Below are 72,089 nucleotides of genomic sequence, written 5' to 3'. Positions count from 1 at the left end.
CTAGCATCAGATTCTGGGCTACATTCAGAGCTCTTCTACTTTTGATGACAAAACTAGTCTCAGCTAGTTATTATTAGTTTGTTGATATTAAACTAATAATGCCTCTATTAATAACATAAGCTAAGGCAAAGTTAAACTCAAAAATATGAATATACACTTAACCTCTTAAAAGAGACAATCCCCCAAAGAAAAACAAACGATTCATACTTGAGATATCCTTTGTCAACATTCAACCCTTTAACTTGATTCATCCTCCCACCCACTCGTCATCACCTCTGTGAGAAGTTATCAAGATTATCAGAAATAACATAAAATTTTTGTCATATAAACTAAAACAAATCCCAATAACCATAGGAAAGTTGTATTGATACAAAATATTTCCTTTGAAAACAATGGATAAAACTAGAAGTTAATAACAACACAAAATCTGAGAAATTAAAAAATATGTGGAAATTAAAGAGCATAGTTTTAACTAATGGGCAATAGAATGAATAGCAACTTAGATAATGAAAACATAATCGAACCAAAAATTGTGAAACTCAAGTATAAGCATGCTGAGGTAAATTCATAACTGCAAAAATTCACATCAAAATGGAACTTAAAATAATAGATTTGTTTTCTACTTTATTTTCTACTTTGAAGACTTATGAACAAACTAAACCCAAACAAAAGTTAGTCAAGAAAAAATTGGATGAGAAATAAATGTAGAGTAGAAATAAATGACATAGAAATAGGTAAACAACACAGAAAATTATTGTATGTTATGTTAATTATGTAAAGATCAGCACAACTGACAGAACATCTTGATGGACTGAAAAATTACAAAGAATAATTAAATTGCTAACTTCTAGACTTGATTAAAGAAAAGAAGAGGGGTATTACCATGTATGTGGAGGTCCTTGGACTCCAGTTTCTGATTACCCTTCAAGACTCCTTCACCATCTGTGAAGAGTCATGTTCCCTGATATACTCCGAAAACCCAGTGATCATCAAGTGTAGAGGTCTGAGGGGTGCACTACTCCATTTATATAAAAAAGATACTTAAGGACCCTTAAAGTTATCTTTTAAGTATGGAGACCCCAGGAACAAGGAGCTAGTTCATCAGTCTAGGGCAATGGATGCTCAAAGAAAAAGCCAACTAAAAAGGCCATAGACTTGTAGTCATATGACAATGTTTATTTGGGGTATTGTGGGTATATAGAGGCAGAAAGCTATGCATTACATGTGGACCACAAGATTGGCAGTGGAAGGTAAAATCTATCATTTACATGGGTTAGATGGGCTGGACTGTCAGGAGGTGTCTTGGGATTTCTATGAGCTAATACAGAGGTGGAAAAATAAGCTTTACAGACGCTACAGGTGTTGGATCTCTAATCTCAAACTGCCTGAGCCCATGTGCTGCTTGTGCCCACGTGGCTGAGTACATGTGGTGCCCAAACACATGTGTCACCCCCTTCTCCCTTCTTGAGATGTGTACTTTCATGCTTCCTGTCTAATGCTGGGATGTATGTAAGGGCTCTCTCCACTCTCAGAGAAGCCCCATTCTCTCTTGAGCGCATCTCTCTCTCTCTCTCTCTCTCTCTCTCTCTCTCTCTCACTGTCTCATTGTCTCCCTGTCTCTGTCTCTGTCTCTCTCTGTCTCTCTCTCCCCCCCCAACCACACCTTCAAAAACCCTCCAAATAAAATCTGTTTACTTAAAAAAAAACAGCCACAGACAATTGCAAGTTCATATAGCCATGCTAATTTCTGGAGAATACCAGTTCCCCCTGTATCAGCTCACCCCCTTCAAGGTCTGGACAGGGGTTTCCCCACACAAGCCAAGCAGTCAAGATGGATTTTTCTGGAGCTACTCCAGGAAAAATCCAATAGGCCTTGGACTAACAGAGTCTTCTAGAGGCTTGAGTCAAGGCCATGTTCTCTGACCTGCATATGACAGTGAAACATTCAGGGGGATCACTGGCAGGTCTGAGAATAGGGACCCTTTGAAAGTGGTAAGAGCTCACTCATGGATAACACTCTTCTCTCCTGGAAGAAGGCCTGCTCTTGGGGCACCTTCTCCATCCCATAGACATGAAGAATATAAGGAACTGTAGCACCATTTAATACACTGTTCCCTCACTTTCCAGAATTTTACCTGAGACCGGTTCTACAGAACCCTGACATGACCTTGAGGAGGTCAGTCAGCCAACCTGCAGTGTAGCTCATAGCAGGGACCTGACAGTTTGGTGTGTTTTTTAACTTAGGAATGAGACCTATAATCCTACTATATGACAACAGCCATACCCCAGTGGACATTTCTAGATCCTGTTATTCTTGGGCTCCATAATTCCCAGCGTCAATATGGCTAAACCAGACTCTAGGTGTGATAACAATCTAGTGACCTCTCCAATGTCTAGGTCAGGGGAACCTGCCTTGTCTATCGATAATTTGTAGGTTGAATCAGTCATCATAAGGTATCCATGATTTTTGTGAGAAGAGGTATCACAGATATTTTTTAAGAAGTTCACAGATGCATGAATATTGTGACACTAGAAATTCCAAAGAACAACATGGTAGTTTTGTGGGAGTCACTAACCATATATACACACTGATCTCTCTACAGGTGTGTCTAAGAATCTCTTCCTCTTGACCTCACATGGCCTCTAGACAAAACTTGATCCTCCAGTGTCTCACTGATGTTATCTCTAATAGATTTATTCTGCCTGGAGAAGGGGGCTGGACATCTCTCAGTTCCCTTACCAACCCAGGCTCCAGTTTCTCATGATGACTTTTCCCTGACTATACGAGCAGTTCCCAGAAGGTTCAGTAAAACTGCTCTGGTTGTTTCTGAAACAACCCTTCCTCTAAATATCAGGTGGACAGTGATTTTAGATGTCAAGCCCGGACCCATCTTTTTTGCCTGATCAGAGTGTTAGACCCATGGTAACCTCTGGTGATGATGGTGGCCAGGATTAAAGTTTGTAAAGAGGCTAAGATGAGGTAGTCATCTAGGAATATCATGTGAGAATAAAGGGGGGTATGGAGATAATGGATACCCATTGCTGAGGGTCTTATGGAAGCTGAGATTATCAAGGACTATCAGATAAGGTTCAAATGTTTGTGGGAGAAGAAGCTAGTCTCAAAAGCAAAATTTATTCTCATCTCACCAAAGAATGGACAATAACACCTGCACCTTAGCACCATTAGGATCCTCAGTGTCCCAGAGAGAGAACATGACTTATCAATTTTGTTATGGCCTATGGTCGAAGATCTATCTCACCAAGCAAGGTCACCTGCTTCTCCAAAGTCTCTTTATCTACATGACCAAACTGCAACATTTCAGGCAAACTTTGCTTTTATGGCTGTGACTCAATCCATGGGAAAATCTATACATGCGATACTGCAACTTTCCCCACATAATATCACACCTCAGTGACTCTATGAAATGCTTAGTCTTAGGTAAAACATATCAATTAAATTTCCAGTGAGGAGCCAGACACTCAAATCTATGCCTTGTCCTAGAACTGCTTCGGCCTTGATTGGAAGGAAGAAGCAACTTAGAGATCAACTATTAGGGATACTACCTAATGGTGATATGGATAAGATAAGGCGTAACATCTTCTCCATATTACTTTATCTATTTAAGTGCTGGACATGCGTATAGGAAATAGTTAAAATGCAAAGGTACAATGAGGAAGAGATTGATCTAAAAAATAACAAGAAGGGGAAAAGAAGAGCTCATATCTATCTCCTGTCTCTGTTCCAGCAACATTTTGGGTCTTTGAACCTGTAACTCTTAGACAACTGTCGTATGTCCTGAGAAATAGAGCCTTCTTATTCTGACTAGGTTGTTTGCCCAGGTTTAGTGAATAGCTCAGCTTATTTGACTTCCCTCAAATCATTACAGTGAGGTTGCTTCCACAGATGTTGTGGAGGTTGGTGGAAGTTTAAGGAGTGTGTCTAGTGTCTTAAGCAGCATTAGGGACTTGGTGTCTTTTGGATGTGAGTGTAAGAGAAAAATCATAGTGAGGAAGTGTCCTCCTTGAGGGAGACAGAATAAAGTCAAGTTTGCTGCTATCCTTGGTGCTGATTTCTCAAGGAGTCACTATCAATGGAGCATGTCCACTCTGAGGAGCAAAGGACCATTCACTGTCAGTCTAAAAATGAGAGCAATTCATTGGGATTCATAGCGGAATATTTCACTTAGTCACTATTGGGATTAATACCATTGATAAAGTTATATCTTTATCTGGGAATTCATTTGCCACCTTATTCATAGTCGAATTCCTATCCTGCATTTCTAATGATAAAATTAATTCTAAACCCATGCTCTAATGATTTCCTGTAGAAGAGGAACAGAAGTTTCTCCCTCCATAACCAAGGTGTTCTAGATACTTCCTGTGTCTATCAGTGACTACTGTGATTTTTTTTGAAGAGGAGGAAGAGAGGAAGGCAGGATTTCTGAGCTCATTTAAGCACCAAGTCACCACCTGAGTCAAGTGTCTATTATTCCTACTCCCATGCATGGCAGTGTTATCCAGAATTTCTTAGTGCTTATTTTCTGTCAACAGAACCTGTCTCTAGAAGGACTGCACTCATTTGTGGAGTATAAAATAACTTCACATGAGGTTGACACCCAAGGACAATAGATACAAGGACCAGGGGGATTGCCCATAGCTGGAAGACTGCTTCATGAGTGGAGGGGAGAATGCAGATGGAATAGAGAAGGGATAACTAAGAAAATAATGGCTGGAGGAATCAACTGGGATGGGAGATGTGTGCCGAAAGTAGATAATGGACCAAGTATGATGACCTCTCAGTGTCTGTATTGCAAGCCATAATGCCCAAAAGTAGAGAGCATGGGAAATATTGTCTGCCATAGAGGCAGGGAGAGGGTGGGAAAAGGGGGGTATACCTGGGATATTGTTGGTGGGGAATGTGCACTGGTGGAGGGATGGGTGTTTGATCATTGTGAGATTGTAACCCAAACATGAAACTTGTAACTATCTCACAGTGACTCAATAAAATTTAAAAAAAAAACAGAACCTGTCTCTATACAAGACAATATATTTTTAAATTATGAGGAATAGTACAAAAGGAAAGATGCCTTACAAGTAGCTGATTTAGGTTTGATATTGAGCACCTCATATAGTTCTCCAAGTCTCACCAGGAATGATCTCTGAGCACCACTGATGTGACAACCCCCACAAAACAAGTCCAAACAGTGAAAAGACATTAATTTTACATAAATTAATTTTAACATTTTGTTAAAATTTTTCTTGTTATTTTCAGCCACCCTCTCTAACTTTAAGGTAAACAAATAATTGAAATTTTAAAATAATTGTGTTACACAATTATTTTAATATTTTAAAATAATTGTGTTACACAATTATTTTAATATTTTAAAATTATTTTAATATTTTAAAATAATTGTGTTACACAATTATTTTAATCTCAGTTCCAGAAAAATGCTGTTTTGCATACATTACACCATTTTAAAAAATAACAGATCAATATGTAGAAGAAATGAAAATGACATGGAAGTATGTAATCCTGAGCCAATACAAATACATGCTGATTGAATCCAAAGGGGACTCTGTTATGCAAATAACATCTATTTATTTTGGTTTTTAGGCCACATTCTATGGTGCTCAAAGTTACTTTTGGCTCTGTGCTCAGGTGTCTTCCTGGAAGATGTCAGGGTACCATGTGTGGTGCCAGGGATCAAACCTAAGTTTACCATGTGAAAAGAAAGTGCCTTACCCACTGTAGTGTATTTATGCCCCATAGAGAGGAGAATTCTATCTATGAGTGATTGTTGGCTTGATCCTGGTGGTCCTTGCAGCAATATTATAACAATATTGGCAGAGTCAGAGAATTCAAGATAAACTCAGAAGAAAACCAAACAGCAAGCAAACAACCATTTAAAGGTGTAGATTATTGGGTCAATATTATGTCCAGAAGTATCTGAATAATGCACATGGAGGACACAAGATGTAGAGGGGAGAATCTTCCCTGATGTGAATTTCTTCTAGGACTCTAGAACCAAGGATCTAGGCACAGATGAGTAATCCCCACCATTTCCCTCAAGACTATGTTGATCAGCAGTTTAGATTTTAAGAGAAAGAAAGAGAGAGAGAGCAGAGGAGTTGAATGGTAATTGAAGCACAAACTTAGAGATGGACACATGAGGAGGGGATGTCAGAACCTGGTTTCACCATTTCCAGCTAGTGACTTCAGACACATTTCCCTGATACACATTTCTATTAGGTGAAGCCCCATATGATCTACTGGACATATTGCACACCTTGATTTGCCTCATCCCACAACTCCTATCTATAACTGTAGGTCAGTATAATATTGTCCATTAGTATACTCTGATAAAGAGAATTATTATTGTGTGTTTGTGATTATATGTATGTAGACAATTTCCAAATTTAAGGGGAATCATAAATGATGACTAGATATCTGTTCTGACCATCAATAGAACAAATATTCTCTGGATTCAAAAGCAAATACAAGATGCCATAGCCTTGCCTGGCCATATGCTCACACTCCTGAAAAGTGGGAGCTCTTTTCTAAGACAACAATAACCTTAGAAATAAGATTTATGGCAGAGCTTACTGATAATTTATAAGATTGATAAATTATGTATTATATCTAAGTTGTGATATGTGGCAATGGAGCCATGCCTAAGGAGAAAATAAATTTATTTAATTTATTTATTAGTGAGTCACAGTGAGGGCACAGTTACAGATTTATACATTTTCGTGCTCATGTTTCCCTAATACAAAGTTCGAGAACCCATCCCTTCACCAGTGCCCATTCTCCACCACCAATAAACCCAGCATCCCTCCCACCCACCATTCCATCTCCCCCCCACCAATGTGGCAGGGTCTTCCCTTTTGTTCACTCTCTCTAATTAGCTGTTGTGATTTGCAATAAAGGTGTTGAGTGGCCATTGTGTTCAGTCTCTAGTCTACATTCAGCCCATATCACCCTTCTCCTGCGTGGCCTCCAACCACATTTTACTTGGTGTTCCCTTCTCTATCTGAGCTGCCTTTTTCCCAGAATGTGAGGCCAGCTTCCAAGCCATGGAGTCGACCTCCTGGTACATATTTCTACTATTCTTGGGTGTTAGTCTCCTACACTGTTATTCTATATTCCACAGATAAGTGCAATCTTTCTATGTCTGTCTCTATCTTTCTGACTCATTTCACTTAGCATGATACTTTACATGCTGATCCACTTATATGCAAACTTCATGACCTCATCTTTTCTAACAGCTGCATAGTATTCCATTGTATAGATGTACCAAAGTTTCTTCAACCAGTCATCTGTTCTAGGGCACTCGGGTTTTTTCCAGATTCTGGCTATTGTAAATAACGCTGCGATGAACATAAGAGTGCAGATGTCATTTTGACTATACTTTTTTGCTTCTCTGGGATATATTCCCAGCAGTGGTATTGCTGGGTCAAATGGGAGCTCAATTTCTAATTTTTTGAGAATCGTCCATATTGTTTTCCAAAAGGTCTGAACCAGTTGGCATTCCCACCAGCAGTGTAGAAGGGTCCCTTTCTCCCCACATCCTCTCCAACAGTGGTTGCTTTTGTTCTTTTGGATGTGTGCTAGCCTCTGTGGTGTGAGGTGGTATCTCATGGTTGTTTTGATCTGCATCTCCCTGAGGATTAGTGATGTAGAGCACTTTTTCATGTGCCTTTTGGCCATTCGTATCTCTTCCTTGGTAAAGTTTCTGTTCATTTCTTCGGCCCATTTTTTGATGGGGTTGGATGTTTTCTTTTTGTAGAGTTCAACCAGTGCTTTATATACCATTGATATCAACCCCTTATCTGATGGGTATTGTGTAAATATCCTTTCCCATTCTGAGGATAGTCTTTGTATTCTGGTCACTGTATCTTTTGAAGTGCAGAAGCTTTTTAGTTCAATGTAGAACCATTTGTTGATCTCTGTTTCCACTTGGTTGGCCAGTTGCATGTCATCTTTGAAGATACCTTTATCTTCAATATCGTGGAGGGTTTTGCCGACCTTGTATTCAATGTATCTTATGGTTTGTGGTCTGATGTTGAGGTCTTTAATCCATTTTGATCTGACTTTTGTGCATGGTGTCAGGTCAAGGCCTAAGCCCATTCTTTTGCATGTGGTTGTCCAGTTGTGCCAGCACCGTTTGTTAAAGAGGCTTTCCTTGCTCCACTTCACATCTCTTGCTCCCTTATCAAAGATTAGATGATCATACATTTGGGGTTGTGTGTAGGGATATTCCACCCTGTTCCATTGGTCTGCAGTTCTGCCTTTGTTTCAGTACCATGCTGTTTTAATTGTTACCATTTTGTAGTAAAGTTTGAGGTTGGGGAGGGTGATGCCTCCCATCGTCTTTTTCCCAAGAATTGTTTTAGCTATCCGTGGGCGTTTGTTGTTCCATATGAATTTTATGATTGTTTGATCCGTTTCTTTGAAGAATGTCATGGGTATCCTTATAGGGACCACATTGAATCTGTATGATGCTTTGGGAGTATTGCCATTTTGACAATATTGATTCTCCCTATCCATGAACAGGGTATATGTTTCCATTTCCTCATGTCCTCCTTTATTTCATGGAGTAGCGTTTTATAGTTTTCTTTGTAGAGGTCTTTTACTTCCTTGGTTAAGCTGATTCCGAGATACTTGATTTTCTGGGACACGATTGTGAATGGGATTGCTTTTTTCATGTCCCTTTCCTCTGCCTCATTGTTTGTGTATAGGAAGGCCTTGGATTTTTGGGTATTGATTTTGTAGCCTGCAACTTTACTATATAAGTCAATTGTTTCTAAGAGTTTCTTTGTAGAGGCTTTAGGCTTCTCTAGGTATAGTATCATATCATCTGCAAATAGTGAGAGTTTGATTTCTTCCTTTCCTATCTGGATGCCCTTAATCTCTTTTTCTTGTCTAATGGCTATCGAAAGTACTTCCAGTACTATATTGAAGAGAAGTGGTGAAAGTGGGCATCCTTGTCTTGTGCCTGATCTTAGTGGAAAGGCACTTAGTTTTTCCCCATTGAGGATAATGCTTGCCATAGGCTTGTGGTAGATGGTTTCGACTATCTTGAGTAAAGTTCCTCCAAAACCCATATTGCTGAGGGTTTTCATCATGAACGGATGCTGGATCTTGTCAAATGCTTTCTCTGCATCTATTGATATGATCATATGGTTTTTATCTTTACTTTTGTTGATATGATGGATTATGTTGATTGATTTCCAAATGTTAAACCATCCTCGCATCCCTGGGATGAATCCCAATTGGTCATGGTGTGTGATCTTCTTGATGAGTTGTTGGATCCTATTTGTTAATATTTTGTTAAGGATCTTCGCATCAGTGTTCATCAGGGATATTGGTCTATAATTTTCTTTCTTAGTGGTGTCTTTGTTTGCTTTTGGTATTAGGGTGATGTGTGCTTCATAGAAACTGTTTGGGAGAATTTCTGTTTTTTCAATTTCCTGGAAAAGCTTGAGGAGAACTGGCAACTGGTCTTCTTTAAATGTTTGGAAGAATTCACCAGTGAATCCATCTGGACCTGGGCTTTTGTTTTTGGGGAGATTTTTGATTATCGTTTCAATTTCCTTAATATTAATTGGTCTATTCAGGTATTCTAAGTCTTCTTTATTCAGTCTTGGGAGATTGTAGGAATCAAGGAATTCATCCATTTCTTTTAGGTTCTCTTGTTTCGTGGCATACAGGCTTTCAAAGTAGTCTCTGACAATCTTTTGAATTTTGTTGGTTTCTGTTGTGATGTCCCCCTTTTCATTCCTGATTCGATTTATTAAGGTTCTCTCTCTCTCTTTCTTTGTGAGTCTTTCTAGTGGTTTGTCAATCTTGTTTATTTTCTCAAAAAAACAGCTCTTGGTTTCATTGACCTTTTGGATTGTTTTCTGGGTTTCCGTGTCGTTAATTTCTGCTCTAATTCTTATTATTTCTTTCCTTCGGTCTGGTTTGGGTTCCTTTTTCTGGTTCTTTTCTAAGGCCTTGAGCTGTGAAGTCAAGCTATCTATGTAGGCCCTTTCTTCCTTCCTAAGGAATGCTTGCAGAGCTATAAATTTTCCCCTTAACACAGCTTTAGCTGAGTCCCATAGGTTTTGGTAGTTTGTGTCTTCATTTTCATTTGTTTCAAGGTATCTCTTGATTTCTTCCTTGATTTCCTTCCTGACCGACTCACTGTTCAACACTGAACTGTTTAATTTCCAGGTGTTTGCTTTGATTCTCTGCGTCTGTGTGTGATTAACTTCTATCTTCAGTGCATCGTGGTCTGAGAAGATAGTTGATACAATTTCTATTTTTCTGATTTTATTGAGGTATGTTTTGTGTCCCAGTACATGGTCTATTTTGGAGAATGTTCCATGTGTACTGGAAAAGAATGTGTATTTTTTCTTTTTGGGGTGTAAAGCCCTGTATAGGTCTATTAGGCCTCTCTCTTCTATTTCTTCCTTCAGAGTCCATGTTTCCTTGCTGAGTTTTGTTCTTGTAGATCTATCTAGAGGTGATAGGGCAGTGTTGAAGTCTCTGACTACTATTGTGCTGTTAGTGATGTCCTCCTTAAAGTCTGTTAGGAGCTGTTTTAAGTATTTAGCTGGTCTCTCATTAGGTGCATATACGTTTAAGAGTGTGATTTCTTCCTGTTGCACATATCCCTTGATAAATAGGAAGTGACCTTCCTTGTCCCTCCTAATCTTTTTCAACCTGAAATCTATGTTGACGGATACTAGTATTGCCACCCCAGCTTTTTTGAGGGAGTTGTTTGCTTTCAGGATTGTTTTCCATCCTCTGACTTTGAGTCTGTGTTTGCCCTGACTGTTCAGGTGTGTTTCTTGCAGGCAGAAGAATGTTGGGTTTAGTTTCCAAATCCATTTTGCCACTCTGTGTCTCTTAATTGGTGCATTTAGGCCATTGACATTGAAAGAGATTATTGTCCTGGGGTTTTGTGTCATCTTTCTGTGGGGTTTGTTGTTCTTGTGGGGTTCTTCCTTGTCTTACAATAGCCCCGTTAGTCCTTCTTTTAAGTTTGGTTTTGAGTCTATGAAGTTCCTGAGCTGTTGTTTATCCAAGATATAGTGTATGATTCCTTCGAGATGAGTGAGAGTTTAGCCGGATAAAGCATTTTTGGTGAGGCGTTCATTTCCTTGAGTTTTTTCACTATGTCTCACCATTGTCTTTGGGTCGGAGGGTTTCTTCTGATAGGTCTGCTGTAAATCTGAGGGGTGCTCCTTTGTATGTGGTTTCCTTCTTTGACCTTGCTGCTTGCAGAATTGTGTCTCTATCCACTGCATCCATCATTTTGACTATAATATGTCTTGGAGTCTTTTTATTCGGGTCTCTTTTTGCTGGTACTCTTTGGACTCCTTGGATCTGCATGCCTGCCTTCTCCAGCTCTGGGAAGTTCATGGCAATGATGTCTTTAACTGTGTTTTTTTCATTGGGATTACTTCCCTGTGCTTCTGGTACTCCAATGATTCTTATGTTGTTCCTCTTGAAGTCATCCCCCAGGGCTCTGATTCTCTCTATAGCCATTTTCAGGTCTCTTGCCATTATTTGTTGTTGTCTGTAAGCTTTTTGTAGCTCATCTTCAAGGTCACTGATTCTGTCTTTTGCTGTAGTCATTCTACTGTTGAGGGCACCTACTGAGATTTTTAATTCATCTACCAACTCCTTTATTTGTGTGACTTCTGTTCGTAGCTTTGTGACATCTGTTCATAGCTTTGAAATTTCTGATCTCATTTCTTCTTGCATTTTCTTGGTTGACGGTTCCAAAGCATCGTTCCTCTCCTCCCTTAATTAATTGGATGTCTGTTCCATGGTTGCTTTGAGTACATCTACTCTCTTCAAGATTTTTTCTCTGAATTCTTTTTCTGAGAGGTCCAGTATGTGGGTGGACCCTTTGGAGATTTCTGGAATCTTTTCTTTATCTTCTCTTCGTGGAGGGGATTTTCGCTGTTTCTTCATATTGTTGTGGAAGTCTAGAGTTGTAGCCTTCTAGTTGTCTATCCCTATTCGCTCTTTCTCCGGGTGGGGGGGGAATTTGTTGGTGCTAAGTTGATGTTGGAGGCTTTGTTCCAATTCCAGAGTACTTCCTTATTCTCCTCTTGGTTTATGTAGGGCCTTTAGTGATGATTTAAGGCTATGCTGTCTTTACGAGGAGTTTGTGGAGATTCTATTGTCCACTGATAGCTTTTGTGAAGTTCAACTCAGGTAAAGGACTATTTTTGGAAAAATGATTTAGATGGCCAGGGTGATTTTCAAAGAAACAGGTTATAGAGTATGTAATGTAAGAAAAATTAAAACTGCGGCCACATAAGCGGCCGCTGCTCTGGCAAGTGGCCACGCCCCCTTGAGGCCACGCCCCCTGTGCTACAGACCACGCCCCCAGTAATCTCTTGGGGGACAGGGCAGGGTAGGCTGGTGGGAGAGGGTCGGTAGGCGGAGTCTCATACTGTTTGTCAGTACCTGATTGGGAATTGGGCCTTACAGAGGAGCAGAGGCGCGTCCACGCAGCGCAGGCATTTCAGGGGTTCCAGGGGAGGCCCCCACAGCCCGGGAACCGATGGGAGAGTGCCCCTCGGGTCAGTAGGCCAGAAAATAAAATTTAAAAGAGAAGAGAACTAACTATTGATCATTTGGTTATTTGTAACAAAATAAGCATATGTTTCACAGGGCACCTGTGTGAAGAAGAACTGGGTTATGATTACTATGAGATTTCATCTCCTGTGCTTTCTGTTGTAGAATGTCCAGGACTGGATAAAAGAGCAGGCCAGTGAAAAGGTCCCCACAACTCAGGAATGATGAGCAGTGATCAGTAGCACTGCAATGTCCTGAGGGGATCTGATTGATCTTCTACCAGGACTTCTCTTCCATCTTTAGTGCCTCTCTACAGATAGAAAACTACATGAGAGGCTGGAGTGATAGCAGAGCATGTAGGGCATTTGCTTTACATGCAGCCGACCTGGGTTCGATTCCCAGCATCCCATATGGTCCCCTGAGCACAGCCAGGAGTAACCCCTGGTCATTGCCAGCTGTGACCCAAAAACAAAAAGAAAAGAATAGAAAAGAAAAGAAAAGAAAAGAAAAGAAAAGAAAAGAAAAGAAAAGAAAAGAAAAGAAAAGAAAAGAAAAGAAAAGAAAGGAAAAAACTATATGAGAATATGAAGGTCACAATCCCTGTACTTTGAGAAAGGTTGTGCATCATGTTCACATTTCAGAGTATAGGAGAAAGGAATCAAGAGCATTAACAAGGAAATGGATTGAGGTTGAATGCGATGATCCAATGCATCCCCATAGCAACCTACAAAGGTATGGTGTGACTCAGTATCCGAGGAAAATTTAAAAAGTCAACTGTAGTGATGAATAACAAACCATCACATCTCAGGAGCTAGTTATAAAGTGAGTAGATTATGTGTTTCCAAATTTCTTCTCTCACCTGCTTCTAAAATAATAATACATTCCCTTGTTAATAAAAATCCTCCATCTAAAATGTGATTGCCCTCTCTCCAGGATATAGTAACCGAGCTCGCCTCTGGTTGCGTGGATTAGAATAAAATATTATAGAAACTTTGTCATACTGCAGACATATGTAAAGATATGCAATAGGAAATGTTAATTTTATAGATTTTTAATTTTATAGATAAAAGAGGTGGGGGTGGTGAATGGCAATTCCTACATTTTTGAGAGCTATGTAATTTCATGACAATGCTGAATAGCAGGGGAAATATAGGCAGAAAAGACTTTGCCATTTGGGAAGGAACATTCGCTCCATTTCAGAGTTCCTGAGGAGGGATGTACCTATCTCCCACTTAAATGTCTCTGGTTAACCCTCAGGCCCCGTTCTTGACTATACTGTGGAGAATTTCATCAGGATGACTACAGCAGGGATCCTCTTCCTGATACTGTTGGTAATTCTGATCGAGGCCTGGCTGAGTCATGAGGATCCACAGCTGGAAACAGAGGAAAGGTAGCTGTACCCCTGAAGCCAGGGGTATAAAGTGGAAGGATCCCATTGCATGGACCATGGAAACCACGAAAACTGCTCAGGGAACCAAGACCAGAAGATGACAAATTTGATTCCATTGTGGATGAACTGTGATTTTATGTTAATCTCTCTGTTAGAATTTAACTCATGCAACTTCTATCTTTCATTTGTACAGATTTTTCCTCTTTATGTGTTTATTTCTTCTCCTCCTCCACCATCTCTTATTCTCCTTTTATTTCTTCATTTTCCCTGCTCAACCTACTCTTCCATTCCACTCTTCTCCTACCTCTTCTCTAGTTTTCAATTTACTTCAGTATGCTTTATAGAATGCTCTTTTAGCTAGTTTCATGTATGGATCTAAAAGCTTAAGTATTGTGGAGTTCATGCCCAATTCAATCAGCTTAATTAATGGCTGAATAAATAACATTATTCCGACATTAAAAAATAAAATTTAAAAATAAAGGCCGGCGTATTGCGAATATCAGCCATAGACATTAGCATGTAAAAGGGCCATAAAATTTTGTTTTTCTAATGTGATTAAATCTTTTGAAACTCTTATGCACTTAATGTCAATTCTCCAAATTTGAATTACGTACATAGAAAAATAAAAATTCCATTACTAGAGTATGCAATTATTGCAATTTTTTTCTCATTTACTTTTGTTGCCATATCAGTGACCAAAAATATATTTTTATCTTCATACTCCCACACTCTTGGCTTCAGGAAACTGAAGCCAAGAAACAGATTGCACAAATTGCACAAAGAACAGAGCTGCTTGACCTATGCTTGGTGCATATGGGCAGCACCAGGATCCAAACACATGGAGTTTTGCTTCCAGATTAGGTATTTTTGCCACTGAGATATCCCTGGAATCTCTAAATGATATTCTGCATTAAACATATAAGTTGTGCTTCTAGTTAATTGAACCATAAAAATATATTCACAGTAAAATGACTGCTCAAAGTCATACTCACATTGTATCACACTCATTTACTCATTCATAGGTGTTCTAACTTTTGTGTTTTCACCTATCTGCTTTATCAGAGTCATTTCTTTTTTTTTTGGGGGGGGGGTTTTGGGTCACACCCGGTGATGCACAGGGGTTACTCCTGGCTCTTCACTCAGGAATTACCCCTGGCGGTGCTCAGGGGACCATATGGGATTGTGGGATTAGAACCTGGGTCGGCTGCGTGCAAGGCAAACGCCCTACCCACTGTGCTATCGCTCCAACCCCTATCAGAGTCATTTCAACAAGGCAAACTTCTATACAACTCCCAAGTCACAAAGTAGAATAAGAATCAAAATTGGAACTTTATCTTTCCATTTTCCTTCTCTAAATATTTTTGCGAGGGCTGAGAAGTATATGAGCATTAAAAACAAGTCTTCAGAAGCACTGTCCATTATTTTGTTGGATTAACCATACAGGAGTTCAATAACTATTTATAATTTACTTTATTAACACTTGGTGCATCTCTATTCATTTTCTCACAGTGGCTCATGTAATCTTCAAAAAACCTTTGAGCATAACGGTCCATTCCTTATAGTTGTTTTTTGTCCTCAAACAGGGCCCAGTATCACTGCATAAGGATAATCAATATTACAGAAATAGACTCACCTCTACCTCTTTCCAGTCACACAGTGCCTCAAGGAAACTAGACAAACCAAAACCTCTATAATCGTCTCATCCCCTGCTTCTGAATATCCGCCTCTCAAGCATCATCTGTCCAATATAGATCATCCTGGTTCTTATTATTCTTACATCTCCCCATATTTCTCCTTCATAAATAAATTAATAATAACCAGTCTCTGGAAGCCCATATTATGCTAATCTGAGTTCACTAAAGGCATACAGTAAGAGCTGGGTCATAGCTGCAAGTTTGGGGTTTGCCTGAAGGGCTTTGTGCATGGTAATGCAAATATTTATTTGTGACTGGATGAAGACAGAAAAAAAGCCCACTTGTGGAGGGAGGTACCAAGAAAATAAGTGAGCCATTCAGTAAGAGTTCTCCTGATTACATCCCACTTATTATGAGAAACTGGGTCCCAGACTCACTAAGCAGGGGTTGAATCCAGGCAGAAACAATTCTAAGAGTTGATGAGTCTCAGAGGACTGAGTCTCTTCTAAAGAAATTCAGATCAAAACTAAGGTATTTTCTCCTTCCTGTAGGCCCAATCGCCTATTGACCATCAGAAGGTTTCATCCCTGACTTACCACATCCTGTGTATCTGTCTGTGCTTAAGGTCACTGAGTTTCCTCTATCTGCATGCTGGAACCCACATAAGACCATAATTACCAATGTATCCACTCTTTTCAGCATATATGCTGAGGACAAGTGGAGGAGACAGAAGGAGATATGTTAGGCTCAGCCCAACATGAACCCACCATGTTCATGGGGAGCCTCCTGATCAGGTAGCTTGAGTGGTTAGAATGATTGAAGAGAATTAGATCATATAAATTTTAAGTTTTTCACAAGTACTCTCTTCCAGGGCTGAGTATGGTGAATCCTCCTAGGTTCCCAGATTTTCTTATAACTCATTCTGAGCTATTTGGAGAGAACAGTGGTTCTGGTTATAAGTTACCAGGTAACTACAGAAAAAAATATTCAAATGGAGTATGGCAAAAGTACTGCATTCAATAAAGTATAGCCTTTGAAAGTAATGAATAAAAGTAGAAGTCAATAATAGTACAAAATTTGAGAAACTCAAATTATGTGGGAATTAAAGAACATACTTAGAACCAAAGGGTCCAAGAATAAATAACATCTTAGAATAAACAAAAACTGTGAAACTTAAGAGGGAAGTACTTAAAGGAGAATTCATAAATGCAAAAATTGACATCAAAAGAAAATTCACGACAAACTAATTTTCCAATTTAGGAACTGAAAAATGAAGGCCAAACAAAACCCAAGTCAAAGGTATTCAGTAAAGGAAATTGGGATTAGAAATAGGTTTAGAGTAGAGATAAATGATAGAGCATAGAAAAATAATACAGAAAATTACTGCATTCAATGTCAGTTATTTAAAAGTCAGCACAACTGAGATAATTTTATATAGACTGACAAAAAACAATAAAAGAAGAATCAAATTGTTAAAATCAGGAATTTAAAGGAAACAAGAGGGATTTTACCAAGTGTGTGATGGCCTTAAGACCCCATTCATTTGTTACAATCCAAGACCTTCCTTCAACCCACCACTTAGGAAGAGTCATATTCCATGATACACTCAGATGATCCAGAGATTATCCATTGCCACAAGGACCTGGAGGCATGTGATTTATTTCTATTTAGGGAGGGATATTTGAGCTTAAGGACCAACAGAATCTACTGGAGTCTGGGGACAAGGCCAATATCTCCACCCTACATGTGACTGTGCAACATGCAGGGAGATATCACTGTCACTGTCTCAGGATCACTGAAATGTCAGTGCATAGGGACCCCTTGAATCTGGTAAGTGAGAGCTCACTTAAGGATCCCACTCTTCCCTCAGGAAGGAGGTCTGTTCTTAAGGTGCCCTCCCCACCTCAAAGACCCTGAAATATACGAGGAGCTGCAAAACCGTTTAACACTCTATCATCTTACCTTATAGAATTTTACTAAAATCCAGCCCTACAGAGCCCTGCTGTGACCTCAGAAGGAAATATGAACCTCCAGTGTAGCTTGTGGCAGGGACTTGACAGGTTTGTTCTGACTCAGAAATGATATCTCAAAGTACTACTGAGATCAAAACTCACAACCACACCCTAGTGGGCAATTTTAGATCCTGTCTATGATCCCCACCCACAACAGACATTTAGATTCTATAGTTATGGCTATAATAGACTTCAGGTCTGATCACATCCCAGTGGCCTCACCAATTTCCTGGTCTCAGGACCTTGTCTTGTCCATAAATGATCCAGATTGAATCAAGCATAATGAAGTGACCATGTTTATGAGTATCAAGGTAACAAAAGCATTTTTGGAAAATGTTCACAGAGTCATAAGCACCTTGACACCAGGAATTCCAAAGAACAAGATGGGAGTTTTATGGGCAGCACCACTTCTACAGGTATGTTTTGGAAGTCCTCCTTTCTGATCCCACAGGTCCTTTCGTGCTTATCTGCTCTTTTCATTCTGGTACTTGCTGTAATAGATTTATTTTGTCCAAGGAGAGGGAGCCAAACCTTCCCTAGTCCCCTGGTAATCTCAGGTTTGAGTTTCCAAAATTACTTCTCCCTGGACCATATGAGTTTCTAGGGGTGCCAGTATAGTGATGTAGCACAAACAGCCTGTCCTCTCAGTGGCAGGGTGCCCCAGATAAATAGATCTTTCTGGTGACCTGTGCCTGCTCAAAATGCTACATCCAAGGTAATCCCTAGTGCTGATGAACCCAGGGAGAGGGTATGGACTGAAGCTGAGATGGGGCAGGTATCTAGGGATACAAAGTGAGAGTTGGGAAGAGAGGGGCATGGAGGTAAAGGAGATTTATTCAAAGGAAGAAGATCCATTTAGAGAGCCGGAGGGGTGCTGATAAGGCACAGAGTCCCTATTAAGGACTATGAGGATTGCTTGGTGGGAGATCTGATGCCAGGCTGAAATTTTCAGTAGCATTTAAAGATCTATCTACAGTAGCATCCACCTAGGACACTCACCTAGGTCAGTGAGCTCAATTTGGTAAAGCTGTTTTTAGAGACTACACATAAATAAGCTAAAGGCCAATTCCATTTCTATCAACAATCTTGATAATCTTTTATTTTTTTAATTTATTATTTGAGAAAAAAATGCACCATGATTTTAAAAGCTGTTAATAATATAATTGTTTCAGGCATATAATATCCTAACACAAATTCTACCACGTGTGTGAATTTGCCTCAAATATTTTCCTTTTTTTAAAATCATACTAGTCTCTGATTTATTTTTAGACTAATCTTCACAGTTTCCTCCTGAAACTCATACCATGCATCGGACGTTTTCTTTGTGTTCTCTGTGTACAAACAATCTAATTTCAGTGTTCCTGGACTTACACTCTGCAAATTTTCTTCAACATTATATATTATTTTAGTATTTATTTAGCTATATATTCTCCTTAAGGAAGAAAGCATTTTGCTTTTATTAAATGGATTGTGTTTATTGCTAAGATATTTACCAAATTCACTTAAAAATTCTATAAAGGCATACTATTATCAGTGTTGCTGTGTGTACTTAATCTCCTTTATCTTGAGATTTAATCACAGCTGACACATTTAGCCTGGTCCCTTCTCCCTTCTCAGATCGACAACCGAGGGTCTTTCTGCTATCTACATAGAGGAGGAATAATCCCCTAGAGAGCCACTTACCAGACCAGACTTTAGTGCAACTCAACTTCGACACCTTTTTATTGTTTTGGCTTTGAGGCCACATCCAGGTATGATCATGACTTGCTCCTGTCTTTGTGGTGAAAGAACACTCTTGACAGTGCTCAGGTGAGAATGTGCAGTTGCAAAGGATAGAACCAGATTCAACCATGTGAGAGGCAATTTCTTGCTCTTGGGACTGTTTCTCTAGACCCTTAACTTGAAACTTTTCATCTGTATGGTCCCCTGACAATTTTATTGTTTTTTTTTTTTTTGCTTTTTGGGTCACACCCAGCGATGCTCAGGGGTTACTCCTGGCTCTGCACTCAGGAATTACTTCTAGCAGTGCTTGGGGGACCATATGGGATGCCGGGGATCGAACCCGGGTCGGCCACGTGCAAGGCAAATGCCCTACCCGCTGTGCTATCGCTCCGGCCCCGCTGACAATTTTAAAGACAGTCATTTCCCTCCTTTATGAATTTACTTTGCTGGTATATTTGTCAGTAATTGGGACATACTAAATTTTCTAAATATGCTAAAATATTAAAAATTGTAATATGTGGGTAATAATTATAATAATTTATAATATTATAATTAAATATTAAATTTATTGTAATTAAAGGAAACAAGAGGGATTTTACTAAGTGTGTGATGGCCTTAAGACTCCTTCATTTGTTACAAGCCAAGACCTTCCTTCAAAAGGTAATATTATAATAATAATTTTAATATTTTAAAATTTAATTTTGATATTTTAAAATACCTTACTAAAAATGCTCCTAAGTGGATACAATAGATCACCTCAAGTGTAGAATCCAACACTTCACTCTTCTCTTGCTCTGAATACATACTTAATGAGGCCTAAAAATGAAGAAAAATCAAAGAATCCCTGACCTGATTGTTCAAGGGATGCCTGCCCACAATCATCTGAGAAGTGATGTTAAAACATGTTACAAAGGGATGAAATGAAGCTCAGAGATTGATGTGACATACAGCAATGGCCTAAGGAGGAATGTTGAAAAATAAACCTGTTTTATTTCCTCCCATAAATCAGGGTATAAACCTACTCACTGTCCCTTACATTGAAGACATATTTCTGGGATGGGGATGAGAACCCTGCCCTGGGGATCAGGGGCACCCAGTGGGCAAGAATGATTCAGAGCCTATTAAAGAAGGTAAGGGTAAGGCCTGTTGCAAGAAAAAGAAGCACAGAAAAGGGCAGATATAATGCACACTCTGGCTCAGGAGAGGTCTCCTTCCCTTATTCCCTTCTCTTATCTCTTGAGCCTCTCTCTGGGCTCAGTTTCACACTGCCCCTCCATCTTACCACAGAGTTGGAGTAAACAAGCCTCTGAAACTTGAGTTCTGAAGAGCATCAGGAAGAATTGTGTCTTCCCTGAAGCATCACAGAACCTCAGTGACCACTGTCCGTGAGTGAGAATACCCCCAGAGAGTTGTGAAAGGCTGGTGAAGTGTGAAGGAAGCAACTTGAGAACTTGAAGTAACCACTGCCTGGTCTCCCTAAATGGAAAGGACATCTCAGAAGAATATCTGACCCAGAGTGACCACACCTGTCCTCTCAGACATTGCGGTCTCTCTATCTGCACAACTGGGATCAGAGAGGGGGTCACCATGGCTGTCAGCTTCACAGCTCTGCTTTTCTAGGTGAGATTAATGGGAAGGGGGTGATGCTCCACAGTCAAGCCCTGCCTGATGTGTCAAGTATTTAGTACTCTGGAGGTTCTGGAGAGGAGGGTTCTCCGCAAAGGTCTCTCATAAGAACTTTGTTCCAGGGATGAGTGTGGGCTCACAGACTTGAACTCAGGCAGTGATTCTGTTCCCAGGGGTCAGAGGACCTACTATCCCCTTGGAGATGGAGGCCCCTAAGAAGCTGGGGATGTAAAATAGCAGTTCTAGGATGGTGGGAACAATTTAGGGAGGGCATTGGGCTCAGAACTTGAACGGTGGGTAGGAATGTTTGTGTCAAAACCTCTGATTTTCTTCCAGAGAATTTCTCCAAACCCAACATCTGGCCTGAACCAGGACCTGTGATCCCTTTAGGAAGTCCTGTGACCATTTGGTGTAGGGGAATCCAGATAGAGGGTTGTTCCATCTACAAAAAAAGGAAAGGAGTCTTATCACCAACAGATATTGATTAGGTCCAGGGACAAGACCAATTTCTCTGTACCATATGTGACAGATAAACATGCAGGAGAATATTGCTGTCACTATCTCAGGAAGACTCAGGATAGTGACCCTTGAATCTGGTGGTAACGGGTAAGGGCACACGCAGGGGTCCCAACTCCAGACTCTGCCCTCAGAAAGGAGGTTTGCTTTCAAGGGTTTCTTCATGATGCCTGCTCTGGGGAATGTGAGGCTTTGAACTCATTCTGCCTCCTCTTCTCATAGGATCTTACAACAACCCACCCTTCCCCTTGCCGAGTCCTGTTATGATTTTAGGAGGAAATGTGACCGGCCCTCCAATGCCACTCTGGGAAGAAATTTGACAGGTTCGTTCTGACTAAAAAAGAAGAACCCAAGTCCTCCAGGATCCTGAAATCACAGTCCCACCCTAATGAACAACACCAGGCCTTGTTTCCTGTGGGCCCCATGACCTTCAGCTACAAGCAGACATCCAGTTGCTATGAATATTACAGGAAGAAATCCTCAGTGTGGTTATATCCCAGTGACCCCCTGGGGTTCCTGGTTTCAGGTGAGGAGGACAGGACAGCTGGAGGATGCATGGAGGCATTATGCCAGAAATCCCCTCTAGTCTGTTCTCTCTGGAAACTCCTCCCTTCTGGCCCCACAGGATCCTATCATAACCTCTAGAAACAACCTGATCTTCTATATTGTCTCATGTCATCTCTGACAGATGCTGTCCAAGGAGAGAGGCCAGGATTCTGGCAGCTGCAGGCTGGGCTGTCCCAGGCTGTCTTCTCCCTGATTCCCTTTAGTGGCTCCATGAGGGCAGGTACAGGTGTGAGGATTAACACAATCTCTTCACACCTGGAGCCTCCTCATGACCCTCAATGCTCCTGAGACTCAGAAGCTTGCCAGGCTCTGCCGTGGGGGTGAGATACTCTCGGTAGCTTGCTGGGCTCTCTTAGAGAGGTGGAGAAATAGAACCTGGTTTGGCCGTGTGCAAGGCAAATGCCCTACCTGCTGTGCACTCCAGCCCTAAATAGTATATAGTATATAATACATATAGTATATAATAATAAATAAATAGCATATAGCATAATAGTAAATAGTATAATAAAACATAAAAAATGAAAAACAAAAATAAATTAAAAATGAAATTAAATTAAGAAACTAGAACAATAATTTCTTCCTGAAATCAAGTTTTGAGATTTCTAAAGTGAAGTAGTTAAATTAAAGAATTCTAAGGACCCTATCAGCTCTTATCACAATTAGTGGTTGAATTAATTATAGCTCAACTGCAAAGACAGACATAAACATGCAGTGCCAATGCTGGCCAATTCCTAGACTTTCAGTGGCAAATTTTTCTTACTGACCAGGCAAGCTGAAAACAGTAGTTATGTCAAATAGATAGAACAGCATGTAGAACATTTGCCTTGCATGCACTCTATCCCAGATCAATCCCCCAGGCCCAAGTATCACCAGGAGTGATCCCAGAGTACAAAGGAAGAATCTCTGAGAACTGCTGTACATGGCACCAAACAAAACATTAAAAACAACTAATTAGTCTTCAGGAAGAAGAGGCCAGGAGAATAAGTTAAAGCCTTGTTTGTATGCAGGAGCCTTGGGTTGAACCCTGAACCACATGGTCCCAGAGGAGCAACTTGGGAACACAAAGATGGTATGTAGCCCCTGAGCACCATCAGGTTTAGGTTAAAAAAAAACAAAATGAATTTAGTCCATACAATATATGCAGTCTTTTCTTTTCTAATACCTATAAGGGAAATTAATCTACACTCTTAGACTTCTGAATTTCTTCACTCATTCATTGCCTTTCCGCAATATGCCCCTCTCCAGGAAGTTCTATTTTTTTCCCTTCCTTTCCCAAATTGTATATAACCTATAATGAATATGTGAGTATTTTCTAAAACAATCCCTTCTATCAATTCTCCCCAAATGCTGATTATTTCTTCCTTTAAAATCCAGTAGCCCTGTTCGGAAAAGATTGTCAGCTTTTGTGTATGTGAGTATGTGTGTGTGTGTGCGTGGTGTGTGTGTGTGTGTGTGTGTGTTTTGTGTCACATCTGGTGATGCTCAGGGGTTCCTCCTGGCTCTGCATCTAGGAGTTATTCCTGGCAGTGCTCAGGGGACCTTATGGGATGCTAGGGATTGAACCCAGGTTGGACCTGTGCAAGGCAAATGCCCTACCCACTGAACTATGGCTCCAGCCCCATGCTTTAGTGTAATGGTCTGTTCAATTCTATCTTTTAAGAATGATGTGATAAGTGATGAAGCGATAGTATAACAGGTAGCATATTTGCCTTGCATACAACCAACCTGGGTTCTGTCGCCTGGAAACCCAGCACAGTCGAGTGATTTCTGAGTGCAAAGCCAGAAGGAACCTCTAAATATTTGAGCATTTGAGCATTTCAGGGTATTGCTCCAAAAACAAAAATAGAAAAAATGTGATAATTTTTTTTAATTTAATTTTATTTTATTAAATCACCGTGTGGAAGATTACAATGCTTTCGGGCTTAGGTCTCAGTTATACAATGCTGAAACAACCATCCCTTCACCAGTGCCCATATACCACCACCAAAAAAAAAAAAACCCACACAGTACACCTCCCATCCCGCCCCCCCACCCCCTAGCTTGTAACTGATAAGTTTCATTTTACATTCTGTTTACTTTGGTTACATTCAATATTTCAACACAAACCTCACTATTGTTGTTAGGAGTACCCCACTAGATTCAGACCTACTGTGAAAACAAATACGGTCGCGCGGCCGCAGTTTTTGAATTTCTGTACTTTAACAAGAAGTCCAGGGAGATTTCTTCCAGATATTAGATAATTGCAGGCTTGAAAACCCAATCTGTGGTCGTCTTAATATGGCGGCCACCGTGCCCTTCATCCCCGGAGAGAAAGAGGCGAGAGAGAGAAATACCTTTCCCCTCCTGGGCGGGCACGGGGCCGAGGCTTAGTTCTCAGGCTGGAGACATTCTGCGAGGAGTTGCTCACACTGACAGAGGTTCTGCTGGGTCTGGATTCACGCTTGTGCAGCTGCGGAGAGGCCGCACATGCGTGCGACCCCCGGGATCACATCTCGGCGGTGGGAGGGGCCGGTGCCTCCCACCTTCCCAAGAGCACCCTCATGTCCTTTTGCTGCAGTTTTTGTCGTAAATCCCATCTGTGGTCGTCTTAATATGGCGGCCACCTCGCCCTTCATCCCCGGAGAGAAAGAGGCGAGAGAGAGAAATACCTTTCCCCTCCCGGGCGGGCACGGGGCCGAGGCTTAGTTCTCAGGCTGGAGACATTCTGGGAGGAGTTGCTCACACCGACAGAGGTTCTGCTGGGTCTGGATTCACGCTTGTACAGCTGCGGAGAGCTGTGATAAAATTTTAAAATTACATTTTTTAAAAAAAATATGTGTAAAATACCTAAGCCTTGTAAATGATTGATCACTTGTGAAAGAAAAAGCAAAGGACAAGAGGAAAATTTTAAATATTCTATGTTTTGAATTGGAAGAACTGACATGTCAAAATGACCACCCCATGTATATTATTATATAAATTCAATGCCATCTCCTTCAAAATTCTGGTAATATTCTTTAAGGACTTAGTATGGTCAGTTATAAAATATGTATGATATTATAAAACACACAAATAACCCAAGCAATGCTGAGAAATAAGAAATTGGAATATATTGTACTATCTGATTCAAAACAACAATATAAAGTTATAGTACTCAAATCAGCATAGTACTAGAATGAGGCTAGATGGTCTGATCAATGGGTTAGAATTGGAAACCCAATAATAAAACCCTTAATCTGAAGACAGCTAAATTTACAACAAAGGTGCAGGTCATGATTTAAACATAGACTGTTCAACAAATGACACTGGGAAAACTGGATAGTCATATACCAAAAAGCAAAAAGAAAAATTAAAAAACTGAATTTGTATCTCACATCTTACAGAAAAAGTCATTTAAAATCAGGTCAAAGACCTTAAAATTACACTAGAATCCATAAAGTATATGCAGTTACTTGGGTAAACAGAGTAAGATATATAGATTCCAATACTACGTTTCCTGGGTTCCAAGGGAGAGCAAGTGTTAAAAGCCAGGTAGACTTTTGTCATAAATCCCAGATTAGATCCTCAGGCCAGTTTATCTTTCCCTATTCTTGTTTCTTAAGTCATAATAGCTTGCACCAAGACCATGCTTTATGCATTCCAGACTGTCCCATTTTGATGCCGCAGTAGCTTTGCTGCTTACCCCAGGTCCATCCAGAGATCCCTCAGTGGGAACCACCTTTTACAGTGTTAGAAACTATGGTGACTGGAGCTTGAGTCAAGTAATTTTGAAATTTTGACAGATGTATAGAAGTAGATATATTTCAGAGTCAATTAACTCCCAAATATTAGGATCATAGCATTAATGGTCTTTCTGTGCTTAAGCAAGGAACATTGCTCTATAGTAAAATATGAAAAGGTTAATAGTGAGTAATTCACTACAGATAGAAAGTCCATAGCCACCATCAGACTTACAAATGAATCTTGGAAGGGAGCAACACGCAGAAATGTCTCTGGTCCTTGTTCCAGGCTGATTTCACCAGAGCACCTTGAAAGGGAGCAGGCGTTGACCCTCTGCCTGCCCCAAATGAACCCCAGCGGCCATAAACATCCAGTACCCAATCGCCACCATCCATGATCACAGCTGATTTTCACATCCTTGTCAGGAGACCAACAAGCATGAGAATGAATCCTTTGAAAATCCCTGGTATGCGGGAACTGTGACTGAAAACTCCAGGTCTCTTGGTAGGTCTCAGGGAACCACATGGAGTACTGAGGATTGTACCTGGTCACCCTACTCACTGTACTACTGTTCTAGCCCCACAAATATGTCTTTTTGAATGACGTTTTTCTTTTTCTGTCTAGCAGGTGAGATAATAAGATGGAATTATTGGATCTTCTAAAAGTTCTAAGTTCTGTTTTCCTCAGAGGCTGAACCCAGATCACTTTCTCCTCAGCTGTGTATCAGAGTTCTTTTTTTGCCTCATCCATTCCAAGACAGTTTGTTTCTACTTTTTTTTTTAAATTTTATTTTATTGAATCACCGTGACAAAAGTTACAAAGCTTTAAGGTTTAAGTCTCAGTCATATAATGATCAAACCCCCATCCCTTCACCAGTGCCCCTGATCCCCCAACAAGAACCCCAATAAACCCCCCTCCCCTCCCCTGCAACTGAGTGGACAATGATCTCACTTTATTCTCTCTATACTTTGGATACATTCAATATTTCAACAGAGAACTGACTATTATTATTTGGAATTTCCCCCCAACAATCAAACCTGCTGAAAAGGCATCATTTGATAGTTTGTTTTCCATGGCTGAGAATGAAGATTATAGGAGCTCGCACGGCCTCAACAGTGGCTGCGTGGTTTTGGATTTCTGTTGTTTTAGCTCAGTTTACAGTATAGTAAAGTCTCTGGGTGCCAAAATGGGTTAGTAGACCTCCTGGATCATAGTCTTTAAGGTGCAGAGGGGCTGTGTCATGCGCGGCTGCTCCGGATCTCATCTGGGCGGAGGGTGTGCCGGTAACACCCCCACCCCATGATCTCTTGCACGCCACATCACTACAGAGCAAGTACCTCTGGGTTGTGAGCCCTAGAAAATGGCAAACGCCATGTGGGTGCTGGTGCTGCTGCCGCTGCTTTCTTCCCCGTAGAAAGAAAGTGCTGGGAGAGAAAATCCTTCCCCCTCCCCGGGCAGCATGGGGTTGCAGCTCAGCTCACAGTCTAGATGCATTTCTATAAGTCTCTGGGTGCCTATTTTTGATATGTACCTTACCCACTGATGTGAGATATTTCACTTTTGCCTTGGTTTGTATTTTCCTAATAATAAGTAACAATGAGCACCTTTTCATATGTCTACTAGTGATCTTTCTGTCTTCTTCAGAGAAGTGTATGCTCATTTCCTCAAGTCATTTTTATGTGGTTTTTAAATTTTGAGTGTCCTGCCTTCAATGTAAATGCATAATGTTATATATGTCTGTACATATGTGCATCTATGAGCTGGTATACACTATTGAAGTTCTACATATATAACATATATGTAAATTCTTATTCGTATACTCCATTACATATAAAAAAGTTTTAACATAGTTGTTAGTGTCTCTTGTAAAGATACACACTTCAAGAAAGCAGAATATAGCATTTATTTCCCACTGACATAAAGACACCTTTAGAAAATGGATACTCTCCTTCACTCTAAACCTTTCAATGGAATAATAAATGGCTGGATACTTCAGGTGCAGTTTAAATGCAGACCCTGTAATTTGGGGAGCGGCAGGGTGTGTTGGATTTAGAATATCCAATCCAAATTACATCCCTGTGTTCCCCACTTTGAAGCCTCTGTCTCAGTTCTGAATAGCCCTTGGTGACCTGCGTGTCTGACCAGAGAGAACTCACTCTCAATTCTTTCCTCTGGTCTGGAAAAGACATTTTACTCTTGTGAATCTTGAGCTTAGGGAACAACCAACCTCTAAATCAAAGTGATTCAGGCAGATTCTGAAACCACCGAACTTATGAAACTGAGAACATTCAGTGAGGAGTCCAGAAGAAGCTGGCAGAGGAGATGAAGACTCACTAAAGGAAGTGTGTATAGTTCTGTGGTGAAAAGTGGGAGCACAAAAGAAGGCCATTGGGATCTCCAACTCCTCATTATACTCCCAATTTATGATTTTCAAGAGCTGCCATCCCCATGCACCCATCACAGAACAAGTTAGACTCCATGAATGGTAAATAGGGAAGAGTCTCAGTTATACTACTGTGTATAACTCAGTGCACTGAGTCAGTGCACTGGGTGGGTATCAGGATGCTCAGGTGACTTGGATCTGCCTCTGTTACCTGTTTGCCCTTCATTCCCAGTCTTTTACCCAGAAGTCTACACAGTGAAGAATATCATTCAGATAGGTTGATAGGCTTGATTCTACTGATTCTCAAGATTTTGCTATTGGAGGCTCATCACAGTCAGACAAAACTCAAGATACAGCCTGTACTTAGACTCAGGGGAAATGTGCCCTCATACTCAAAGAGGCTAAAAAAATCAGTCTGTGCAAGGAGGGTCTGGAAAGAACTCTATAGCACATTTTGGTTGGATTGTATGTCTACAACATCAGAGGTAACTTGTTTTGTATCAGAAGATTGTCTGGGTATCTTTAAAAAATTATTTTTCCTGTTTGGGAACATTCAGGGTAGTGAAATACATTAAAACCATAAGTGTTAACATTATTGTAACCATGCTAACTAAACTATAATAAAATGAATTTAAAAAATTAAATATTTTTAAAGATGTGAACCTTGATCTGATGTTTTTCTCCTAGAATTGTTATACACTTGTCTGCCAAAGTTTCCTCATCTACCCCCACCCCCGCCATCTTCTCACCTCTAGGATACAATAGCATACCCCACACAGCTATTTAGGTCTTCACCTTTTTTACTTTGATTCTTTCAATAAATAATTTTCTTTACTTTTAACTACACATTCCCTGGTATGTTCACTTGATCTTCATCCTTCAGTGCAGATATGAAGTATAGTCTGAATAACAAAATACTTTTAAATAAGGTGCAGTTTGAAACATAAAAATCAAGCCATTTTCTCCCAAAGATAAAACCTGATTCAGTTACATCAAAAATGCCTTTCTGACATATTGGTTCTGAATTGATAGCCTTGGAGGTACATTGAAATTCTGATTCTATATACAACATAATTTTTCTTCTGACATGGTGATGTTCTGGGTGTAAATGCACCCTCCCTCACACACTTTATAGTGCTTTGTGAATGTACCCTGAGTAGAATGATGAAGTTGTAGTAGATAATGACTAGAATCTTCTTTTAAATATGATTCCCCCATTTAGTTATTTTTATGGATATAAAATATGTGGAATACTTAGAATTTATGTTTAAGAAATATCTAAGGAACTTTCCATGAGGTATTTTATAAACAGATGGGGTTAGAGTGACATAAGAGAAATTGGCAATCAGAACACCTAATTAATACAAGAAAACATAACTAGCCACACTGTGTACTAACAATGCTAACTCTAACATAAAAACTAATCACTTCTTCTTTATAGCTCTATTAGTATTGGCAGCATCTCTAAGTCATTCTGAATCGAAGAATATAGACAATTCTCTTCATGGTAACTTGTAGATCCAGTAGTTCAAGGACACAAACTTGTAACTGAAACTAATGTATAGTTATTTTCAAAATCTTTTATCAGCATTTGAGTGAGGAAACGCCAACGTGTAAGATCAATATTGCCTACTCAGCCTAGTGCCTCTCTGAAAGTAATATACATCTACCATGCTAACCATGTTACACTATAATGACAAGGTAATAAATGAATCAGTATTTTCTACTCTGCACAGAGTCAAACACAGTGTTTTAGTATGATGAGATTTGGTTCATATATTCAAAGGGTATTTCTTCACTATTTTTTTTTTTTGCTTTTTGGGTCACACCCAGCGATGCTCAGGGGTTACTCCTGGCTTTGCACTCAGGAACTACTCCTGGCGGTGCTTGGGGGACCATATGGGATGCCGGGGATCGAACCCGGGTCGGCCGCGTGCAAGGCAAACGCCCTACCCGCTGTGCTATCGCTCCGGCCCCTATTTCTTCACTATTTAATATAATCTAGCTTGGGGGGCTGGAGTGATAGCACAGCGGGTAGGGCATTTGCCTTGCACGCAGCCGACCAGGGTTCAATTCCCAGCATCCCATATGGTCCCCTGAGCACCGCCAGGGATAATTCCTGAGTGCAGAGCCAGGAGTAACCCCTGTGCAGAGCCAGGTGTGACCCAAAAAGCAAATATATATATATATGTATATATAATCTTGCAAAATACTTAACACTGAGTTAATAAACTATAAAAATTAGTTGCTCATCCTCTGGTGCCCGCTGGAGTAAATCAGTGAGCAACGGGATGACAGTGACAGTGACAGCTCATCCTATAATCCCATCTCTGTGCTCTGTTTACAGAACTTTATATAACCTGCCAGTATCCTGTTTACTTTTTTAACCTTTAATGATCTGATGGCACGTGTTTCTTCTTGCTTTATTCACTTCCTCATTTAGTGATTTTTGTATTCTAGCACAATCTTTACACAGAACAGATTTCAACACGTCTATAGAAACCAATAGCCTTCTAATCAATGAAGCTAATAGGGATGCCAACAAACATTTCACAATTCAATATCATATTATATTCAACACTTTCTATACCATTATGGGCATTTAGACTATTGGGAACAATATAGTATGTTGATTTTTCTCCCATTGATAAGGAAAAAAGGCAGAGGGGGATTAGGAATACAATGGGTAGGGAATTTGCCTTGCATGAGGTGGACCAAAATTTGATCCCTGCATCTCATATAGTCCCTCAAATCTGCCTGGGATAATTCCTGACTGCTGAGTCAGGAGTAACCTCTGAACATTCTAGAAAATCCTCTGAAAAAACTAAAACAAAAAGGAAGAAGGGGGTGGAATTATGGGTCTAAAGAAAGGGAATCATAGGTATGAAAAGGCACAAGAGTGACCTGTGTGGTGCCTAATAACCTGGATGACCTAAGTCTTGCCCCCTAAATCTATATGACTTGACCAGATATCAGATGATAATCATCGAAGCATCCTCCCCCTTGTTTTAATGGCCCACATTCTTGGAGCACAGTAAAAAAATGCTCACTCATTCACTTTGTTAAGAAGGTATAGAGGGGGCTGGAGAGATAGCACAGCGGGTAGGGCGTTTGCCTTGCACGCAGCCGACCCGGGTTCAAATCCCAGCATCCCATATGGTCCCCTGAGCATGGCCAGGGGTAATTCCTGAGTGCAGAGCCAGGAGTAACCCCTGTGCATCGCCAGGTGTGACCCAAAAAGCAAAAAATAAAAAATAAAGTAAAATAAAACCAGAGAGGTATCTTTAAAAAAAAAAAAGAAGGAATAGAAAGGTAAGGTTTCTGCCTTTCTTTGGAATCTATCTTTAGGAGATCTTTCCCATACTCGGGAAGCTTCTCTGTGTTAGTATACCACAAATATTACTACTCTAAGATGCCATTTGCAACTTTAGGGTGGATTTTGCAAATCTTTTTCTACTCATATAGATTTAATTTGGTTCTCTACTATAGCACAGCAGGTAGGGTGTTTGTCTTGCACGCAGCAGACCCGAGTTTGATTCTTCTGCCCTTCTCAGAGAACCCAACAAGCTACTGAGACTATCTTACCTGCATAGCAGAGCCTGGAAAGCTACCCGTGGCATATTCAATATGCCAAAAACAGTAACAACGAGTCTCACAATGGAGACATTACTGGTGCCCACTCAAGCAAATTGATGAGCAAGGGGATGACAGTGACAGTGATACAGTTACAGATTTAAAATTTTAGAATTTGCATCTTAATTCTTGACAGTGTGCTTTTTAATTTAATATTATAACTTACTCATTTTTAAAACCTTAGATAGTTTTTGAAAATCCAGTGGTTAAATGATACATAGACTTCAATTGTTTATTATCTGATTTCTTATTGATCAAAATTGGAATACTTCTTGTCTTGTTTTCATAAAAATTAAGCCTGTCTTGAATTTTTTCAAATTTTTTTTTCCTCATGAATTTCAAGATAGAAACAAAAAAATGTACATTTTAGCTATTCAATAAAAATTTATCAGCTCTCTTTTTAAAACAATTTATACCATTTATAACAAATTATAGCTCAAGAGAATAAAATGATTTTAGTAGCCTGTAAAAAATCCATTCTTTTAAAGTTTTTATGATTTTATAATATCTTTTTACTGACTTCCTTTTAAAATGAACAGAGGTCAATTTAGTGTTTTATTTCAACCACATTTTACAGAGATTTTCTTTCCTATTAAAATATCAGTCTTAAGACTTCTTGTTCTGTTCAAAATTGTTTTTAATGTTTTTCCTGGGGCTGGAGGTTTACCATAGCAGATAGGGTGCTTGTCTTGCATGCAGCCAAACAGCTTCAATTTCTGGCATCCCAAAGGTCACTCAAGCTTTGCTAGGTGTGATCCCTGAGCTCAGAGCCAGTAGTAGGATTTGAGCACAGAAAGCACACCCCCAAAATAAAATTGTTCTCATTTTTATATGAAGGATAGTCAGATTCTTAGTCAATTGTTCACAGTGATGTCTTCATAATGATATGACACCCTAAAAACTTTGTCTTCATATTAATGAGACAAAGAAGGTTTCTGTAATATGCTGTGCCCTGGTTCAGGATTTTTTCCTAGAAAATCCTTGGATAACCCTGTCTCTGATCTGTTTAGTTTTAACCCCATAAATAATGGGGTTGAGCATGGGAGGGACCAGTAGATAAATATTAGCAAACATGATGTGAACCACCCGAGGCACATGATGTCCAAAGCGATGGGTAAGGAAAGTGAAGAGGGCCGGGACATAAAGAGCCAAGATAACTCCGATATGGGAAGCACAGGTGCCAAAAGCCTTCATCCTGGCTTCTCCAGAGGGTAAGGCCAGCACAGTTCTCAGAATCATCACATAAGATATACTGATGACCATCACATCAAAGCCCACCACTGAGAATGCTACAAAGAGCCCATATGAGCGATTTACTCTAGTGTCAGCACACACCAACTTCAGCACAGCCATGTGTTCACAGTAGGACTGGGGAATGATCTTGTTAGGGCAGAAGGGCATTCTGGAGATCATGATACAGAAGGGGCTCACCCACAGCAACCCACGCATCAACACTGCTGCCCCCAATTTGCCCACCACAGATGGAGTCAGGATACTAGAGTGACGCAGTGGGAAGCAGATGGCCACATAACGGTCCAAAGCCATAGCCATGAGCACCCCTGACTCCACAGAAGAAAAGGCATGGATGAAAAACACCTGGATGAGGCAGGCGTGGTATTCAATCTTATGATCATGGAACCAGCATATAGCCAGTGTTTTAGGTTGTGTAGAAGTAGAGAGGACCAGATCGGTGACAGCCAGCATGGCCAGAAAGAGGTACATGGGTTCATGAAGAGTATGGTCGATTCGAATAATATGAACTACAGTGATATTGCCCACAACAGCCACAATATACATGATACAGAACAGAAAGGCAATCCAAAACTGAGAATTCTCAAGTCCTGGGATACCAAGCAGGATGAAGTACAAAGGATGAGAAGAACTGTTCTCAGAAGCCAACATGATGAGATGCTTAATTTGTCTCCATTTGGTAGCTGAAACACTATACTGGTGACAAACAGATAAATCATATTACTATTTACAGTATTATGGACAACAAATGTATCCCAATAAATATTTTTTATAAAATAGATAGCAAACTAAATTTGATTTTGTAGTGCTTTCATGTACATAGTGCTGTACTAGGTAAAATCTATTTGTTTGACTCAGAATGGGATTTTAATAAATATTTGCTGATAAAGATATCAAATGCAGATATCCAACTTGAAAGCAATAAGTTCATAAAGTTAATAAACAGATTTTGCAATATCCTCATAGAGCCGTCTTGACAAAATTCTATGACACAATAACTGCAAGACATTTATGATCATTTCTCATGCTAGAAATTGCCCAGTTGGTAATTAGTTTGTGAATATCATTTTCTGATTACAAATTGCACGACATGATGACCATTGCTAATCATGGAAAGTAAATGTTTTAAAGTCATACATTGTTCTCACCAACATCTTTTTACTATTTAATCCTAATTGAACTAAAATTTTGTTTGAAAGCATCAGTACTTACCTCTTCTATAACAGAACACCTATGCAAAAAGAATATCTTCTAAAATTACCCTTCACAAATCACAATTTGTGAATAACAAATATTTTATTCGAATGTTTGATACCAGTAGTACTTAAAATGTGTTTCTTCAAGATTCCAAATGGACTTAGTTCGACTGTGATTTCTAACATTATCAGAGAAGTAGGGCTCAGACCTTATAAGTTTTTCTCTAAGTTGGAAACTCCTACATTAAAAATAATTATATATATATATAAAACACAGATCTTGTTCTTGAAAGAAAAAAATAATTATATATATATATATATCAGCAAACAAATACTCCTACCAAGTATTTGTGAAAACTCAGGCATATAACTGAGTGCTTAAACTTTGTCCTCTTCTGCCTGGTCAGAGCTCCCCAACAGTCAGATATTCTGAATAAACCACAGTCTCTTCTGTCCCTATGTTTTGCCATGGTATGTATTCCTCTCCTTGTGAGGACAGCACAGCAGGTAGGGCATTTGACTTGCATGTGGCCGACCCAGGTTTGATTCCTCTGCCCCTCTCAGAGAACCTGACAAGCTACCGAGAGTTATCTCGCCCACATGGCAGAGCCCGGCAAGCTACCCATGGCATATTTGATATGCTATAAACAGTAACAACAAGTCTCACAAAGGAGATGTTACTGATGCCTGCTCGAGCAAATTGATGAGCAATGCGATGACAGTGAGGACATAGTGAAGTTCAGGGGTGCCTCAAAAAGGCATACTGAGATTATTTTTAACCCTATGGCAGGCACTGGGAGAAGCACTTGTAAGAAAGAAGATATTAGCCCTAATGACAACATATGACAATATTTTTATTAGCAATGAAAGAAACTGTTGTTTTTGCAGTCTTAACAGTGTATTTTTTGTCTTAACTAGTCCTCACGGGTGACTCCCGCAGTTCTTAGAGTCTCTATGATGCCTGGAATTGATCCTACATCTCCCATCTGAAAGTGTGTGCTCCAGCTCATGGAGCCATCTCCTTTTTTCCAGGTTTTTAAACTTTTGTGTTGTCTCTAAGAGACAGGGAGGCACTGCCTCCCTTTTCATTCAGAAATGTCAGAGATTGTTATTCTATAGTTACAGTGTGGTTATGCAAAATTACATTCTAAATTGTAAGACATTCATTTAGACCTAAAATCTTTTACTGCTCACCAGAATCACTGCCTCTAAATAGAAAGCAAAATTCAGATTAATTTTCTGATTTCTATGGATATGACTGTATTCTGAAGAATATCATCTTAAATGGCTTCTTCCCCTGAATAATCGAGAACTCACCTGTCACACAGTCCTTTGGTGTGGTTGCTCTCTTCTCAACTATCATTCATATTCTATCATCTCTATCACAAGTCCATTTCATCTACATTCTAGAAACCCCAGTGGGTTTTCCACAGATATAGGATACATCATCAGCAACATTTCCCAGTATCCTTATTCCATTCTGCTCGCTCTGATTTTCTGCTCTAAGATTTTCTTTTATGGGAGAATGAAGAAGGGGCAGAATTGACTGGAGATCCATGATAGCAGGGAATAAGGATTCTTGACAGTTGCTTCTTTTTCCTCTCCGCATAGTAGAAGCCCACACTCAGAAGAGCATTCAATGATATTTCTGAGAAGTACAAACCATCTAGTTGTTTCCATTCAGTGAATAAAATGTGCTTTTACTAGAGTAGTGGAGGAGAAAATGCAATATGCCCTTTAATCATTATACAAGGAAGCAAAAGAAGAAAATAGACAGTGTGGAATGTTTAACCCCTTAGGATTGGTCTATAGTACTGAAGTTCCCAAGTGAAAGGGTAGGAAGCTTCTGTAAGAGGGGAGGCAGAGAAAGACCAGTAGTGATACAAGGAAACAAGTGGAGGGTACATGGCATTTTGATGGTGATAGTAGAGTGCCAGTAACTTTGCACATCAAAATAATAAATATTCACACTACTTTAATTAAGGAGACTCAACAACAATTTTAAATAAGTTTTACATAGTAAATTTACCTTCACCAAATATTCTCTATTGCCTGCTTTGCTATTAAATATGTTATCTTGTACAGTCTTCAGCTAAACTAGAGATCAGGTCACAGACATACTATAAGATTAAATTTAGATATCTTTTCCAAACATCTGTGGTGATCATACACAGGAATTCATATTCTATTTTCTTTTTCTTAAACATAATGTGAAGACTCTGTAGATCTTGATTCAGAAAATGTAGGGGGTTTTTTTGCCCACTCTCTCCATTCCTGTTCAATATAGTACTGGAAGTTCTTGCAATAGCGGTTAGGCAAGAAAAGGTATTAAGGGCATTCAGGTAGGAAAGGAAGAAATCAAACTCTCACTATTTGCAGACGATATGATACTATACTTAGAGAACCCTAAAACCTCTACCAAGAACTCTTAGAAACAATAGACTTGTATAGTAAAGTTGCAAGCTATAAAATCAACCCAAAAGTCCAGAAAATGTAGTTTTAAGAATTACATTCTTACACCAATGAGCAAGATGTTAACCACAAGTATTGTATGAATTTAATGACTACCTGTTGAAACTTGACTGTGTTGCAACTCTACTAGTACTGTGTTCTGTGGAGTTGTTATATCCATGCAGTCAACTAGTTGCTGAAGCCTGATAGGAAAAATGATAGAGTACAATAAGATCTTGCAAAAAATAGCTTGGGGAAAACTCACATTCTATTTTCTTACCTTGGGGTATGGTGAAATAAGGCACACAACTCTCACACTAGAAAAGAATTAGTTTAGATTCAGTCTCTTTCACAGCAGAAAATGCTAATGGAAGCAACAGCTATCAAATGCAGTTGTTTCAGTTTTCTGAAACTTTCCCAAAATATATGGTCCAAGCAGTGGATGTTCACATCAGAGAATGAAGCTTTATAGTCATGGTTTTTTGGAGCTGCCCCCAGTCTGGCTCAGGGCATCCTGTATGATGACTACCTTATGTGCAGCTTCTTGGAGCCTCTGTGAGTTCTGCTGTCTGGGAAATGCAAAGATAAATGTGCATAGACAACTACTACCCAGAACCTGTGACTTATCTGAGACCAACACTGGCCTGTCCATGAGCGACTCTAATAGTATCCAAGATTCATTCTTAAGCATACTGCTGACTAGAACCTATTTAAAGATATATTACAGACTGCTATTCTCTTCTCCCAAGCATGAATTCTCTCCTTCCTAAATCATACTAGCTCATTTTCATAATAACATCCTTGGAGACTGAGTCTAAAGCCAAAAGTATTAACCCCTAACTTTCCTCTACTTGGAATACTCAAATACAAAAGCAAGAAATTTGAATATAAGTGCAAGAAAGTGTGTTGTTGAGAGGACTTAAGTGTAAGCTAATCAAGTGTATATTAGTTAATGTATGCACATAAAAAATCAAAGAGATCCTTTGAGTATTGTGGAAGTGTGTAATGTCATGTTTATTGGAGCATAGTTGAGAGATGTTAAGGAATATGTGTGCACAGTTCGGATTTGCTGGTTAAAATATGTCTAGATAGCCATGTATTTATATGTAATTATGAGCAATCATGTATAGTAAGTGCCTTCTAAGCATGATAGCATGAATGTGAATGTGGGGCTATAACCAAACACCTATAGCTCCATTGTCACTTATAGGACCAATTAATCAAAGGACAAGGTGGTAGGTGGAAATATATTGGTTCTGCAATCAGGAATTACTACTAGCAGCTCTTGGTGGACCATATGGGATGCCAAGGATCCAACACAGGTTAGCCACATGCAAGGCAAGCACCCTACTCACTGTATTAAACCTTCAACCGCTAACAAAAGATGTTTTTAGCAGTAAGAATAAGTAGGTTGGAAGATGGCAGATACATATGCGAGAGAACTTTCTTGTCTGCATACTAATGAGAAGGAGTTTTTACAGAAGAATATAAGTCTTTTTAGTTTTTATTTGTTTTTGTTTGGAGGACACACCTGGCAATGCTCAGGACTTACCTCTACCTCTGTGCTCAAAGATCACTCCTAGCACAGAGGGTTTAAAGAACCATATAAGGTGATGGGGATCAAAGCCAGGTTGGCAGTGTGCTAGACAAGCATGCTGCCCTCTGTACTATCTCTGGTCTCCAAAACTGTCTATTGCAAAAACAAAATTTTTAAATATTTTTAATGAATCACCATGAGGTACAGTTACAGACTGACAAATTTGGGGGCTTACATTTCTGCCATACTATGCCATACTATGATCGAGGATTGGGACAGGAGTGATAGTACAGAGGATTGGGCTTCTATTAAAAAATCCTCTAGTACAGTCTGAAGATATAGTAAAATGGGCAGGGCACTTTCCCTTGCAAGCATCCAGCTGAGTTTGATCCCTGATACCTCATATGGTTCCCTGAGCCAATCAAATGTAATCTCTGAGTACAGAGTTAAGAATAAACCCTGAGCACAGCCAGGTGTGACCCCCCAAACAAATCCTGTAATAGTAATGAGAAAATCTTGCATTCATGAAAAGAAAATGAAGACTCAAATTATTCCCAGTCAAATTGGATCTTATGCAAATTGGGATCATTTCCTAAGATTTCAGTACCAGGTTTTAATATCTCTTGACCTACATGGTTTAGAAAGCCAGAACAATGACTTCTCAGCAGGAAAATCAACTTCAGTTATAGAAGTAATAATTTTATATTAGACTTTCTAAAGACTGGATTGAATGACATCACTGAATGGGTCTATATGAATTGCTTGGTAATCTATTATGTTCAGTTCAATTCACTATAATTATGTGTTTGATACATGAAATATACTGTTAACTATTTCTAGAAACCTCAAAGTAATCAAAAGTATTTTTAAATGAAATATATAAACTTCTAAAAGGAATGTTATACATGAGACTGACACCCAAGAATTGTAGATACAAGAGCCAGGAAAATTGCTCCATACCTGGAAGCCTGACACATGAGCAAAGTGGGGGATGGGGAGAAGGAAGCTGGAATAGAGAAGGAATCGTTAAGAAAATGATGGTCAGAGGAATCGGTCGGGATGAGAGATGTGTGCTGACAGTAGATAAAGGGGCAAGCATGACAACCTCTCAGTATTTGCATTGCAAACTATAATGCCCAAAAGTAAAGAGAGAGTATGGGGAATATTGTCTGCCATGCAGGCAGGAGGGGGGAGAGTGAAAAAGTGCGGGTATACTGGGGATATTGGTGTTGGAGAATATGCACTGGTGGAGGGATGAGTATTTGATCATTGTATGATTGTAACTCAAACATGAAAGTTTGTAACTATATATCACAGTGATTCAATAAAATAAAAAATAAAAGGAATGTTATATATATCACAAAAACAGTGGCAAAGAAGATACAAAGAACCAGAGGAGACAAATTATGAAAAGAACAAATATTAGAGAAATATTAAAAATTTTAATGAAAATAATATTTAAAGTTGACACATATATGGGAGTCAAAATTAATATAGAGCCAACAATGCAATCAATTGTTAGGAAAATGTATACACATGAAGACTTACCAGACTGATTTTCTTGGACTGCAAGGTATGTGAAATAAACTATAAAGAAAAGTTAAACCAAATTGTAGAGAAATTTTTCATAGACATGGTTCTTCTTCATTTCATTGATAATGAATAAACATTGAAGAAATATTTATGGGTTTGTTTTTATGTTGGTAAATCAATTCAAGGAGAATTATGGAGTGTCTTTGGCAGAAATACTTCAGATAGTAAACTAGTTACTAAGAGGTATAAGGCAATCGTGGTAGTAAGAATCTGAATTACTATTTTATTGTTAGAAAATATTGCCTTAGATAATATTAATTACTTTGATAAACAAGTTGGATTTTTTATATTTAAACTCAGCAAAATCGTATCGGTGTATGATTCCAGTTCGTGATAGGAATCACTATTTGAGCTAGATCTTCACTATCTTTGAAGTAGGTCTTGAAGGGTTTAATAATTGTTAAATATGAGTTCTCTTGGAACATACAAGCTTGAGCATAGCTTTTTGAAACTGCTTTGTTTTCACGCTGTAGATGATGGGATTCATCACAGGAGGAATGAGCATGTACAAATTAGCAATGAGTGTGGGTACATAGGGTGGAGCATGCTTTCCAAATCTGTGAACAAAGGATAAGCTTATCAAAGGAATATAGAATATGGCCACAGCAGTGATATGAGAGACGCATGTGCTGAAAGCCTTTTTTCTTTCTGCTGGAGATGCAATATTGAGAACTGAGTGAATGATCAAGATAGAGGAAATAAGAATAAAGATAGAGTCCAATCCAGCAGTTGAGATAATTGTAACTAGTCCAAAAGCACTATAGATGCTTGCGTCTGAACAGGAGAGCTTCATCACATCAGGGTGGAAGCAGTAGGAGTGATGAAGCACTTGGTTATTGCAAAATGACAGACGTTTAAGAAGCAGGACGAGTGGTGTTAGAATCGAAGTTGCCCTGAAAACAATTGCTAAACCGATCTGTACAATTCTCGCATGAGTTAAAATGGTAGAATATCTCAGAGGATTAGAAATAGCCACAAAACGATCAAAAGCCATAGCCAGGAGCACTGAAGACTCCATGACAGTGAAGAGATGAATGAAAAACATCTGTGATAAGCAAGCATTGAAGTTGATCTCCCGGGCATTGAACCAGAATATTCCCAGTACTGTCACCATCGTAGAGATGCTTAAACCAATGTCAGTGGTAGACAACATAGATAGGAAATAGTACATGGGTTCATGGAGGCTTGGTTCAGTGAAGACTACAAACAGGATAAAGGTATTTCCAGAAAGCGCCATTAGATAGAGGAAGCAGAAGGGGATGGAGATCCAGGTGTGGGCCCATTCAAGTCCTGGAAGTCCAGTTAAAAGGAACACAGGGAATGTAGAGTTATAGATTGGCATTATAATCCACAGGGGTGAAGTTCCTTTGACAAAAATCTTGATTTTCTAAAGTTATAATTAAAAAATAATTTTTAGAAGACATTTAGGATACATTCAGTAAAGTATACAAATTTTTAGTATACAGATCAGTGAAGTTCTGCTTGTATCTGCACTCATTTGCAACATCAACTGGTAGAACATAATCAGTAACCCAGAAGACTTCTTTTGTGGGGTGGGCTCTCAACTGCTGCCCAAATGACCAGAAGAATGTTACTCCTAATGGTGATTCTTGGTCCACCAAGCTGTGGTTTTCATGGTAGAACTTGACAATGAGGAGGCAGGTGTCATCTGGTAGTACTTGGGTACCTCCGGTATTCAACCTAGAACGCTTACGGACCGTGTAGTACTAGAGACCAAATGGAACTGGCCATGCAAGGCCAGCACTTTAATCCTGTTCTAGCTCTCTGTTCCCCACTCCCAGGAAGCTTCTTCATGCCTTATTTTCATAAGTATCTTCTATGAAGCCATTATTCTGCCTCTATTGTTATAGTTAGTTTTCCTCGGTTTTTGTTCTTGGTACAAACAGAATTATACCTGCTCTTTTCAAATGGCTCCTTACCCTGGATATTAGGTCTGGAATTTATGCTGAAGCATTATAATTAAGTTCAGTTTAATTTAAATTTACTTGGAGTCATCAACATTTTTATCCTTCAATGGGATTTTACATATGGACTTGTTAATATCTATCATGAGAATAAAGAATTATTTTTAGTTAATTATCATTAGTAATCATTTAAATAGATATTCAATATGCCTTTTATAATCATTTAAATTATATGTATTATTTCACTTGAGCCTTTAATAATAGATATTTTTACTATAGGTGCAAAGAGTGAAGTTTAGATGTTTAAAATAGCTAAAGATATAAAATATAAAATAAAGGATGCTGAAAGTCAGGGAAAATAAGATTCTAGAACTGTGCTTCCTAAAGTTTGAAACACTTTTAGGAGATGGTGGGTGGGACAGGAATCATTCAAGGGGATAGTAGTAGTCTTGAGTGCAATTAAAGAGTATTTTCTGTTTGTTTCCTTAAAGAAGAGATTTACAGATGAGACACTGAGTAATTTTTCTTTTGAGAAGGGTGTGTAGGCCCCAAAATTGCTTATTTAGAAACTTTGGTAACAATAAGTACATAAAGAGAACCATAATAATTCTGTTTTTTTCCAAAAATAACACAATATTTTTCTTTGGGGTGGTCATTTATAGACCACATCTAGTGATACTCAGGACTTATTCATGGCTTTGTGCTCAGGGGCCCACTTATGGTACTGAAGATTAAACAGGATCTGCCACATGCAAGGCAAGTGCCTGAACCCCTGTAGTAATTCTCTGCCCTAGAAATAAACATTTTTTGTTTATTAATAAAATGGGTATTGTGTTAAAATTGTTCAGATAGCAAGTAAATTAATTGACATTTCTATCATTCAGAGTTGAAACTATTTTGGGATTTTATACATTAAATATTACATATGTTATGTGTGACATAAATTATATCACATATGGTATAACTATATATATTGTATATAAAATTTTCTGTGATTTATATAAAAATACTGAAACATAATTTTATCTAATAGTAACTTCTTGATCATAATAGTGGATATTATGATTTAAATTGGTCTATAGTGGATATTTTATTATAAAAATAAAACTGTTGCTCATCTCTTATGCAAAGGCTTAATGGCTCCAACGTGACATACAACAATTTTCACACACTTTTCTCTAAGGAAACCTTTTTGATCACTCTTAGAGGATTATTCATAACAAGAATACAAAATTCTTTAGTGTCTGCCTATGGGGAAGGCTTGGGTGGTGGTGGGAAAATTTGAGAAAATGGTGGTGGGAGGTATAATTGTGGTGGGATTACTTGTTGAAATATTAAATGTAATAAGTTATTGTGGACAACTTACAAAATAAAACTAATAAAAGGAAAAAGAACAAGAAACCCCAAAAACTGTTCTCAAATATGTCTTACGGTTTTACATTGTTCCTTTAGAAACCATTCATCATTAGATTAATAAGTTAATAAGTATGACCTTTCATGTATTTCTGTTTAGTTAGTTTTGTGTCATATCCAGCAGTGCTCCGTGCTGGGGGTTACTCCTGGTCACACTTTGGAAACCATGTGCATTATCAGAGATCTAGAATAAGGTCTATTATATCTGTAGTACCACTATACTTCTGCATGCTAAGTCCAATTTTCAAGTACTTTCAGTAACCATCTGTTGAGCAGAAAACTCTTTTTTACTGCAACTATTAGAATTTTCTAAAGATTTAATGTGGATGTCTATTTTAATGTGACCTAACTATTGCTGCCTAAAGCTCTTTATTAATTTTTTGTTATACTTTTCATAAAATGACTAAGTGTCACAATATTTCACATATCTCATAGTAAGAATAAGAAAACAAAGTAAAGGACATGCGCTGTATTTTGAAATGCGTATTCACTTTCTTCATTATTTTCAGCAAAGAAAAACACAGGAGAAATGAGTAAATTTAGGTCTTAATCTCCTTCTTATTTTAAGAGACAGAGAACTGGACTGTGTTGGCAACCTGGGAGTTAACATAGTGGAATGTAGCTGACTGGGAACTGGGGCAGACACTGCTCTCCTTACATTGCTCTTATTGAGAAAGTAGCCATTCTCGAGCCACTCATATAGGTCATTGGAATGAAATATAGAAGCATCTTGCTTTGTATTAGGAAGTATATAAAAGGAAAAAATAATAGCATAACATCTATAAAATATCATATAAAAAGCAAATTCATATATTATCGTAAAAGTTTAAAAACAAATCAAAGCTCAAATGAGGTACTTGAAACTTTATTAAAAGGTATACTATTTCTTTAAATTAAAGTAAGTGTTGCATATAACAAAACCAAAATTAAGGTATAGTTATTTAAATAAGCTCAATTTGAAAATACATTTGAAAAATCCTCCCATAAACTGTGGAATAAATAGTGGGAATAAAACAACGAGATAAATGGAAAAAAATCTGAACACCAAAAAGACTAAGAAAAACAAAAACAAAACCCCTAGAAAATCAAACCTTTAGAGTTTGGAGAGTGAAAGAACTCAAATATTCTGGTTAAAATCAGTGAAAACAGAGAGACCAGAGTGACAGCATAAGTAAGGCACTTGCCTTGCATGCAGCTGATTTGGGTTTAGTTATCAGCACCCCATCTGGTCCACCAAACCCGTCAAGGAGTGTCCCCTGACATAGAGCCTAGAGTAAGCCCTGAGCACAGCAGTGTGTGGGCCAAACATCCCCCGCCACCACTCTCTACATACACACACACACACACACACACACACACACACACCAGTGAAAATGGAAAAGATTCATTAGACCTGCAATAGAACTAGCATAACTGCTGAGGAGGGTGTTTACGTTTCATGTACCTGCACTGATTAAGATTAAATGCCTGGTACTGCCACTTAAGTTCCCCCAGAGTAATCCCTAAGCACAGAGCAAGAAGTAAACCCTGAAAACCCTAGCTGTGGTCCCAAAACCAAATTTTTAAAAATGGAAAATATTATTATTATTATTATCATTATTATTGCTTTGGGGTCAGACCTGGTGATGCACAAGGATTACTCCTGGATTAGGTATTCAGAAATTACTTTTGGTGGTGGTCAGGGGGCCATATGGGATGCTGGAAATCAAATCTGGTTCGGCCTCAAGCAAGGAAAATGCCCTACTCACTGCACTATGGCTTCAGCCCCATCACAAATATTGTTGCTCTTTTTAACCCTGTAAGTTTCAGACAAAAAAAATTCCTATCCTGTAAAAATTAAAATCAGTTTGGTTTTATAAAAACAATAAATACAACATACTTATGAAATGACTCATTCACCGTGGGGGGAAAATACAAATAAAATGGAAGAACAAAATTATCAAGAAGAGCTAGATGGGTACATCACAGATTACAAACCACTCAATGTGAGTCGTGAGAATATCGTAGAAACAGCTCAGATTCATTATGCAAATTTGAGTTTGAACTAAGTTTTGGTCAATGCATTCAGAAATCTCTGATGCCACATTTTTTTTTTGAAAAACCCTCACAAATAGTTATGTGACAGTATATATGGGGTAGGGGCCCACAGTTTAAGAAAATGCCTTTCTAGATTTCCAGCATCACCATAGCACTGTCGTCCCATTTGCTGATTTGCTGATCAGGCACCAGTAACATCTCCATTTTGAGACTTGATTTTACTGTTTGTGACATATCGAATACGTCATGAGTAGCTTGCCAGGCTCTGCTGTGCGGGCGGGATTCTCTCAGTAGCTTGCCGGGCTTTCCAAGAGGGACGGAGGAATAGAACCCAGTCGGTGGCATTCAAGGCAATCACCCTACCCCTGTGTTATTGCTCCAGTCCAAATTTATCAATAAACATTTAAAATAACAATCACAGATTAAGTATTAAGTATTAATCTCAGATTTCACAATGATTGCCTTTGACATAGAATTATGAGGAAAAGGAAATCTCATGCAACTAAATATTAAATAGTTCAATCATGGGGTAGAATCAGGCATTCAAAAATAGAAATGGTATATGCAATGGAAGATTATTTTAAAAATTACAAATAAACTTTTAAATATATTTTATAAAAATTTAGGAATACACTGATTTATATTTAGCAAACTTGACATATCAGTGGGACAAATTTTCAGTTTACAAGTCCAGGTTCATAAAATACTCTATAAACACAAACTTATACATAGAATAAAACAAACTATCCAGAATTTTTCATCTGTTCGGTTTCAATTTAAATGTCATCTGCTCCCTAGAGTTTTCCTTGGCTAACCAGCTTCAGTAGCAATCTCTCCAGTCTACACACTTCTGACCAAACTCACACTAACTCACTCTCTGACCTATTACTTTCTTTCACTTTTTATACAATTTTCTATTCCAAAATATTATTATCTCACTACTTTGAGGTTTATTGTTTGTGTTCCCCACTAGAATAGAACTGTTGGAACTCTAGTACTTAAATAGTTGGCAAGCATTTAAAGCTTGATAAAACCTTTATAGTTCATCTTCAGAAAAGAAAATCATTTATTTGGAAAAAAAAAAGAACACCCAAGCATGCAGGGACTAGAGAGACAGTAGAGGGTAATCCCCATCGCCTTGCAACCTACAAGTTCTGTTGTTGGCTCTGCATTGGGTTCTCAAGCACTGTTGGGAGTAACCCCTAATCTAACCCCTGAATAGTGCAGACTGTGGTCCAAAACAAACAAGCAAACAAAGAGTATCACTAGCATGTTCAGCATCACTGTGCTTTCTAAAGTGGAAATGGGGGATATGCAGTAACTTCAATGTCTCCAACAGGAGCTTGGTCTCGAGCAGAACAACCTGGGCTTAATATCATTCTATAATACATACCCCTCCCCCAGCTGATCAAGCTCACACTAGTCAACTCTTAATTTGCATGAATAAAATTCACTGTTATCTAATTGGATAGAAGATGTGCCTGAGCTTCTATTTTTTTCTGGTTCCTAAGACTTTGAGTCAATAAGTAAAGGGAAAACTGACACCTGTATTTTTTTTTTGCCACCCTCTACATATATTTCTTAGTTGCATTAATTTCCTCGGCTCACAAACATTCAGCTAATCACCACTTCCCAATCTCACAGTGTGCCATACTCAGCACATGTGAATGTCCCTTCTTTCCTTATGTCTATTCCATTGTGGCAAGATCCTTGAGGAAATCTGTATCCCTTTTACCATTGTAAGGTACACCTGAGACCTCTGGGGGTTTTCAAAAATATTTGCTTAACAAACTCATAATAAGAAAAGCGAATAATGATTGGATTAATCCTATGGCATGAGAATTTTATATACTGGTTCCTATTTTGTTTACAAGCATAATTACATGAATATTGAGTCATGTGTTTCTGGATAATCAGTATCTATTTACTTCAGGGTAAGGAATTACTCAGATAATGTATTTTTTTCATTCAATTGTAACTAATTTGGCAATTACTTTTCTAGAATAGAAAGAATTAGCATCCCTTTATAATCTTAGGATTGCACGTATGTATAAAATTTTTATCTCTCAGGGAACAAAAACTTGGTGTCACATACTTCAGGTATATGCCCTTCCACTGAATCATGTCCCCACTCCCTTTGTGTTAGAATTTTAATATTTGATATAAAGATCTCTCAAACTCCCTTATGTAACATTTAATTAATTGATTTTTTTTAAATTTATTTATTTTTAATTAGAGAATCACCGTGAGGGTACAGTTACAGATTTATACACTTTTGTGCTTATACTTCCCTCATACAAAGTTCGGGAACCCATCCCTTCACCAGTGCCCATTCTCCACCACCCGTAAACCCAGCGTCCCTCCCACCCTCCCCAATCCCATCTCCCCCCCACCCCACCCTGCCACTGTGGCAGGGCATTCCCTTCTGTTCTCTCTCTCTAATTAGCTGTTGTGGTTTGCAATAAAGGTGTTGAGTGGCCGCTGTGCTCAGTCTCTAGCCCTCATTCAGCCCGCAACTCCCTTCCCCCACATGGCCTTCGACTACAATGTAGTTGGTGATCGCTTCTCTGAGTTGCCCTTTCCCCGGAACGTGAGGCCAGCCTCCAAGCCATGGAGTCAACCTCCTGGTACTTATTTCTACAGTTCCTGGGTGTTAGTCTCCCACTCTGTTATTCTATATACCATAGATGAGTGCAATCTTTCTATGACTGTCTCTCTCTTTCTGACTCATTTCACTCAGCATGAAACTTTTCATGCCCATCCACTTAACTACAAAATTCTTGACCTCCTTTTTTCTAACAGCTGCATAGTATTCCATTGTATAGATGTACCAAAGTTTCCTCAACCAGTCATCCGTTCTGGGGCATTCGGGTTTTTTCCAGATTCTGGCTATTGTAAACAGTGCTGCGATGAACATACATGTGCAGATGTTGTTTCGATTGTACTTTTTTGCCTCTCTGGGATATATTCCCAGCAGTGGTATTGCTGGGTCAAATGGGAATTCAATATCTAATTTTTTGAGAGTCGTCCAAATTGTTTTCCAGAAGGGCTGAACCAGTTGGCATTCCCACCAGCAGTGAAGAAGGGTCCCTTTCTCCCCACATCCTCTCCAACAGCGGTTGCTTTTGTTCTTTTGGATGTGTGCCAGTCTCTGTGGTGTGAGGTGGTATCTCATGGTTGTTTTGATCTGCATCTCTCTGATGATTAGTGATGCAGAGCACTTTTTCATGTGCCTTTTGGCCATTCGTATTTCTTCCTTGGTAAAGTTTCTGTTCATTTCTTCGCCCCATTTTTTGATGGGGTTGGATGTTTTCTTCTTGTAGAGTTCAACCAGTGCTTTATATACCATTGATATCAACCCCTTATCTGATGGGTATTGTGTAAATATCCTTTCCCATTCTGTGGATAGTCTTTGGATTCTGGTCAATGTATCTCTTGCGGTGCAGAAGCTTTTTAGTTTAATGTAGTCCCATTTGTTGATCTCTGTTTTTACTAGATTGCTTAGTTCCGTGACACCTGTATTTTTTTTCTCTTTTTTGTGGGGCAAGAAAACTATGAACTTACTTTTTGAAAAAAATATTTAGACATCCTTTCATAAAGGAAGGTCCAGACTTACACTGCACTATGGAGGATCATCCATCGCCATGCCATCACGGGACTATTTGTTGTAGGAATGGATGCCAGAACAATAAATAGTTATTAAATCAATAAGTTGATAAAACGTTATTTTTTGAATTGAGTGAATTTCATGTATTAATTTATTACTCAAAGAGAAGATCCTAAATTATATATTTTAAAATTTAGGAGTCATGTCTTGTCATGTTACAAAGTGAAGAACTTACACAGAGATGAAGCAGTGGCTGTCGCAGGTAAGTGTAGTGACCTGACTCTCCAGTCTCAGTATCAGGCCTGGATTGAAATAAAACGAGGTTAAAGGGTGGAAATAGAGGAAAGCATAATTTACATTTTTAAAAAGAAAATTGATATTGCATTTGGTTCTTTGCTACATATATACATGTGTTACTTTAATTTTTTGGCAGCACCTTTGACTGTGACTACCATATTCAGATGACATGATAGGTAAGGAGTGAAGAATTTGATAATCACAGAGCCATGTTGTGAACTCAGGTCTCTTTGACTCAGGAGCTGTGGTCATTTACTGTGCCACTCAGCTTCTGGTATTTAAACAGAATTGAAAGGAAATATTAAGGTACGCGAAGATCTTACAAGGGTTAAGTCTTACGCCTTGTATTTTGCCAACCTTAGTTCTGTCTCCAGGACCACATGATTCAACAGTTTTGGGTGCAGTCCTGGAGGTCTCTGAGACTTCTGTGGTGCTGGTAATCCTCGACACTTCCAGCCCAGGTAATCCTCAACCCTGCAAGGTCCAAGTAGTACTACAACTTCAGAACTTCACACTGAATTGCAGCCCTGGAAGGGCCCCCAGACTGCCTGAATTGGGAATTCTCTCCAGCCCCAAAAGAAGTAGATTGCTGTGGACTTAAATTTGTGAATGGAATAAACGCGCCATGGTAAGTGTTAATCAATAATATATAAGTTAAACAATGCTGAGGATGCCAGTAACTGTATTTGGCGTCAAGCTATTATATGTGCCAGTAAATATGTACATGTAAGAAGCACAGATTTTTTTAATTAGTTTAGTTAAAAAGATGATAACAATACCTCTATACAGGATTTGGAATTTTAAAGTGGGTATCACATCATTAGAAGTTAACAAGACAGTTGGGAGTAAGTATAATCAGGAGCTCAGTCGGTATGAAAGTCAAAATCTAGGAGTAGGTGGGGCTGGAGTGATAGCACAGCGGGTAGGGCGTTTGCCTTGCACGCGGCCGACCCGGGTTCGAATCCCAGCATCCCATATGGTCCCCTGAGCACCGCCAGGGGTGATTCCTGAGTGCATAAGCCAGGAGTGACCCCTGTGCATCGCTGGGAGTGACCCAAAAAGCAAAAAAAAAAAAAAAAAAAATCTAGGAGTAGGTTGAGAGACCTTTCAAGATGAGGATAATTTGAAGAGTCAGAAGCAAGGTTGTGAAAGGAATAATTACAGAAGACAAGGTGAATTATTATATTTACCATCATTAAATTCTTGTCTTTATCAAATCCAGATTACTCATGATTAACCTAAAAAACATTGGATACATTCTACTATAGATAGAACTAAGCACTATTTCTGATCTGAGAGAAACTACTTGACATTTCCCCTTGATAGAAGAGGTTTCCCTCACTCCTATTTAGAGCAGGAATATAAAGATTTTGTTTTGACTTCTTTCCCATAAGAATTCTCGATGGTGTAATCATTTATCCACCTGGGACAAATACACTAAGGGGATTTCTGCATTCATGTGTTGGCCTTCCTGAGTCTGCCTCTAAATTATTTATAGAGCACCATTAAGTGTGGATGTTAAGGCAAAGAAAAAATAGTTAAAGAAAAATTAACAGATTGATCTAATAACTCAGAGTTTATATATTTTCATTAAAAAGATAAGTAGAATGTTTGCCTTCAACATTTATACATGTGAAGATGTAGTCTTGCTTCAATTTAATTCTGCTTGCTCATGTTTTGATTTTTCTTTACTTTTATAATAACCTATTTCTCAGAGCTTTTATACAACTAAGTGATATAGCAGTCACTTGAATGTATTTCGAGATACTAGCATAAGACCAGCACTTACACATTATATGCTTGTTAAAATGAGAGAATGTTCTCTTATATTTCAGAGGCAAGCACATGACTGAGTCAAAAGATTACTGTGGGGGGAGCATTTTCAATTGAAGTTACATTTGGCAGAATGTCATCAGTAGGAACAACATTCAGAAAAGAAATGCAGGATGGCTTTAAATTTTTTTTTTACTTTTTCATATTCGATATGCCAGAAACAACAAGTTTCACAATGGAGATGTTACTGGTGCCTGCTCGAGCAAATTGATAAGCAATGGGATAACAGTGATACAGTGACAGTATGAATTATGATGAGGTACAGTTACAGACTTACAAACTTTTGAGTTTCCGTTGGAGTCATACAATAATTGAGTACCAATCCCTCACCAGTGCCCATCCTCCACCACCAATGTTCCCAGTATCCCTCCCATCCTCTTCTCCCATCACTCCCCACTCCACCCCCCGGCCCCCCCCCCACCTCTGTGGCAGGTTCATTCCCTTTTACTCTCTTTCTCCTTTAGGGTGTTGTGGTCTGCAATGCAAGTATTGAATGGCCATCATGTTCAGTCTATACTTTTGGCACGCATCTCCCATACCAAAGGGGTCCTCCAAACACCCTTTACTTGGTGTTTCCTTCTCCTTCTGAGCAGCCTTTCTGCCCAGCATGTGAGGCCATCAGCTTCCAAGCTGAGGAGCAAACCTCCCAGTACATATCTCTATTTTTCTTGGGTTTTAGTCTCCCATTCTGTTACTTCATATTCCATAGTTGAGTGCAATGTTTCTATGTCCTTCCCTCTCTTTCTGACTTAACATTTCACTTAACATGATACTTTCCATGTTTATCCACTTTTTTAAATTTAATATATTTATTTTTAATTAGTGAATCACTGTGAGGGTACAGTTACAGATTTACACATTTTTGTGCTTGTGGTTCCCTCACAAAATGTTCGAGAACCCATCCCTCCACCAGTGTCCATTCTCAATCACCAATGAACCCAGTACCCCTCCCACCTTCCATCCTATCCCTCCTCACACTGCCAATAATGGCAGGGTATTCCATTTTGCTCTCTCTATCCTTTTGGGTGTTGTGGTTTGCAATAGGGGTATAGAGTGGCCATAGTGTTTAGTCTCTAGTCTACTTTCAGCATGCATCTCCCCTCCCACACAGGATTTCCAACCACATTTTACTTGGTGTTCCCTTCTCTATCTGAGCTGCCATTTCCCTCAGCATGTGAGGCCGGCTTCCAATCCATGGAGCCAAACTCCTGTTACTTATTTCTACTATTCTTGAGTGTTAGTCTCCTGCTCTGTTATTTATTATTCCACAGATGAGTGCAATCTTTCTATGTCTATCTCCCTCTTTCTTAGTCATTTCACTTAGCATGATACTTTCCATGTTGATCCACTTATATGCAAAGTTCATGACTTCATCTTTTATAACAGCTGCATAGTATACCATTGTATAGATGTACCAGAGTTTCTTTAACCATTCATCTGTTCTTGGGGACTCAGGTTTTTTCCAGATTCTGGCTATTGTAAACAGTACTGCGATGAACATACAAGTGCAGATGTCATTTCGACTATATCCTTTTGCTTCTCCGGGATATATTCCCAGCAGTGGTCTTGCTGGGTCAAATGGAAATGCAATTTCTAATTTTTTTAGAAGAGTCCATATTGTTTTCCAAAAGGGCTGAACCAGACAGCATTACCAGAAGATGTGTAGAAGGGTCCCTTTCTCCCACATCCTCGCCAACAGCGCTTGCTTTTGTTCTTTTGAATGTGTGCCAGACTCTGTTGTGTGAGGTGGTATCTCATGGTTGTTTTGATCTGCATCTCCCTAATTATTAGTGATGCAGAGCATTTTTTAATGTGCCTTTTGGCCATTCATATCTCTTCCTTGGGAAAGTTTCTGTTCATTTCTTTGCCCCATTTTATGATATGGTTGGATGTTTTCTTCTTGTAGAGTTCAACAAGTGCATTATATACCCTTGATATCAACCCCTTATCAGATGGGTATTCGGTGAATATCCTTTCCCATTCTGTAGACTGTCTTTGTATTCTGGTCACTGTATCTTTTGTGGTGCAGAAGCTTCTTAGTTTAATATAGTCCCATTTGTTTATCTCTGTTTCCATTCGTTTGATCAGTTGCGTGTCATCTTTGAAGATACCTTTAGCTTCAGTATCTTGGAGGGTTTTGCTGACCTTTTCTTCTATGTACCATATGGATTGTGGTCTGATTTTGAGGTCTTTAACCCATTTTGATCTGACTTTTGTGCATGGTGTCAGGTCAAGGTATAGGCCCATTCTTTTTTTTTTTTTAAAATTTATTTATTTTCAATTAGAGAATCACCGTGAGGGTACAGTTACAGATTTATACACTTTTGTGCTTATACTTCCCTCATACAAAGTTTGGAACCCATCCCTTCACCAGTGCCCATTCTCCACCACCCGTAAACCCAGTGTCCCTCCCACCCTCCCCAATCCCATCTCCCCCCCATCCCACCCTGCCACTGTGGCAAGGCATTCCCTTCTGTTTTCTCTCTCTAATTAGCTGTTGTGGTTTGCAATAAAGGTGTTGAGTGGCCGCTGTGCTCAGTCTCTAGCCCTCATTCAGCCCGCAACTCCCTTCCCCCACATGTAGGCCCATTCTTTTGTACGTGGTTGTCCAGTTATGCCAGGACCATTAACAAACGGTGTTAATTTTCTCTAACAAAAGAGGCTTTCCTTCCTCTGCTTCACATTTCTTGCTCCCTTATCAAAGATTAGATGATCATACATTTGGAGTTGTGTGTAGGGATATTTCACCCTGTTCCATTGGTCTGCAGCTCTGACTTTGTTCCAATACCATGCTGTTTTAATTGCTACCACTTTGTAGTAAAGTTTAAGGCTGGGGAGGGTGACACCTCTCATCGTTTATCCCAGGAATTGTTTTAGCTATCCATGGGCATTTGTTGTTCCATATGAATTTTAGGATTACTTGATCCATTTCTTTGAAGAATTTTATGGGTATCCTTATGGGGATCGTGTTGAGTCTGTATGATGCTTTGGGGAGTATTTTGACAATGTTGATTCTCCCTATCCATGAGCAGGGTATATATTTCCATTTTTTCATGTCCTTTTTTATTTCATAGAGTAACATTTCATAGTTTTCTTTATAGAAGTCCTTTACTTCCTCAGTTAATCTGATTCGAGGTACTTGATTTTCTGGGGCACGATTGTGAAAGGGATTGCTTTTTTCATGTCCCTTCCTCTGTCTCGTTGTTTGCAGATAAGAATACCATGGATATTTGGGTATTGATTTTATAGTCTGCGACTTTACTGTACAAGTCTATTGTTTCTAAGAGTTTCTTAGTAGAGGCTTTAGGCTTCCCTAGATATAGTATCATATCATCTGCGAATAGTGAGAGTTTGATTTCTTCCTTTCTTATCCGGATTCCCTCAATATCTTTTTCTTGCCAAACAGCTATTGCAGGTACTTCCAGTACTATATCTATATCGAATAGAAGTGGTGAGAGTGGGCATCCTTGTCTTGTCCCTGATCTTAGAGGAAAGGCACTTAGATTTTCCTCATTGAGGATAATGCTTGCCATAGGTTTGTGGTAGATGGCTTTAACTATCTTGAGGAAAGTTCCTCCAAAACCCATCTTGATAAGAATTTTCATCATGAACGGATGTTGGATCTTGTCAAATGCTTTCTCTGCACCTATTGATATGATCATATGGTTTTTATCTTTGCTTTTGTTGATATGATGGATTATGTGGATTAATTTCTGAATGTTAAACCATCCTTGCATCCCCAGGATGAATCCCACTTGATCATGGTGTATGATCTCTTTGATGAGTTGTTGGATTCTATTTGTTAATATTTTGTTGAGGATCTTCGCATCCCTGTTCATCATGGATATCAGTCTATAATTTTCTTTTTTAGTGGTGTCTTTGTTTGCTTTTGGTATTAGGGAAATATGTGCCTCATAGAAACTGTTTGGGAGGGTTCCTATTTTTCCAATTTCCTGCAAAAGCTTGAGGAGAACTGGCAACAGGTCCTCTTTAAATGTTTGAAAGAATTTGCCAGTGAATCCATCTGGACCTGGGCTTTTGTTTTCGAGGAGATTTTTTTTTTATTACAGTTTCAATTTCCTTGATATTAATGGGTCTATTCAGGTATTCCAAGTCTTTTTGGTTCAGTCTTGGGAGATTGTAGGAATCAAGGAATTTATCCATTTCTATTAGGTTCTCTTGTTTCGTGGCATATAGACGTTCAAAGTAGTCTCTGATGATGTTTTAAATTTCATTGATTTCTGTTGTGATGTCCCCATTTTCATATCTGAATCGGTTTTAGGGTTTTCTCGCTCTCTTTCTTTGTGAGTCTTGCTAGCGGTTTATCAATCTTATTTATTTTCTCAATGAACCAACTCTTGGTTTCATTGACCTTTTGGATTGTTTTATGGGTTTCCATATTGTTAATTTTTTTTTCTTTTTGGGTCACACCCGGCGATGCACAGGGGTTACTCCTGGTTCTGCACTCAGGAATTACCCCTGGCCATGCTCAGGGGACCATATGGGATGCTGGGATTTGAACCCGGGTCGGCTGCTTGCAAGGCAAACGCCCTACCCGCTGTGCTATCTCTCCAGCCCCCCATATTGTTAATTTATGCTCTAATTTTTATTATTTCTTTCCTTTGGTCTGGTTTGGGCTCTTTTTTCTGGTCCTTTTCCAAGATCTTGAGCTGCGATGTCAAGCTATCTATGTAGGCCCTTTTTTCATTCCTAAGAAATGCTTGCAGTGCTATAAATTTTACACTTAACACGGCTTTAGCTGCGTCTCGTAGGTTTTGGTAGCTCGTGTCTTCATTCTCATTTGTTTCGATGTATCTCTTGATTTCTTCCTTGATTTCCTTCCTGACCCACTCATGTTCAACACCAAACTGCTTAATTTCCAGGTGTTTGCTTTGGTTCTCCGTGTCTTTGTGTGATTAGCTTCTATCTTCAGCGCATTGTGGTCTGAAAAGATAGTTGATGCAATTTCTATTTTTCTGATATTATTGAGGTATGTTTTGTGGCCCAGTACATAGTCTATTTTGGAAAATGTTCCATCTGCACTGGAAAAGAATGCGTATTATTTCTTTTGGGGGTGTAAAGCCCTATCTAGGTCTATTAAGCCTCTCTCTTCCATTTCTTCCTTCAGAGTCAGTGTTTCCTTGCTCAGTTTTGTTCTTGTCGATCTATCCAGAGGTGATAAGGCAGTGTTGAAGTCTCTGACTACTATTGTGCTGCTAGCGATGTCCTCCTTAAACTCTGTTAGGAGTTGTTTTAAGTATTTAGCCTGTCTCTCATTTGGTGTGTATACATTTAAGAGTGTGATTTTTTCCTTTTGTACATATCCTTTGACAAATAGAAAATGACCTTCGCTGTCCCTTCTAATCTTTTTCAACCTGAAATCTATGTTGATGGATAATAGCTTTTTTGAGGGATTTTTTTGCTTGCCCGTTTGTTTTCCACCCTTTGACTTTTAGTCTGTGTTTGTTCTGACTGTTCAGGTGTGTTTCTTACAGGCAGCAGAATGTTGGTTTAGTTTCCAAATCTATTTTGCCACTCTGCGTTTCTTAATTGGTACATTTAGGCCATTGACATCGAGTGAAATTATTGTCATGGGGTTTTGTGTCATCTTTCTGTGGGGTTTGTTGTTCTTGTGGTGTTCTTCCTTGTCTTACAATGGCCCCCTTAGCCCTTCTTTTTTTTTAATTTTATTTTATTAAATCACCGTGTGGAATATTACAATGCTTTCGGGCTTAGGTCTCAGTTATACAATGCTGAAACAACCATCCCTTCACCAGTGCCCATATACCACCACCAAAAAAAAAAAAAAACCCACACAGTACACCTCCCATCCCGCCCCCCCACCCCCTACCTTGTAACTGATAAGTTTCATTTTACATTCTGTTTACTTTGGTTACATTCAATATTTCAACACAAACCTCACTATTGTTGTTAGGAGTACCCCACTAGATTCAGACCTACTGTGAAGACAAATAAGGTCGCGCGGCCAAGGTAGCGGCCGCGCGGTTTTGAATTTCTGTACTTTAACAAGAAGTCCACGGAGATTTCTTCCAGATATTAGATAATTGCAGGCTTGAAAACCCAATCTGTGGTCGTCTTAATATGGCGGCCACCGCGCCCTTCATCCCCAGAGAGAAAGAGGCAAGAGAGAGAAATACCTTTCCCCTCCTGGGCGGGCACGGGGCCGAGGCTTAGTTCTCAGCCTTAGCCCTTGTTTTAAGCTTTGTTTTGAGTCTATCAAGTTCCTGAGCTGTTGTTTATCTGAGAAATAGTGTATGGTTCCTTAAAGTTTGAGTGAGAGTTTAGCCTGATAAAGTATTCTTGGTGAGGCGTTCATTTTGTTGAGTTTTTCACTATGTCCCACCATTGTCTTCTGGCTTAGAGGGTTTCCTCTGACAGGTTTGCTGTAAATCTAAGGTGTGCTCCCTTGTACATGATTTCCTTCTTTGACCTTGCTGCTTGCAGTATTGCATCTCTATCCACAGCATCTGTCATTCTGACTATGATATGTCTTGGAGTCTTTTTATTCGGTCTCTTTTTGCTGGTACTCTTCTGGCTCCTTGGATCTGGATGCCTGCCTTCTCCAGCTCTGGGAATTTCTTAGTAATGATGTCTTTAACTGTGTTCTTTTCATTGGGGTTACTTCCCTGTGCTTCTGGTACCCCAATGATTCTTATGCTGTTCCTCTTCAGGTCATCCCCTAGGTCTCTGATTCACTCTAGAGACACTTTGAGATCTTTTGCCATTATTTTTTGTTACCTGTAAGCTTTGTGCAGCTCATCTTCAAGATCACTGATTCTGTCTTCAGCTGTAGCCATTCTACTGTTGAGGGCACCTACTGAGATTTTTAATTCATCTACTGATTCCTTTATTTGTGTGACTTCAGTTCGTAGCTTTGAAATTTTTGCTCTCATTTTTCCTGCATTTTCTTGGTTGACCATTCCAACGCTTCATTCATATCCTCCCTTAATTTATTGGATGTCTGTTCCATGGTTGCTTTGAGTACTTTGACCCTCTCCAAGATTTCCTCTCTGAATTCTTTGTCTGAGAGGTCGTATATGTGGGTAACCCCTGTTGAGGTTTCTGGAATTTTTTCTTCATCCTCTTTTTGTGGAGGGGATTTTTGCTTTTTCTTCATATTGTTATGGAAGCATAGAGTTGGAACCTTCTAGCTGTCTATCCCTGTTCCCTCTTGGTGCAGGGGCATTCTGGTTGTGCTAAGTTGATGCTGATAACCTTGTTCCTATTCTAGAATACTTCCTTACTCTCAGGCGCTCCTCATGGTTTATGTGGGGTCTCTAGTGAAGACTTAAGTCTATACTCTTTTTCGAAGGTTTTGTACAGCTTCTATTGTTCACTGACAGTTTCTGTGAAATTAGAACAAGCTAATGGATTATTTGGCATAGAGTGATTGAGATGGCCAGGGTGTTTTTCAAAGAATTAGGTAATACAGATTATAACGTAAGAAAAATAATAACTCCAGACATGTTAGCAATTGCACTCCGGCAGTAGGCCACGCCCACTGAGATACAAGCCATGCCCTCAGTAATCTCTTGGGACGCTGGGAGTAGCTGATTGAGAGTTTGGGAGCCATCGGAGAGGTGTGTCCACGCAAGGTAGGGTGCTGGAGAGTTTCAGGGGAGCCCCTGTCACTGGGGGCCGGCAGGAGAGTCTATGTTGATACACTTGTAGCAATTTCATGACTTCATCTTTTCTAACAGCTGCATAGTATTCCATGGTGTAGATGTACCAAAGTTTCCTTAATCAGTCATCTGCTCGGTTTTTTTTTCCAGATTTTGGCTACTGTAAACAGTGTAGCAATGAACATACAAGTGCAGATGCCATTTCTAGTATATATTTTTTGCATCTCCGGGATATATTCCCAGAAGTGGTATTGCTGGGTCAAATGGGATCTCAATTTTTAATTTTTTGAGAAATGTCCATACTGTTTTCCAAAAGAGCTGAACCAGTCAGCATTCCCACCAGCAGTGAAGGAGAGTCCCTTTCTCCCCACATGTGGGATGGCTTTTAAGGATTATATTATTTAACATGTTTTATGATTAAAACTTCCTAAACAATTTATAGAATGTTATATTATTTATTTTTAGTTTTTCAAGGTTAAAGAGTATTTTTTTACTTGTTTGTTATTTTATATGTTGAGCTGGGAGGGTTTTCTGGTGATAAAAGAACAATGGTCAGTCGGAATAGCCAAATAAAAGTTGACTTCCAATCTTTTTTAGTTCTCAGTTTTTACTGTTTCTTTTGGACTTTACGTACATACATAGGTTCCTCTTAGAGATGTTTTGTAATCTTTAAATATCAGAAAATTGCTTAGAGGACCAAAGATGTAGTAGAGCGAGTAGGAATCTTGCCTTGCAAGCAGCCTACACAGGTTCGATCACTGGCAACCCATAGGGTCCCCTGAGAACCTCCAGGTATAATTTCCAAGAAGTACAGAATCAGGAATAAGCCCTGAGCATCACTGAGTGTGACCCCAAAACAGCAACGCAAACAAAAATTGTTTTGATAGACCTGCGGATATAATCTTAACATATGCGAATAGTATTCTTCAGTTTTATCCCTTTACTAATGTGGAAATAGATATACAGATGTGAATGCTTAGATAGACTTAAAAAATACAGTTTGGAAGGGTAATTAAGAGATCTTTAGCCTCTTCCTGAGAATTTTTAAATTCTTTATGTCAGGATTAATAGAAAGAGTAAAGATTTAGTTGGACTCATATAAAATCCAAGCAGAGCATAAAGTTATTCATCATTATTTTATGTCCTTTTCCTTTTTTATTACTTCAAAAGAAGTTTCTTAAAGACTAATTCTGACTGAGAGCAATATTATAAATTTGACAAGTCCTATTCTTTATGATGGAAGGATTGAACAAACTCTGATAGAACATACAGTATCATCTATATAACTAGAGATAGATATTTAGGAGCAGGATATAGTCTCAATTTTCCCTTTTATTCCACCATTCATGATTTTTACCATTGTGGCTTTGACCAGGCCACTAAACCAGGATTTCATTTTTCTCTAATAGCATCAGAATCAGTAATCTTTAAGGTTCCCTTTATCTCTTACATGATGATTCAGTCCCCTCTTGGAGAGTCCGACAAGCTATTGAGAGCATCCCACTCGCATGGCAGAGTCTGGCAAACTGCCTGTGTTGTATTCAATATGCCAAAAACAGTAACAATAAGTTTCACAATGAGACGTTACTGGTGCCCGCTCGAGGAAATCAATGAGCAAAGGGATGACAGTGATACAGTGATTTGTTATATACTGATTAACACTGTGCTTGACACAAAGTCTGTGTTCAATTGAATTTATTGAATTAACATACACTTCACACTGTCAGATAAATTTGTAGTACAGCAGATTTCTAATGAATAGCCAAACAGAAGTCATTTTATTAAACAGTATTAGATTTGTGGTGTGGTTAATTAGCCAGTAAGGTTGAGAAAATATGAGCCACAAAAATGTTGATTAAGTTTTAACATAACATTTTTAGACATGATTTATTCATTATCATTTGACTTAGAGTTAAGGCTTTCCGGTTTAGAGTGGTAGAGAAATGAGTATTCTGTTTCCTTTACAAACCATATAATTAATACTCTGTATATTATTTCCATCTTAAAAATGATGATGATTAAGAAGTAACATGTGAACTACAATGTACTATTGAATGGAATGAAGATTTGCTAATTGGAGAAACACTAAGTGTCCAACTGTTTGCTGACAAGAATATTTTATAGGGGCTGGAGCAATAGCACAATGGGTAGGGCGTTTGCCTTGCATGTGGCCGACCCGAGTTTGATTCCCAGCATCCCATATGGTCCCTTGAGCACTGCCAGAAGTAATTCCTGAGTGCAGAGCCAGGAGTAACCCCTGTGCACCACCAGGTGTGACCCCAAAAGCAAAAAAGATAATAATGATAAATAAATTTTAAAAAAAGAATATTTTATAGAAGGAAAACATGGTTAATTTATCACGTTTAATCAGTAGAACATGCACAGAAATTTTTAAAAATATTTTATCTTTATTGAGGTTTTATTGACATAAAATCTATATTTATTTAATATATACAACTTTATAAATTTGGAGTTAACTATACAACCATAAAATCATTATCAATATTAAAGCAATACCTATACCCATACATACTAGTTATCTCTACCCCATTATTATTATTATTTATTATGTGTATAGTACTAACACATAAATCTACCCTTTAGCAAATTTTAAGTATACACGCATAGAACAATAGGTATATAGAAAATGCTCAATAAACTCAAAACTAAAAGAAACAAAACATAGAAAATTTCAAATATAAACCACGATGAGATACCAACTTTTACTTCTAGGATCATCATCATTGAAAAAGAACATCAAACAAATTATGAGAGATTTGAAGAAAAGGGAAAGTTTTGTACACTCTTGGTAGAAATTAAACTGTAAAGTCATCAGAGAAAAAAGTTTCCTCAAAAATTAACATTAGAATGATATTATTTAGAGAGTCTACTTCTGGACATTTATACAAAGAAATCAAATGAGGATCTAAGAAAAAAAATTTATACTCCAGTGTCCACTTGCACATTCTTTTTTGGCTTACATAATTTTTTTTAATTTTTTATTGAGTCACCATGTGGAAAGTTACATACAAGGTTTTCAGGTTTAAATCTCAGTTATACAATGCTCGAATACCCATCCCTTCACCAGTGCTCATATTCCACCACCAAGAATCCCAGTATAGCTCCACCCCGCCCCCTCACACCCCTAACCCCCCCACGCCCCTAGCCCCCCACCCTAAGCACCCCCGCCCCCGCCTGTGTAACTAATAAATTTCACTTTACTTTCACTTTGATTGCATACAATATTTCAACAAAACTCACTGTTATTGTTTGGAGAGTCTCTCCCCTAAAGTCAGACCTGCTGAAAAGGAAGCATTAGATAATTTGTTTTCCATTGCTGAGGATGAAGAGGTATGAGGTCGAGTGACCACACTTAGTGGCCTCTCAGTTTTGGGTTTCTGTAATTTAATATTTTAGTAACTAAGTCCAGAGAGATATCTGCCAGAAGTTGGGTCGTTGCCAACTTGTACTTCTCAGTTACATTATATTCCACATATGAGTGCAATCTTTCTATGTCTGTCTCTTTCTTTCTGACTCATTTCACTCAACATGATACTTTCCATGTTGATCCATTTATATGCAAATTTCATGACTTCATGTTTTCTGACAGCTACATAGTATTCCATTGTGTAGATGTACCAGAGTTTCTTTAACCAGTCATCTGTTTTGGGGCACTCTGGTTTTTTCCAGATTCTGGCTATTGTAAACAGTGCTGCAATGAACATAGAAATACATATGCCATCTCTACTATACTGTTTTGCCTCTCTGGGATATATTCCCAGGAGTGGCACTGCTGGGTCAAATGGAAGCTCAATTTCTAATTTTTTGAGAATCGTCCATATTGTTTTCCAAAAGGGCTGAACCAGTCGGCATTCCCACCAGAAGTGAAGAAGAGTCCCTTTCTTCCCGCATCCACGCCAACACCGGTTGCTTTTGTTTTTTGGGATGTGGGCCAGTCTCTGTGGTGTGTGATGATATCTCATGGTTGTTTTGATCTGCATTTCCCTGATGATTAGTGATGTGGAACATTTTCTCATGTGCCTCTGAGCCATTCGGATTTCTTCTTTAGGAAAGCTTCTGTTCATTTCATCACCCCATTTTTTGATTGGGTTGGCAGTTTTCTTCTTGTGGAGTTCAACCAGTTCATTGTATATCCTTGTTATTAACCCTTTATCGGATGGGTACTGCATAAATATCCTTTCCCATTCTGTAGATTGTCTTTGTACTTTGGTCACTGTTTCTCTTGAGGTGCAGAAGCTTCTTAGTTTGAGATAGTCTCATTCATTTATCTCTGTTTTCACTTGCTTGGCCAGTGGGGTGTCAGCTTTGAAGATACCTTTGGCTTCAATGTCGTGGAGGGTTTTGCCGACCTTGTCTTCAATGTACCTTAGGGATTCTGGTCTGATGTTGAGGTCCTTAATCCATTTTGATCTGACTTTTGTACATGGTGATTGGTGGAGGTCTAAGCCCATTTTTTTGCATGTAGCTGTCCAGTTTTGCCAGCACAATTTGTTAAACATGCTTTCCTTGCTCCACTTCGCCTTTTTTGCTCCCTTATCAAAGATTAGATGGTCATATATTTGGGGGGATGTGTCAGAGTATTCAACCCTGTTCCATTGGTCTGTGGCTCTGCCTTTGTTCCAGTACCAAGCTGTTTTAATGACTACCGCTTTGTAGTAGAGTTGGAAGTTGGGGAGTTGATTCCTCCCATTTTCTTTTTCCCAAGAATTGCTTTAGCTATTCGTGGGGGCTTATTGTTCCATATGAATTTCAGGAGCGCTTGCTCCATTTCTTTGAAGAATGACAAGGGTATCCCTATAGGGATCGCATTGAATTTGTACAATGCTTTGGGGAGAATTGCCATTTTGACAATATTAATTCTTCCAATCCATGAGCAGGGGATATTTTTCCATTTGCTCATGTCTTCTTTTATTTCCTGAAGTAGCGTTTTGTAGTTTTCATTATACAAGTCCTTTACCTCCTTAGTTAAGCTGATTCCGAGGTATTTGATTTTTTGAGGCACAATTGTGAACCGGATAGCTTTTATCATGTCACTTTCTTCTCTCTCACTATTTGAATATAAGAAAGCCATGGATTTTTGGGTATTGATTTTATAGCCTGCAACTTTACTATACGAGTCTATTGTTTCTAGGAGTTTCTTGGTAGACGTTTTAGGGTTTTCTAAGTATAATATCATATCATCAGCGAATAGTGAGAGCTTGATTTCTTCCTTTCCTACCTGAATACCCTTAATATCTTTTTCTTGCCTAATCGCTATTGCAAGTACTTCCAGTACTATATTGAACAGAAGAGGAGAGATACCTCTTCTGTTCAATACCACTCCTGGGAATATATCCCAGAGAGGCAAAACGGTATAGTAGAGATGGCATATGTATTTCTATGTTCATTGCAGCACTGTTTACAATAGCCAGAATCTGGAAAAAACCAGAGTGCCCCAAAACAGATGACTGGTTAAAGAAACTCTGGTACATCTACACAATGGAATACTATGTAGCTGTCAGAAAACATGAAGTCATGAAATTTGCATATAAATGGATCAACATGGAAAGTATCATGTTGAGTGAAATGAGTCAGAAAGAAAGAGACAGACATAGAAAGATTGCACTCATATGTGGAATATAATGTAACTGAGAAGTACAAGTTGGCAACGACCCAACTTCTGGCAGATATCTCTCTGGACTTAGTTACTAAAATACTAAATTACAGAAACCCAAAACTGAGAGGCCACTAAGTGTGGTCACTCGACCTCATACCTCTTCATCCTCAGCAATGGAAAACAAATTACCTAATGCTTCCTTTTCAGCAGGTCTGACTTTAGGGGAGAGACTCTCCAAACAATAACAGTGAGTTTTGTTGAAATATTGTATGCAATCAAAGTGAAAGTAAAGTGAAATTTATTAGTTACACAGGCGGGGGCGGGGGTGCTTAGGGTGGGGGGCTAGGGGCGTGGGGGGGTTAGGGGTGTGAGGGGGCGGGGTGGAGCTATACTGGGATTCTTGGTGGTGGAATATGAGCACTGGTGAAGGGATGGGTATTCGAGCATTGTATAACTGAGATTTAAACCTGAAAACTTTGTAACTTTCCACATGGTGACTCAATAAAAAATTTTAAAAAATAAATAAAAAAAATCTCTTTTTGTCACACAAAAAAGACATTTGCATGTCCATTGCAGCACTATTCACAATAGTCAAAATCTGAAAGCATCTAGTGTCCTAGAACAGAAGACTAAATAGAAAAACTATGGCACATATACATATTACATTCTGAAGTAAGTTTATGCTAATTAATTTCTAATCTTATATATTTCCAATTATTATGATCTTCTGTATTTCTGACCTCATTTTATAATTATGTACCTTTCTCAAAATCTTTCCAATTGTACAAAATATATTGACTTTATATTCTTAGTGAGCCAATGTGTTATTTCCCTCCTTGGCTTCACTGGCAAGTGAGGAATTGACACTCTGCCTCCACTACTGTTTATTATTCATTCTTTATACCACTATAGTAGTTAACCTCTTTCTTTATTGGACATAATTGCTTCTTCCAAGGCCCTTAAACTACTCTCAGCTGCATTTGAAATTTTTAGAACTTAAGGTTTGACCACTTAAATACTTTGACACTATTTTTGTTTAGGTAATGCACTTTCTTACCACATTTATCTTGGACTCAATGTTTCTATGAAGTTGCTTAGTCTGTTCTAATTTCAGTGCAGATTAACCTTTAGGAGTATTTCTGTCAAGTTATGTCTTCACTGCACTCCTCTTGTAAATATCCTTATGAGAGCTTTTCAACCACATGCTTTTATTGAAATGGCTTCATTGAATTCATAAAATTAATTATTGTCCTCAGACCCTGATGATCCAATGGAGCTTAAAACTGCCAGCACAATAAATAATAATTGTCAAAATATATAATGATGATAGATGCATTTCCCAAAATTAAAAGGCAAAACATGCTTATATTTTTGCAAATTATTCATAATTATGAATAAAGAAGAATTTTGGACAGTGACAGTTTTCACAAATAGTCTATTTTCATGAATTGAGACAATGCTCATAGTTATAAAAATTATATTTATAACTTGTATACCAATATAATTTATTATTTCTATAGGAACCTCTAAGTATAAAGATATATGCTATAATCAAAGATGAATGAAAAATTTAAGTAAATTTATATCTTAACTTCCAACTTTACTTTGGACTTAATTGGAAAACTTAACATTTATAGATAGTTACCAAGTACACTATAAAAGTTGAGTCCAGCTAATATACCATGAAGTGATATGTTTTAGGTAAAATGTAGGTAAAGGCTGGATATAGGAATGGGTTAATAATCCCTCCTACCAGTTACTGGGGTTGTATCCTAGTAAGATATATAGACTGGACTGAAGTATGTATTTTCTCCTTATATTTTCTCCTTATTATAGAACTGGAGCGATAGCACAGCAGGTAGGGCATTTGCCTTTCATGCAGCCAACCCAGGTTCGATTCCTCTGTCCCTCTTGGAGAGTCCAGCAAGCTACCGAGAGTACCTCGCTCGCATGGCACAGTCTGGCAACCTACCCATGGAGTATTCGATATGCCAAAAACAGTAACAACAAGTCTCACAATGTAGACCTTACTAGTGCCCGCTTGAGCAAATTGATGAACAACGGAACAACAGTGCAACAGATATTAAATTACCCTGGCAAATATTGGTTTGCTTTTCTGACTCAAGCAGGTTAATAACCAAGAACAATCAATTACATGGATCCATATATACCCCAATAACTAGAACACTATCTAATAAGCTTTGCATTTATGCAGATGGTTTTATTTAGTTTGGTTTATATTTTAGGACTCTATGATCATTTATGATTTGATTTGTGTAGTTAAAATCCTACTGAGACTTCGTTGCACTGTCATGTATTTATAGATGGAGAAAAGGGATTTTTATCTTTGTCCTCAAGGAGTTGAATAGTTACCAATTTCCCCCAGAGCTTAACCTTCTTTACTATAAATTCTGTGACTTCAAATCATAGCCTGTTCTCTCTTTGCTGGTGTGTACCGGAAGCCTCCTCTTTCCACATGATGCTGGTAAGAAGATAGAAAAGGATCCTCCTTGGGTTGGTGTTGCACTAGAATTGTTACTTTTCCATAAATGATCCTATTGTCTGGCAGTGAAATGAGATTCCACTAGGACCTAGTCTGTCCTAGGGATTCAATATCACACAGACATCTGACTCCTTCTAGTTTGCAGATATACACATTAAAATGATAATCAACAGTTAATTGAATCCTCCAAGAACGGAAAAGGAAAAGAAAGCATACTGAAATGCATAGAAGGGATGGTAAGATATAAGCCTATATTTTTATTTTGAGTAATGAAGTGTATGTATTATTTTTAAAAGCTTTATTGAAAATTATAGGACTTGGGCCCTGAGGGATAGCACACAGTGGAAAGAACTGTGCATACAGCGTTGCATACAACCAACCCGGATTCGATCCCTGGCATCCCATATGGTCCCCAAAGCACAACCAATAGTGATTCTTGGGCAAAGTGCCAGGAGTGATTTCTGAGCATTGCTGGGTGTGACCCCCCACCCAAAAAAGAAAAGAAAATTATACGACTTCTGCCAGAGTAATAGTACAGTGGGTAAGTTACTGCATGTGATCCACCTCGGTTCAATCCCGACCCAGCATCCCACATTGTTTCCCATATATTTCCAGAGCAAGATGGAACTTCTCTGGGTATAACCCAAAATCACTAAAAAGAAAACAAAAAAAATGTAGTGCTGAATATATTATTTTAGATCATTTAAAATATTTTTAAAGTTAATTGTAACAATATGTTTATTACTTTAGAGTTATTTTAAATTTAAGCTAGAGAGATAGAATAGCAGTTAAGGTACTGTCTTGTATGCAGTAGACCCATTTGATCCTCAAAACCGCATATGGTTCTTGAGCACCTTCTGAAGTGACCCTTGAGAACAGAGTCAGAAGTAAGCTCTGAGCATAACCAGATTTGACCCAAATCAAAAATTATTTGGAATTCTTGACCACTTAACCAATTTTTATATTCCATGCAAAACATAATGAAAATCTTCACTTTACTCTCAAACAAGATTCACCATTCTATATTCTTAAAAGTAATTAATTTGTCCCTTAAAATTCTGAGATTCAGTAATAGGTACTGATTTAAAAATAAGAGAATTTTAGCACAAGCAGAAACAGGATGATGCCTGAGGACATTATTCCAAGTTAAATAGTTATAAAGATACAAATTTTTCATCTCAACTATATCTTTAATATAGATTTATAAATATATGCAAATAAGTTTTTTAATCTTGCTAAAATCTTTATTCAGCTTAGCATTTTCTTATTTGCTTAATAGGGGCCATTCTCAATAGAACTGATCCAGGTAGGTCATTGGTGTTCAAAAAACCACAAGGGATTGGGTGAGAAGGGAGTGGGTACCACTTGAGCAGCCTCCCCAGTACTTTATGGTCTTCTTTAATTATGGTCTATTCCCCTCTTTCCTTAATAAGCAACTTTCAAAAGAATTAAAATGTACATAATGATGCTAGCATTTATACTTCAATTCCTTGCTAAAGCCACTATAGCAGTTTCTCAGCTTTTATTGCTGTACTTAACCTGTTCTTTTTATGGAAACTACATACTCACGGAGTATTAATATTTTTGACTTTTAGACAGACAGACTAGACTCTCAAATATTTCCACATCATTGTCTTGTAACGTCCAGTCCTCAGCCAATACTCTATAGCTTTTAGTGTTTTCCATAATTCTTTCTACTATCTAGTTTTGAGATAAGGATTTGAAAAAAGGTTTTAATAAAGATATCTTTCACTGAATTACCCCTTATATAACTCTCTTACTGTATTCACCCCTAATATAAAATGGTACTTAAGTAATAATGTCAAAAATAAATGTGAACCCAGATTTTTGCTAGATTTACAAAAACAATGAGTCTGAGTACCACAGACTAAAAATATATTTCAGCATGTTTCTCTTATCTATATGTAATGTCAAAATATAATTCCATATTTGGGCTCAAAAAAAACCCATTCTGAACTATTAGTGTCACAGGTGTGGCCCAAACACAGTAACAATAAAATGTTCTGATCTAACAAACATTTCACCCTATGAATATAAAAACAAATGCTCAGATATAGAAAGTTACATGGACCTATATCTCAAAATTCAAGAGTAAAAGAGTTAAATAATATTTGCTAAATATCATAATTAAAAATAAGAACATTAGACTTTGAGTGTTTGTTTAATGACACGGAATTCATTATGAACTTAGATATTTCTCCAAGTAATGCAAAATGTGATGCTTAATAACGATATCTCTCATTTTTATAGAAATAAGTTGAGCACTGTGAGGACTATGCTACATATCCAAGACACATGGAGAGCCTAGGTAACAAGACGTTTGCATTTCCAACATTCTTGCTGACTGGCTTTCCTGGCTTAGAGTCTGCCCATGCCTGGATCTCCATTCCCTTCTGTTGTCTTTATGCCTTTGCTATCTTGGGCAACAGCATGATCCTCTTTGTCATCATTACCCAGCAGAGCCTCCATGAGCCCATGTACTATTTCCTCTCCATGCTGTCAGCCACAGATTTGAGCTTAACAGTAACTACAATGCCAACAACTTTAACTGTTCTCTGGTTTAATGCAAGAGAAATCAGTCTCGAACGCTGCCTCATTCAATTGTTTTTCCTCCATGGATTTGTTGGCATGGAATCTGGTGTACTAACGGCTATGGCTTTTGATCGCTATGTGGCTATCTGTAACCCTCTGAGATATAATACAATTCTCACCAATTCCAGAATCATCCAGCTGGTTATAATAGTAACTATACGTATTGTGCTAATAATGATAACAATACTTGGGCTACTGAAGCGCCTTTCTTTCTGTAAAGCAAATATTCTTTCCCACTCCTACTGCTATCATCCAGATATCATTAAATTGGCATGTTCAGATACTAGGTTCAACAGCATCGCTGGGTTAATTGGTCTTCTCCTGACAACAGGGATAGATACACCAAGTATTGTTGTCTCTTATATCTTGATCATTCGCTCTGTTCTCAGTATTGCCTCCCCTGAAGAGAGGCACAAGGCCTTTAGCACCTGTGTTTCCCACATCGGAGCAGTTGCTATTTTCTACATCCCCTTTACAAGCCTGTCCTTGGTGCATCGCTATGGTCATTCAGCTCCCAAAGTGCTTCATTCAATGATGGCCAATATATACCTGATTTTGCCTCCTGTACTCAACCCCATTATCTATAGTGTGAAAACCAAACAGATTCGCAAAGCTATACTCAGCCTTCTTACAAAAACATAGACTGTTTACATTCTAAGTAAACAAATAAATAAATAAGTAACTGATACTAGTGTTTTTCTCTGTAGAAAAAAGATCCTGATTGATTGCCTGTCAGTAAATTTTTGGAAAGTAGAAATGTTCATAAAGTTGAATATTAGGGAATTTGACTCAAAGAGATCTTGATTTTTGCTGGTGATTCTTTGAAATCTATTGAAATACATAAACCATTCTAAAAGAAAACACACTCAGAAGTTTCAATGAAATTTTGGTGTTTTAACAAAAACATGAAGAAATACTATGCTCTTTAAGAGCCAACTATCTGAAATAAGAAGTCATCAAGATCAGTCCATAAGGAGTTGTACATTATTGTCTAGTTTGGGTCACCCATATACTCACAGTAATTACTAAATAGACAAAAGCTCAAACACATTTTAATACAATGGCAGGAATGCTATCATAAAGCAAAGATGGAAAACTGAAGATGGAAATGAAGTCACATCAGTGTTTCCCATTAATAATGGTAATATAAGGGAGACTTCAAGTATCTCTGAAACATTGAGGGAGCATTGCATTGACATGGAGCCAGCTCAGACATACCTGAAAGATATTATAGTGCATTTCTGTGCAACCTGTGTGCAAAGTGTAGATGTCAGTTTGAAGTTGGCATTTAAACTATTGGCATTTATAAAATGACAAGTCATTTATCAGCATTTATCATCAAAATTACATTTATCAGCACAATAATGAATAGCGTCTATTTTACATTTGACCTTGTATAAAACTGTAAATGTCAAATGATCAATAAAATATGTTCTTCTACATTTAAGACTTCTAAAATGCCAGGTGAGAAATAGTCAAATGGGACAAAATTGCTTAGATAGTGAACTGAATTCTGTGATAGTTTACAATGCAAACCTTTATGGCTTATTTGTGCTACCTTTGAATTCTAAATGTTTCCAAAGCTAAACAGAGGGAAAGGATATTATTAAATCAGTTTCTGGGAAAATCTAATTTTTACGTGATTTTTATAGTCTTGCTGGACAATAGTAATTGAACCCCAAGTTTCAAATCAAAGAAACTTACATTTTCCTTATCCGTGTGATTTTTACATGTGAATTAGAGCACAAAATTTCACAAGTTGCTTAAAATTTTCTTTTTTGCTTGAAGAATGTCATTTTATTAAGGAATTGTATTTATATTTGGTGTCTAAATTTAATAGCATTTACTGTACTTTTATGGGGTTCTTGTTGTTTTCATATTGTAAGTGTTTGAGCACTCTGTGGAATTACAGAAAAGGGTTTCATAAATATTAAAACTGAGAGGGCTTGAGTGATAGCACAGTGGGTAGGGCATTTGCCTTGTACGCAGCGACCCGGGTTTGATTCCCGCATTCCATGTGGTCCCCCGAGCACCACAAGGAGTAATTCCTGAGTGCATGAGCCAGGAGTAATCCCTGTGCATCGCCAGGTATGACCCAAAAAGCCAAAAGAAAAAATTAAAGCTGAGGGAAATTTACTTTAATATACTAAGAACACTGCAGCATTACAAAGTGTACTCCAAGCTGAAAATGCCATAGAAATGACTTTATATATAGTTTTGTTCAATGTTTTGTTGTTGTTCCTACTTGTATGGTCTCATTCACTTGTATCACCTATCATCCCATTGCTCATCAATTTGCTCGATAGGCGCCAGTAATGTCTCCATTGGTCTCATGGTCTCATTAGCAAATAAAAAATGGTATTATTTAAATTTGTCCATGCGATCTTTTTATTTTTTTTATATATACACTTTGAAATTATTAACACAGTCAATATAGTTCATATATTTTACCTCATATTTCTGTTTTCTTCTTTCATTCCTTCTTCCAAATTCTTCTCTCTATCCCCATTCCCCTCTTCTCTTGTCTGTCTCTGTCTCTGTCTTTCTATCTATCTCTTTCTCTGTATCCCTCTCTGTCTCTCTGCTCCCATGGCCTTTGGTTAAAATACAAACTTCTAATTTTGTATTAACTGTAGTCATCATTTTATACATGAGTTAACTGAAACTTAATTTTTCTTATAATAGGAAATTTTACCATTTGACAAGCATCTTTCTTTTTAAAACCCATTTTTAATCCCATTATTTGTTTCCTTTGTTGTCATTTGTGATGTCTACAAATGGAATTCAAGATTGTGGAGTTCAAGCATATTA

General features: G+C 38.5%; 3 protein-coding genes across 3 annotated transcripts; 1 reads left to right on the top strand and 2 right to left on the bottom strand.

The window, feature by feature from the left end:
• Nucleotides 1–32,719: 32,719 nt before the first annotated feature.
• On the bottom strand, nucleotides 32,720–33,673 carry LOC101552223 (olfactory receptor 52R1-like). Its single transcript, XM_004618305.2, has one exon. The coding sequence runs from the start codon at nucleotides 33,662–33,664 to the stop codon at nucleotides 32,720–32,722; it is 945 nt and encodes a 314-aa protein (XP_004618362.1). The 5' UTR covers nucleotides 33,665–33,673.
• Nucleotides 33,674–40,190: 6,517 nt separating this feature from the next.
• On the bottom strand, nucleotides 40,191–41,132 carry LOC101551962 (olfactory receptor 51F2-like). Its single transcript, XM_004618304.2, has one exon. The coding sequence runs from the start codon at nucleotides 41,130–41,132 to the stop codon at nucleotides 40,191–40,193; it is 942 nt and encodes a 313-aa protein (XP_004618361.2).
• A 27,849-nt stretch (nucleotides 41,133–68,981) lies between these two features.
• Nucleotides 68,982–69,920, top strand: LOC101551696 (olfactory receptor 51F1-like). Its single transcript, XM_004618303.2, has one exon. It carries the CDS (start codon nucleotides 68,982–68,984, stop codon nucleotides 69,918–69,920), a length of 939 nt encoding a protein of 312 aa, XP_004618360.2.
• The last annotated feature ends 2,169 nt before the right edge of the window (nucleotides 69,921–72,089 follow it).

Source organism: Sorex araneus, chromosome 6, assembly GCF_027595985.1.
Source record: "Sorex araneus isolate mSorAra2 chromosome 6, mSorAra2.pri, whole genome shotgun sequence".
NCBI classification, from domain to species: Eukaryota; Metazoa; Chordata; class Mammalia; order Eulipotyphla; family Soricidae; genus Sorex; species Sorex araneus.
Note: the sequence above shows the minus strand (reverse complement) of the source record. Positions and strands in the feature narration are given on the sequence as shown.

What these genes read in the sequence shown, in the direction of transcription:
- LOC101551696 (XM_004618303.2), top strand. Translation starts at nt 68,982, where the DNA reads ATGGAGAGCCTAGGTAACAAGACGTTTGCATTTCCAACATTCTTGCTG.
- LOC101551962 (XM_004618304.2), bottom strand. Translation starts at nt 41,132, where the DNA reads ATGCCAATCTATAACTCTACATTCCCTGTGTTCCTTTTAACTGGACTT.
- LOC101552223 (XM_004618305.2), bottom strand. Translation starts at nt 33,664, where the DNA reads ATGTTGGCTTCTGAGAACAGTTCTTCTCATCCTTTGTACTTCATCCTG.